Raw genomic sequence first — 72089 nt, forward strand, 5'->3', positions numbered from 1 at the left:
ATATTGTCGTCGAAATAAATATTCAAATAATCAATTCATTGTCAGTATAATTTTATTTTTTAACATGGGCGCCGGATTCAATGGTAAATATAAACCTTTGCTGAAACCGGATCTAGCTTCCAGGATCAAAGCAACATTTACTTTAGAGCCAAAGAACCCATAGCGCCCCCAGCGCCCAACTTGGAAGATAAATACAAGCACACCCAAGTATCAATTCATAAAACCAAATATTAAGTTATTTTAAATTTGGTACAGAAATTCTTCTTTCTTCTTTAAATAGCGATTTTTACTGGAGGCAAAGAATAAAAAGCGCAAGGAACTCACTAACTTGCAAAATCCCATCCGATCTGGTGTTTATTTACCTTTCAATCTGGCGCCCAAAGTTAAAACCAAAGCGGGGTTGACATTAAATTTATTATTTGACTATTTATTCAGTCGACAATATTATCATGGTCAATTTTTTACTTGATAAAAAATCTGTATCGGACAGCACAAGCCTAAGTATTGCAAATACCTACATGTATGCAACACTAACATTTTTAATTTATCCGAACCCAAAAATGAATGAAATATTGGAAATATTTCTGAACGCCCAGAAAGAACCCAAAGTTGATCTCTCCTGTGGCTTGATATGTCTCTCCGAAATGTGTTTGCCGACAGAAGCCAAATATCATATCTCAAGTTAGCAAATCACAGATGGTGCGGGTATACACAAAAGAATTCTACTGAGGGGGAGCTGGATTTCCCGCCATTTTTTCGTAACAATCAGAAATCAAATAAAAATTTTTTTTCCATCTTTCCATCTTTTTTAAATCCAAGTAATAGATTGGATTTAAAAAAGAAACTGAGTTTCTTTTTTAAACTATAAATTCAGTTTATAAAAAAATTTCTCTGACAGTGAATCGAACCCGGATCTCCCGCCTGACAGTCAGGAACAGCGACCATTGTACCACAGACACTAACGGATTTATTATTTTAGCGTCCAGTATCTATTTTTGACGCAAGCAAATTCCCACAAAACTTGATATTTGGTTTTTGGAAAATAGGGAAGGAATGATCGGATTGAGCTGAAATTTTGAGGATAAGCTCCCAGGCCCAAAGTCTAAAGCTCTTTTTTGATCCTGGGCACTTGGACTCTGGAAGCTGAGGAGCTAAAGTATCAAAGCTTTGATCCTGGAAGCTAGATCCGGTTTCAGCAAAGGTTTATATTTACCTTTGAATCTAGCGCCAAAGTTAAAAATAAAACTGTACTGACAATAAATTGATTATTTGAATACTTATTTGGCCGAAAATATAAGTATGAATTATTTTTCACTTGATAAAAACACTGTATAGGGCATCATAAGCCCAAGCAAGGCCAACGCCCGCATCCACGTAACAGAAGAATTTTTTATTTATCAGAACCCAAAAATGAAAGATATATTTGAAATATTTCTGGACGCCCTGAAAAAAACCATACTTGATTTCTCCTGTAACTTGATATGTCTCTGCGAAATGTGTTTACCGACAGAAACTAAATTTCCCCTCTTTTAACTTGACATTCTCTCTCTTTGCCAAGCTCCCTTTGCAGACACACTGAATGGCTGACTCTAATCTTTAGTAGAATTCTTTTAAGCATGTCAACAATATTTATGATTGACAAACATAAGTTAAGATAATAATTTTTTTAACCGCTATTTACAGAAGAAAGAAGACTTTGCAGTACAAAAGGTAAAATAGCAATATTTGGCTTTATGATTTGATACTTGGGTATGCTTGTATTTATCTTTCAAGTTGGGAGCTGTGGGCGCTATGGGTTCTTGGGCGCTAAAGTAAATGTTTTGGGTTCTTGGGCGCTAGTGGGAGCTGGGCTTTAAAGTATCGTTGGTTATAAACAATAAGTTCTTCCCAATATTTGGATTTATTTCTGTTCCATGTGGCACATATTTTTACTATATTTTATTTCAAAAATTACTTTCAATTTTTAAATGTAAATACAGATGAAAGTAGTGAAATTTGCAGCACGCTGATTGGCTATAATCGAAAATCCTAGACATTTGTTCTAGCCCCTAGAACTCTGTGTCTAGCTAAGCGTGTCTAGCTAAGCGCATTGTCTAGTATGTCTAGCTAAGCACCAAATTTTACTTGTGAATGGCCGTTGCCTAGACATTGAATTCTGGCTAGACATGTGTTCTAGACACGGATTATAGCTAGACACGCATGTGAACGCCGCTTTAAGCTTTTAAATATACTGTGTAAGATTACTGCCTGTTCAAATAAAAATTATTATATTTAAGTGATTTTTTGGTTTATTTAGTGATTTTCATCAATAATCTAGTGATGTATATGCTAATTTGGTGATTTTTTCTGTAGGCAATCACTGGAACTAGTGGTAAATCACTAGGAATGGCAATCATAATTTTGTGGCGAATCATATTTACAATATTCCCGATAACTTGATTTGAGATAGACACCAGTTGAACGCGAAAATGAACAAGGTGCATTTTTCTAGCAAAAATATTCAAAAAAATTCTTAAATTGCCCTTTTGTTCAAAATAATTGAGAGATCCCGTAGCTATACATTAAGGGTCGGAAAGACTTTAAAACCTCAGGGACAAGAGCTGTAGACTAAACAAATTCCCCATTGTTTTTATATTGCGTTTTACGCAGCACATATTGCATGGTATTAAGGAAAAGCCCTCGGAGAATATTTAGGGGGTAGTATTCCCTGGTCCTAAATTAAAGGAAAATATGTGAATGCACAGGATTTATCTATAATATAAGAATTTATTACTGAAAAACTGATATTACAAGCCCAGGCGGGTCAAATTAACACCTTACGGTCAAAAGCCACACAAAAAAAAAGTAAATATAAGTCAACAAAAATTTCAGAATTTGGTACATATCATTTAATATTATATTACATATCATTTAGATTATGGCCACTTTTTAAGACTGTTAATCAGTGAAAAGGAAAATTGTGGAGCCATCGATAAAATCACGGCAGGAGTCTGTAAAAATGCTGCATTTACCAATCAAGTTTGAAATGTCTGTAGATGACACATCAGTATTTCCGTGGTTTTTATTGAACCGAACAAAGAATTTTAGTGACGTCGGAAAAATCCTGGCACAAAGCGCCACGATTTTACCGACTTCTATTTTTTACCGAGTGACCAAAAATATTTGGGGGCGTCCCCCTCCGTCCCCCATACGTGATGGCCCTGCTTTGAGTACTGAAGAACAGCTAAGGCTAGCACGTTAAAACTTTCAAGGAGTTCTGAGAAGGATGCTGAAATAAATTCAATGAAAAACCTGCCTCAAGCTTGTTAAAAGGACGCATTTTCGATATCTCAAGAGTGTAAGGGTATTTAATTAAAGTTATTAAGTTGAAGGTTAGGGTATTAAGTTGAGGGATGTTCATGCAACTCAAAAGATAATGCATGCATCCTGGTCACGAAATACACCTCTTACTTTATATAGAGAACGAATAGGAGTACTAAGTGGAAACTTCCAATACATGCTGAGGGGAACTTTGAACTAAACCAAATAATACTATGTGCTTTGATGTTGTCAATACAACATTTCTGAAGTATTCGAGAATAGTTAGGGGTATGAAGTTGAAAGTTTCATGGCGAGCATAACAAAATCATAATGTACATCGAGGTTGTAAAAAGGGGATACATTAAATACATCAGTAACAGTATCAAATACATGTATCGATTACATAAGTACTTAGCTTACTACGTAAGTTAAGTAGAAACTTTTAGAGAATATTAGGGGGCAAGCTGTTAAATTAAATCACAAGATACTAAGCGCAAAGGATGAATCAGCAAATACTCAAAAATGGGTAGTGGCAATAAGTGCAATTGTAATTGGCCCATTATGTTTTAAAACTAATTTTTGCTTCAAACTAAATCAAAAGGCATTGTGTTTATAGTTGCCAAAAAGACACTTCAGCAATATATCGATAACGACCGGGGTATTAAGTTGAAACGTTTGTGGATACTACTATTACTATTTCGGCTCTTACAATTTAAATAAATAAAGAGTGCAAGCGTATCCAAGTAGTCAAAGAGTATAGATAGAATCTTTTGGGAATGATATTAAGTTTTATTTTTCAGGTCAATTTCAGAAGCTATAAATTTAAATGAAAAAATACTGTTTTTGTCAAGATTAAAAATTGTTGAAAAAGTTTCTCCAACATAAAAATAGCAACCCATACTATGGATTCTTGTAGAAGAACACTGAAAATATATAAAATATTATTTTTTCCATTAAAAAGACTATGAAAAAAAAAACGAACAGAAATTGATTTAAAAAACTATTTCCACTAAAAACATATTTTTCAAAGAAAAGTAGAGCTCCATTAAGCAAACAATGAGCAAAAATAAAATAACACCATCTTTTAAGGGTAAAACTACCACAAATCACCATCAATAAATATCCATATTAAGGGGGGGGGGGCAAGTATAGCTGGTCTGCATGCAAAATGTGTTTGGTGCAAGTATTATGCATATTAAATATATATATAGAGAAGTATATTTTAAAGCCACATATACGTCCATGAATATAGTAAAATAACAAAAATGAAAGACACAATAACATACTTTGATCAGCGATCATCATAAAACACTTAAATGAAACAAAATATCAATCATCATTACACAAAACATCAATAAATAAATGAACCTCAAAAGGAACACAAATCAAAATAAATAGCCAAGTCAAACTCAAAACAAGCAAAAATTAACATGAGTAGGGCTTATAACCCCATGCCTTCTCATAACCAGAACACAATTTGCGCTTAACTAAAAACAAAAATGTTTGAAATGTTTTTACTTTTCTTGCTTTCTTAAATAATTGTATGCACTCTTTGATGCTTGTTCAAATGTCCTGCTTGAGAAAAGGTTTGGTCACACACATCACACTTAAACGGTTTGTCACCAGTATGCAATCTTTTATGAGTGTTCAAACTTTGTGCGAGAAAAAATGTCTTGTCACATTCATCACATTTAAACAGTTTCTCACCCGTATGCATTCTTTTATGTGTTTTCAAATGCTCAGGTCGAGAAAAGGTCTTGTTACATACACCACATTTAAACGGCTTCTCACCTGTGTGCACTCTTTGATGGGTGTTCAAATGTGATGATTGAGAAAGGGTTTTGTCACAAACATCACACTTAAATGACTTCTCACCCGTATGCACTCTTTTATGGGTGTTCAAACTGTATGCTCGAGAAAAAGCTTGGTCACATATATCACACTTAAACGGTTTTTCACCAGAATGCAATCTTTTATGAGTGTTCAAATAATGTACGAGAGCAAAGGTCTTGTCACATTCATCACATTTAAACGGTTTCTCACCAGTATGCAATCTTAAATGAGTGTTCAAATTTCCTACGAGAGAAAAGGTCTTGTCACATACATCGCACTTAAACGGCTTTTCACCTGTATGCAGTCTTTGGTGCCGATTCAAATATGATGAATGAGAAAAGGTTTTGTCACAAACATTACACTTAAACGGTGTTTCACCAGTATGCAATCTTTTATGAGTGTTCAAACTTTGTGCGAAAGAATATGTCCTATCACACACATCACACTTAAACGGTTTCTCACCAGTATGCAATCTTTTATGAGTGTTCAAATTTTGTGCGAGAAAAAATGTCCTGTCACATTCATCACATTTAAACGGGTTTTTACCAGTATGTATTCTTGTATGTTTATTCAAATGCGCAAATTGAGAAAACGTCTTGTCACATACATCACACTTAAATGGCTTCTCACCTGTGTGCACTCTTTGATGGGTGTTCAAATATGATGATTGAGAAAAGGTCTTGTCACATACATCACACTTAAACGGCTTTTCACCAGTGTGCATTCTTTTATGGGTTTTCAAACTGTATGCTCGAGAAAAAGTTTGGTCACATATATCACACTTAAACGGTTTTTCACCAGAATGCAATCTTTTATGAGTGTTCAAATAATGTACGAGAGCAAAGGTCTTGTCACATTCATCACATTTAAACGGTTTCTCACCAGTATGCAATCTTAAATGAGTGTTCAAATTTCCTACGAGAGAAAAGGTCTTGTCACATACATCACACTTAAATGGCTTCTCACCTGTATGCACTATTTTGTGTCTGTTAAAATGTGATGAATAAGAAAACGTTTTGTCACAAACATTACACTTAAACGGTTTCTAATCCGTATGAATTCTTTTATGGTAGTTCAAATTTGCAGCGCGAGAAAACATCTTGTCACATATATCACATTTAAACGGTTACACACCTGTATGTACTCTTTCATGCCAGTTCAAATGTGATTATCGCGAAAATATTTTATCACAAACATCACACTTGAACGGTTTCTCCCCAGTATGCATTCTTTGATGTTTGTTCAAAGTTTCAAGTTGAAAAAATATCTTGTCACATACCGTGTCACATATCCCAGACACGTGTTTTTAAAAATGACCTAAAATTTAAAACTATATAGATTTAAATAGCAGCAAAAAAAAAAAAGAATAAAAACTTAAAAAAAAAAAAAAAAACATCTTTCAATATGTATTTAAAAACCTACAGAGTAAAAAAAGTCGAATAAAACAAATTATAAAAAATCAATAAAACGAAAAAAAAAAATAAAGTTTTCAATTTTTTTTAAAAGTTTAAAGAAAAAACAGTGTATGTTTCGATATGTTTTAATTTTATTTTCGAACTCTCTTCTCTCTCTCATGGTGAAACTTATATTTAGCTTTTAAAATCAGTTATTCTAATGCAACGAAAGTGCGAAAAATAAATACTAACCGATCAAAAGTATACCGAGAGGTAAATCAAACCCTAAGTGATAGATAGGAGCTATTACAACAATTATGAGGAATTACTGTAACTAAAATATAAAGAGCTAATAGAATAGACATTATATGTTGAAAGTAAATTTTTTAGGGATAGCCACTAATGCGGTTGATTTTTTCGAGAATTCGGCTGTTTCAACTGCAAGGATTAAACTTTATTCAGCTACAGTTCCAGACGACTGTTGTCCTAAGCGCGTTGGCAATAAAGCAATTACAAACAATATCAGAGATATGATTGATTTAATCCGGAAATGTGATTCTGAGAACATAACTATTCCTATTTATCTGATCCGACTTCCAACCGATGTTCCTACCATACCGGCTGTAGCATATTCACGCTTAGCTACCAAGATTAATAAAATTGGCCGAATTCTAGAAGTTATTGATTCTAAGCTCACAAATTATGATATGAATTTCCCGGCATTACCTACTGTCCCCGCGAATGATAATCTAGCCACAGTTGTTATCTCGAATGTGCCTAAGGTTTTGAATAACCCAGCAAAACGTAGAGGTAATTGACAAGATCTCCGGTCATGAGGCAATTAGCAGCATACGGTCATCTAACGATAAACTTGTTGTAAGAATCGATAATGTGGCCGTGAATGATTTTTGCAAGGCTGTGCCCTCAGCGAACTCTAAAGCCAAATTTATCGAAAAGAAATATTTTGGTCTATTAAAGGGTATAGGCACTGACTACGATATCTCTCGCCTTACTGAATACCCTGGAGTTTCTGACGTAACAAGGCTTGGAACTTCCCATGCACTCAGAATTTCGTTTGTAGATGTTGCAACTAAGATCAATGCCATTAAAACTGGATTGAAAGTTGATTATGAATTTTTGAGCGGTTTTTGAGTATCTTCTGATCCCGCGTTGTTGCCATAGATGCCGTTCTCCTGACCACGTAGTTGCCAACTGCAGAAGCCCAGTCGTGAAATGCTCCCGATGCTCCAATCCCTACGAATCATCAAAGGACTCTCCCTGTCAGTTGTACCCTAAATGCGCTAACTGTGGTGGAGACCATGTGTCATATAGTTTGCGATGTCCCAAGTTGCGTGCTATTGCTACCAAAGGTATTGCCAAATGATATCTTTGCCTATCTCTATTTGTTCTTTTAATATTAATGGGACCAAAGATAATGACATTTGTATTGATAATTTTCTTGATACATTTGATGTAGTCCTTTTTCAAGAACATTTATTGCCGGCTGTGAGAGTAAATTTCCTTCGACGTAGCCCCAGCCATATTGTTTTTTCTACAAATGCCCGAAGAACTCGTGGTCGTCCCTCCGGTGGGTTGGCTTGCGTGCTGAATCGGAAATTCTCTTCCCTTTCCCCACAGTGTTACGGATCTGATGATAGTTATTTAGCCGTCAGGATTGGTGATCTTGTACTAGTTAATGTTTATTTGCCACATAATAAGAATAATCTTGCGCCATTCACCCATTTTGTTAAAGCGTGCAAAAAATTGAAAAATTTGGTATCGGGTATTGAGAAACTTGGTTATGATTGGCTACTAATGGGTGACATGAACTGTGAAATGACCGAACAAGTAGCTGTCCCAATTGAACGTATTCGGTCCAACACGGAAAGTTTGTTTGGAATTATGACCCTCTTTTGAAAAAAGTGAAAAATCAGGCCAAGCTATGGTTACGTATTTGGATTGCTTGTGGGCGTCCCTCTCGTGGTACTGTTTTTAATATTAAATGTAAAACAAAAACGGCTTATAAAAGACAACTGCGGTCCGTCCGTGAAGCTGGAGTTAATTTTCCAAACAGTTCGAAAGAGTAGAAGTTTGTGACGGATTCTTCTAAGTTTACTGATTATAAGAGTGATACTATTCCGCAATCAGCTTGGATCCAACATTATTCTAATATTTTTTCCCGTGTTAATTTCGTTGTACATAGCCGATATTTCCAACTCCTTGCTAAGTGCCTTCCCGAAAAAATGCAACAAAAGCACGTCCCTCCTGTGTCAGCTGATATAATTACTGATTCGATCAGGCGGCTGAAGTCTCAGTCTATTGATATTGATGGTATAAGTGTTTTTCATTTACGGAAAGATTCTCGGGAACTAGTAAAACATTTGCAGCTACTTTTTCAAATGCGTCTTTGCTGTTCTTTAGTGCCTGATAGTTTCCTATGTGGTACTTTTACCTCAATTGTAAAGAGAGGAAAAGACGTAAATAAATGTGATTCTTATAGGCCTATTACTGTCGCTTGCAATATTAGCAAACTTTTTGAATATTTGCTTCTTCCTTATATTATTGATTTTGTGAATTATGATGCTAATCAGTTTGGATTTAGAAAGGGGATATCTTGTCAACACGCACATCGGGTGCTTGCTCTCCTTTTTAAGGATGCACAAACGAAAGGTCAATCATTACATATGTGCTTTAGACATATCTAAAGCTTTCGACAGTGTTGTGCACCCTCAGGCTTTTTATTCTTTACATCAGCTTGGTATAAACCCATAGATTATTTCTCTGTTACGTTTTTGGTATTCGAATTCATATGTGAGATTGAGATCGAATGGATGTGCTTTTGGAAATATTCCTGTTAAATGCGGGGTTAGGCAAGGAGGAGTTCTTTCGCCTCATATTTTTAATGCTTGTATTTCGAGTGTGATTAATAAGAGTCCCTCCAGTTGTTTTTTTGGTTTTTAGGAAGTGTCTTATTTAGCATATGCTGATGACCTCCTCCTGATTAGTCGTTCCAAAAGGAGGCTTGAACGGAATGTTAGCATGGTTGGATCTATGCTTAGTGAAATAGGCCTATCATTAAATACTTCGAAATGTGAATATTTACTCTTCAACGCTGTTAATCCCCCTGCTACTCCCCTTGCTTGCAACACCTTTATGGTACCTAGTGTCCCTGTTATCAAATGGCTTGGTATTTCCATATGTGAATCCGTAGGAAGCATCCGGCGTAAATTTATTTGTGATTCGAAGGATAAGCTTAAAGCTGGTTATGCGAAAATAGTTGCAAACCGTGGAGGTTTTAATAGGCATGGTCTTGCTAAACTCTACTGTAGTTTCTGTGACCATGCGATTTTATCCACTTCTGGGCTGTATCCGCTTTTTACTAAGCATGATTTGAAACAAATGAAGGTTAATTATTTTAGATACTGTAAGTTCCCATTGTATTTGCCGCTTGCTGTGCGCAATAGGCGCCTTGTTGGTCGTTATGGTGCAACAGCGATTCTATCCTCGCTTGAAACGGTGCAAGCGAAGATCCGTCAGGATGCTAGTTTTTGGTTGGGCCCACATCACAGTCTTATCCGTTTTTTTTATTAGTGATTATATTTGTGGTTAGATTGTCGTTGTTCTTTTTCTTTTTTTTGTTTGTATTGCTACACTATTTTAAATTTATTTTACAGTGGGTTAAAAATAAATTATTATTATTATTATTATTAATAGGAATAAACAGTGAAAAGCAATGACAAAAAAATTCTGGATACTTCGATCGCACATTCAGTGACACTGTCAGCAGCAAATATCCGGTATTTTTAGTCGTTGTTATTTATCGTCTTTTAAAAGAATTTATCCCTATTTAAAATACTATTTGAACGACCAAAGAAAACATGACTTTCATCGTTTTTACAAATACAATAGGACTCGCTATGTTCTTTTAGATATATTGATTTTATAAAAACAAAGTTTTTCAAAGAAAAGTAAAGGCAGTTATAAACTCAAGCACAGCAGATACAAATACTTGTTAAAAACGACCAGAAATTACTATTAAAGAATAAATGAAACCCGAAACAAATCAAAGCAAAAAAGACACTACAAGTAATAATATAAATTAATAAATAGATCTTGAAGCGAGTAATACTTTGATTGAATATAAAAATCAAGCTTAAAATGAAAAAATATTGTGCTATTTAAGAAATTAATGAAACTTAGAACGACACCGGAGTTTTGTTATCTAATTTGTCAACAATTTACAAAAAACTGCCTACATCAAAATTGGGAGCAGATGGGATTGGGGAAAACGGACCGAAGGGGGGGGCTAGTTGCTCTTAAATCTCTTGACACTAAAAAGTGAACTGGAACTTTTAATTTCCAATCAAATGAGCTTTTCATGAAGTTTATACGAGAATCCGTTTCACGAGAACCATACATGCCTTTAAGTCAAAACCGACAGCACCTTCTCCCGGGCCCTGGGGGGGGCTGCTGAGTTTTTCTTACCCGACCTTTGAACTATTTTTAACAAAACATCTATCTCAAAATTTTCATCAAATGGCGTTGGAAAGTTTTTATCGGATACATTTGGGGAAAAGAGGCGTGGGGGGGGGGGGCTGGTTACCCTCTGATATCTTCTGACAATTAAAAAGTGAACTAGAGCTTTAAACTTCCAATAAAATGAGCCCTCTCTGAATTTTATAAGAGAATTCCTTCCATAAGATCCATATATGCCCCCAGGGAATAACTTATAACCCTTGCGCTGAAGACAGTGGCGGGAGTGTCCTAACCAAAGATATAATTTCCAGAACTTTCAACTACGTTGAACAAAATGGTTATCTCAAAATTTTGATTGGATGTGTTTGGGAAAATATTGGACGTGGAAGGAGTGTTAGATGCGTTCCAATCATTTCGACTATTAAAAAGGGCACTATCCATTTAAATTTCCAATCAAATAAGCCCTTTTTGAAGTTTCTACGACAACGCTTTCTATAAAAACCATATATGACCCAAGGGCATAACTTACACCCCTTGCCCTGAGGGTTGTGGGAGGGGGGGGGGGGTTCAACCTCAAAGACCTTATTTCTCAAATTTTCAACTACGTTAAATAAAATTGGTATTTCAAAATTTTGATTGGATCTGTTTGGAGAAGAGGTGGGTGTGAGAAGGGGGTTAGTTGCCCTCCAATCACTTTTGACTATTAAAAAGGGCACTAGCCCGTTGAATTTCTAAGCTAATGAGTCCTTTTTGAAGTTCCTACGGAAAAGCTTTCTATAAAACCTTTCATGTCCCCAGGGCACAACTTACAACCCTTGCCCTGAGGGCTGTGGGGGGGAGTGTCCTCCTTAAAAACATTATTTATATATGGAAATCAACTACGTAGAACAAAACGGCTATCTCATTTTGATTGGTGATCTATCAAATTTGATCTATCAAATTTTGATTGGATGTGTTATTGGCTCATCTCTTCCCTGCAATAAAGTGTCCTTATTAAAATTGATTCTTTAATTAGTTTGTCAAATAGTTCGTGGTAACGAAATGTAAGTAAGGAGCGACCCGGCTCAATAGTAACCGAAACTCAAAAAACGGGATTTTGATACCAATATTAAACTGATTCGAGGCTCAGGCGAAAAAGGCCCATTGTCGACTGCGACTCGCCCCAAAGAACACCAATAGTCATTTTGATATTGTCTACTGCCCCCTGCCGGCATGGCATTTTCCGACTGGAGAGGCCTATCTCTTTCGTCATACCTGTTATGCATGCAGCATAACGGGTCTGCATGCAAAATGTGTTTGGTACAATTATTCCGCATATTAGATATATAGACAAATAAGTGTATCTTACCTGAGAAATTAAATTAAAAAACAAGCTTTTTTTAACTGAAAGTAAGCAACGACGTTAAAACTTAAAACGAACAGAAATTATTCCGTATATGAAGGGGGCTGTCCCCTCCTCAACGTCTCGCTCTTTACGCTAAAGTTTTTCATAGTTTAAAAAAAAATAGAGTTGTGAGAAAGTCAAACTTTAAACCTAACCTAACCTAACCTGAAGGGGTTGACTCTTCCTCAACAACTCGCTCAACAAAAACACAATGTTTCAGATATACCTTCATTGTTAGAACATCTGGGTTCCTGGGTGTCGTAATCAAATTTACATGGTCCTGAAATACTAGGTAAATTAAGCAAAGGAACATCTTCACGTTTTTGTGACAAAAGACGGTTTGAGAAATGAAAGGGCTTCTCGCTGTCACCTGGTAAAGCATCTTCAATTTCTAAAACAAAATTTCAATGAAACAGACACAAAAAAAACTTCTAAAGTAAAGCTTACCAAGCAAACATGACAGCCTTTTCTTTTTAGTTAGGCTAGGCTAGGTGTAAAAATGTAAATATACAAACATCATATGTATTCGTAAAATCAGATCTATATACAGCTTTTTTGTTTCACAAATCGTTTTAAAAAATCCACTTTTTACAAAGCAAAAGAAAATTAGAAACAGTCAAGAAAATTCACTAACATGGAACAAACTAAAACCTGAAATTCATAACCTAGAACGAGTTGCTGGAGGAGTGTAGTTGTCTTGAATGGACCAAAAATCATATAAGAAAAATTGAAGGGATAAAACAGCCCCCCCCAGAACCTGCGGACAAGTGCTGTAAGCTTGGAAGGAACGTGGGTATTATGCAACGTATGAAATTCATTTTGCCGTTCGAAGCTATGCGTTCTATTTATTTCGCTCTTGTTCATTCTTATCTAAATTACTGCCCACTTATTTACTTGAATACTTTCAGATCCCATTTAATTCTGCTTCAGAGGCAACAAAATAAGGCGCTTCGTATTTTAAAAAGTTATCTTCCGTCCCCAGCGTCTTTCCCCAGTAAGTCTTCTACAAAGAGTTTATATTGTTTATTGAATATTCTTCCTGTTGAACTTGCAGTTACTTTTAACTCGATTTTATTCAAGGTTAATCATAATCTCCGGTCACTGCCCAGTTATTTCTTTTCTTTTGATTTGTTCCCAGTTGCTCCGCCATCTTCTCATCTAGCTCGCAGCATACGCAAACTACGCCAGCCGTTAATAATTTTAGAGAGGTCCCGGTTTTCTCTACGAAATAGTGTGGTTGCCGCGTGGAACCAATATGAATCTATTTTTGATTTTGATGTGTCGATTGGAATTTTAAAAAATAAAATAAAATCATTCCTTTTGGACATTTATTAGTCAATTATTATTTTCTTATTAATATATTCTCCTTATAATAATATTCTTTTCTTTTTTTTTTTTGATCTCTCTCGGATCTTGATATCCTTCTTCTTGTCCCATTGCTGGTTGAGAGTTTTTTATGTATCGTCGGGTGGGTGCCGTGATGTGGTGAGTAATTAACCTTACATTTATTGATTTATTTATATTTGTTTGTGAAGTTTACCATTTTGAATGAAAATCCGTATATTTCTTTATTGTTTTTCTTTTTTTTTATCTGTGCAAAACGAGCTTGTCTCACTGCCAGATATCTGTATATATTTAGTGTCATTATGTAAGATTGAATAATAAATGAACCTGAACCTGAACCTGAGTTATGCCCCCTGGACATATAAGGTTTTAATGGAAGAGATAGTCGTATAAATTTGGGAGGGGCCTCATTCGATTATAAATCTGAATTTTTAGTTCCCTTTTTGAGAGTCAAAAATAATTTGATGGAAACTAGCCCCCCCCCCTCTCCCATCCCAAACCAACCGTCTTTTCCCCAAATGCGTCTGATCAACTTTTTGAGATTTTCATTTTGTCCAGAATAGACACAACATCATATTTTTATGTTTTTTATGGATGTATTGATATTATAACTTCGTGGTGCGCTCTTCCTATTGGAATTTGGATGTTATTGTTCCCTTTTTAAAAACCAAAAGGGACCAGGAGGGCAACTAACCCTCCTACCTTCTTTACCTCAAATCCATCCCATTGAATTTTTATCAAATTTTTTAGATAGCCACTTTGTTAAAATAAGTCAAAAGATTAGTTAACAAAAACTCCAGTGTGAACACAAACCCATAGAGCCCTGGGACAAGTGTTGTATGTTATATCCAGGGGACATATAAGGTTCTTATGCAAGGGTTTTGAAAATATTTCACAGATTATATAAGTAAAACCCGCTCCCCAACTCAAAAAACCTATAAAAGGTATTCTACTCCAAAACTCAAGTAAGCTGACCCCGGGCTTTCCCTCCATGACCAGACCCCCCCCCCCAAAAAAAAAAAATTATTGCAATTTTTTATTCCAAAATTATGGCAACCCATCCCTTGCCCTTCATGGCCTGACCCCCTCCCCCAAGTAAAACATCAACTTATTAACGATATTTTATCCTAAGACTTGTGGAAGCTGATCCCTGGTCCTCCATGGCCCGCTACCCCTCCCGCGCCCCGAAAATTATCAATGATAAATCACAGGAACTGACCCCTGGCCCTCCCTCCCTCTGGTCAATTTATTCAGATCAAATGAATAAATTTTTTTATAGCTTAACAATCACAAAAATGGACAATTAAAAGTTAAAAGTAAAAGAAAAAATTATACAAAATTGGGGGTTCTGCATTAGTTCCCAAAACATAATATATAGTCTCACAAAGTTTATCAGCTGATTTAACTAACTTTATTCATCTCTTACATGTATTATGATTAGATATTCCCATCTGAGCCCCCCCTAACTACCCCTGATTTGGTGAAAATATTTCGTTCATCATCCCTGCACAAAGAAAAGATTGAAAGAAAATTTTTCAACCACACTATCAATTGTCTCAACAAACTTAAAAATTAAAGATAATACTTTGAGTTTTAATGTGTTTTGCGTCACAAAGAAGCCACTATTATCAACACTCAGCTCTTAATCGTTAAATCAGAGTACAAATGTAGTTAAAAAAAAATTTCTTAGCCTCACGTAATGAGCAGGGGAAAAAAAAAGAATAATTATTTTCTAGAACAAAGTAGCTTTTCTTTTATTCTGACATTTAAAAAATTAACTGTATAACTTACCGTTTTTAATGAAATAATCCTCAGAAACTGTGATGGGATCGGCCATTTCAGAAATTGTGGCTAATCCATGAAAGATATTGGAACGGGGTTAATGCAAATTATGAGAATTACAATACTATCATTGAAACTTGGATACAACACAGACTTTAGTCAGAAGAGCCCTAAAATACAAAAGATATTAGGATTGATGACTAAGAATGACTTTTAACCACTGCAGAGCAGATTTTATCTTGATATAGTTGAAAGAAAAAAACTCAACTCCTTCAACAGTCAAAGCCATTGCAAATTTGATTATTATTTTTTTAGAGGGTGCTAAAATTCTAAAAGTGTCTTTTTGATGCAACTAAATTTCAAGAGTAGTTGTAGATTTTAAGTTATAACAAAATTTGACAGTAAAAAATCAAAGTACATCTGTTAGTAGTTTTAAATCTGAAATTTGGAAAATTTGATTCAATTCTAGAAATGAAAGCTTTATTCATGGTTTTAATACTTTAAACACAATAAAGTTTAGGCCAATTATGTACATTTTATGTTTTTCCAAGAGAGTAAATTTAGCAGTTCTTACTTTTAGGACTTGAAGGATGTGAAAATAGAGGTAAAATTAAATAAAAAAAGATATTATGTAATAGCCTTATATTTATCAATTAAAAACCTAATCAAAATTTAGTAATTACCTACTAAAGAATTTTAAATTCAAATCTGAAGTGAAACTCGAGCAATTTACGAAATGTTTCTAGAAAAATGTCTTTTGTCTTTTAATATAGGCTTTATTGAAATGTAAAAACATTTGCGTAAAATACTACTGATAAATTTATCGATTGTTTAACTAAAGATGACAATCTTCCTTGTACTTACTTATGCCAAGGTCTAGATTTGGCTTAAATTACTTTTTTAACCAATTATTGTGTCATCTTTATCAATGTTATTATGAAACCAATTTCAACCTTTCATAAAATTCTTTAATTACACTTAAAGGTGAAAATTTAAATGTAAAACAAAACAAAAGTATCCCTAAGTGTGGAAAAGCAGTGTGGTCTAAGAAATTATTAACATATAGCCTTAAGGTGGAAAAGACCAGATGCAATTGTATTATTTTATAATTTAGAGAAAAAAAAAATGCAAATATAATTAAACAACAAAAGTTTTTATAAAATTGTGAAGTAAATAAAATAATTTCAAAATCGTTTTGTTTCAAGCATCATTTAAATACATATGATGAGGATAATCACACGAGACAGGTAGATTTACAAAATTTAAATTATATATTGAAAGATAAACATTTCCAGAGGTCACAAATTGTAAAAGAAATAGATTTTTTTTTTCAAAAAACCTTAGCGGTTTTATTAACCCCTATAATTTCAATCAAATTATATCAATTTTCAAAAATTCTTTTAAACATTTTTTATGATTTTCTATAGAAATATTAAACCAGAAATTTTTGAAATTGAAATGGGAACATGAAAAACAAAAAAATATCAGTGTATAAACCTAAACATTTCCTAGGCCCAAGTGTTATTAATTTAAGCAAAAGGAAGGTAACCAAAGAATAAAAAGAAATACTTGAGAAAGGTGTAAAATTTGGACTAAATCCTAAAAAAGTACCAATACAGGAAATCATTTCAAATTTTGAGACAGGGATTCATAACTTTTCAAAGGATTTTAATAATGCAGATGATTTGGGACTGGGGATCGTGAATATTTTGATAATTTTTCATAAGAACTTAAGAACAGATAATTTTTTTTTTAAAGATTAAAAAAAAGATGATTCTCTAACAACAACGAAAGCTGATAAAAGCAATACGGTAATAATTCTAGAAAAAAATGTTTACGATAGTAAAATAGAAAAAATTCTAAAAGATATTTCAATATATAAAAACTTAACTCAAACCCAACTGAATCGTAAGTTGCAAAATTAAGAAAGGATATAGAAGGCCTTAAAACTAATGGAAGCATCACACCGTAGATGTATTAAAAGTTCTTTCCAAAAGGATCAGTCTGTCCAAGACCAAATGGTGTGTCAAAAATAAACACAATAGGTCTCCTCTAAGACCTATAGTATCAACAGCTAATTCAGTAACGGTAAAGATCGAAATTATATCTTTATAATTTATATCTCCAAAGATTTATTATATCTCTAAAATTCTTAGATAAAAAACTCAGAATTCTGAAAAAATAAACTTATTTATATCAAAATATGCAATGAATCTAGACTGTTTAGTTTTGATATAGAATCCATTATTGGTTATAATGGATTATAACCTATATATATATATACATATATATATACATTTGTCTGTTACATTTTGATAAATATTTAAGTATCTAATCTCAAAAAGTTGGCAAACATCAAAATGAGACAGAAAAAGTATGAGCGAGAATTAAAGTAGGAACTATGTTTATATCAAACTTAATTAAAATAACTAGTAGGTATACTAAATGTTTCAGGTTTAGAAATAATTTTTTTCATGAAATTAGGAGATTAGCAACGGGAGAACCCTTAAGTCTGCTGTTAGCAAATATTTATGTAGACTATATATAAACTTTAGCTACAAAAACATATTTTTTCAAACCTAAATTTTTGTGCAGATATATGATATGTTAGTTATCTAGAATTATGGGGAATCACTAATTGAAGGTTTTATGGAGCATTTAAATAATTTGGGAGGGAAATTAATTTTTACATTTGAAAAAGAAACAGAGAATAAGTTACTGTTTTTGCATATTTGAATCCACCAAAATAATAATGAACTAGCTTTTTCAATTTACCATCAACAATTATTTATCTTTTGCATTAAATCAACAAATCCAAGTAAAAGGGGTGTGGTTATTTCTTTAGTTTATAGGGTATTAAACTTAGTATCACCAGAATACACTAGTATTGAACTAATTTTTATCATGGATATTCTAATAGGTAATAGATATCCCAAAAAGATGATTTCTAAAATTATTAAAAAAGAAAAAAATTAATGGAACTTCAAATATTAGAAGAAAAAGGGTCAAATCAACTTACAAACTACATCTCTTTGCCTTATAACCCAATCTTGTCATAGAAATTAAGGAAAAAACTAAACAAACATAATATAAAAACAGTATTTAAGTTTGGATAAACTATAAGCTCTTTGCTAAATAATCAAAAAGACAAGGTTCCAAAAAACATACAAAGGGGAGTATAACAATAGTCATGCTCTTGTGGTAAATTATATGTAAGAAGGATAAAACAGAATTTAGAAAATAGGTTGCATCAACACAAAAATGCCATAGATTGCTCACTAAAACATAATCAACAACTGGAAACTTTTTAATCAGCTGAAGCAGACCACGTGTTTGACTTTCCTCAGCATAATATTTTATTTGATCAAACAAACATTGTAGATACGTCTATAGAACTTTTACAAAGTTTTTAGAGAAATTATTGAAATAAAAAAATTATCTATATGAGTGTTAGTATTAATAGAGATGAAGGGGATATATTCAATTATAATATATTCAATTTATAATAGTTTAATTAGGAGCAGGTAGAATTGTCTACCAGTAGTGATTGACATAATTGTTCTGGAACAAGTGATAACCCTGCAAAGAAAACTCATGATGAGGTAAAAACTGGAAAAAGTCATCGGACTGCAGCTAAACTAGTAAATAAAAAAAATCCATTTAATTTATAATTCACGAGTTGTTTATTAGTCTCAGAGATTTAGTTAGGGGTGATAGACCAGGGGTGTTGTGACCTTTTTTTGGTTGTTCAAGTAAATATAGTCTTCACTTTTAATAGGCCCTATTATTCCACTGAATGTTGAGAGGTTTTTCGTTTTTAAACTTTAATGATCAGGAGTTGGTTATTCTTAGATCACAGTTGGCAGGTCATTTGTGAGGTTTTCTTGAAAACGAATCTGATGTAGATTTGCTTTTTAATTCTTTTTATGACTCATTATATAATTATATTGGATACTTGTTTGCATTCCAGTTGAATGGTGTAAAGAACCCATTTTGTTAATGGTTTGAAAGGTCCTTCATCTTCTGGCCCACGCAGAACTTCTACTAAGGTTGTCAAGTTAATTTTTTCTGCCAACGTTTCTGCTCTTACATGATTTTTCAATATGCCTTTTGAAAATGGTGATTTCCCAAGGGCATTAAAGCATGCTTGTGCTATTATAAATTTTAAAGGGGGTTCATGGAATGACCTTGCTAGATATTGTCCTATATCTCTCTTATCAGTGTTTAGTAAAATTTTTGAAAGAGCTATGCTTTCTCAACTTCTTGATATTCTTAATTCAAAATTTTTTTTTCATGAGTCCCAGTTTGGTTTTAGGGTAAAGCACTCAACTGAGCATGCATGTGCAAATCTCTTGAATTATATACATACATCTCTTGACTCTAGCCTGATATCTTCTACTCTTTCTCTTAATGCATGTAAAGCATTTGATTCAATAACACAAAAGATTCTTCTTTGACAGCTATCCCATATTGGAATATGAGGGAGCACTTATTCTTCCTTTCTATAGTATTTATCTGGTCATATAATCTCAGTTGATCCTCTCTTTCCAACCCGCCTGAAACAGAGTTTGGTGTTCCAAAAGTATCTGTGATTGGTCTGAAACTCTTTTTAATTTATGTTAATTGACCTCATAAATATGGTTGAAAAATCTAAACTCTGCCATTTGCTGTTGTATTTGTCAATCTGCATGTGTCACTAATTGTGACAAAAGTTTGTCCTTCTCCAACACATTTATAGCTTTTACAGATGACAGTATTCTTGACCCAGCTGGTAGAACTGAGTCTGATTTCTGTTCAAACAAGATTGCCCTTTTTGAAAGTCATTCAGTGGTTTGATGTTAATTATCTTGCCTTAAATGTTGGCAAGTCATGTGTTTTTTATTTTCTAAAAAAAAATTAGGCATTAAAAAATCTGCTTAATTTCTAAAATTAAGCAGAGGCCTTGGGGTGATGCAAAGAATTAAAAATCTAGTCCCAAAAAAGATCCTGAAAATGATTTATTTTTCTATATTTTACACATATATTAGCTACGGATGTTCTGTATGGGCAAGTAATTTTGTAACATGTTTCAAAAGAGTAGAAAAACTTCAGAATAGAGCTGTAAAATTATTATCTGAATTTGATGATTCTGATGAGGTTCCTGCTCATGAGCATTTTAAAAAGAACAAGTTAATGGATGTATCCCAAATTCGAGATTACCAAGTCGCGATTTTCTTGTATAAATATTTGAATCAGCTGCTCACCCCTGCTTTTGAAAATCTTTTTACTTTTAATAGAGACCGTCATGACCATAATACAAGAAAAGATGATGACTTAACTCATGAGTTTAGGAGCACCACTTGGGCATCTTTTGTGATTCGCCATTATGGTCCCCATGTTTGGAATATATTGCCAAAGTGTGTGAAAAATGAGCCTAGTCTTCTGGCTTTCAAGTCACGGGCAAAGAAGTTTCTTTTATCTTGTGAGTGATTTTGGTGTTAAGCCCACTCCAGGTTGTCATTCTATTTAAGGTATTTCCCCGATTTACTTTGCTTTTTTTTGCTTTTTTTTCTCTCTACTTCTTGTTTTTTCCTCTGTCTCTATTTTTTCCTTTATTCCTTCATCAGATAAGTTTCTTGTGTGTTGAGTAGCAATTTATGAATGTTTTTTTGATTAGCTGAGAGTGATAACCTCGCTTGCCCTTTCAAGCTTATTGCCTATCTTGGCAGGTGAAAGGCGAATAGGGTTTGTTTTCTTTTTTAATTAATGTATATCTCATCATATACAGCTCATATATCCTATCACGTACGGCTCAAACTCCTTTCTCGACGCAGCTCGCCCTGCGCACTGTTTGGTGGTATGGCCACCTCCTTCGAATGCCATGCGACGCCCCCGCACGGGTCGAATTTAACTTCGACCCCACCCTACACGGATGTAAACGACCCAGAGGACGCCCACCCACTAGGTGGAAAGACAAAGCCGATGAATTCCTCACCCAAGCCCACATCCCGGTGAAAGAAGCTGCGATCCTGGCAAGCGATAGGTCAAACTGGAGGCGCCTAGTCTCATCGTTCTCTACGCCAAACCCTCGGCAGGAGTCTTAAGTCAAGTAAGTCACGTCCTCATATATCTCATCAAGAGTTTCAAGGGCTTGTTCTGGTTTAAATAAAATACATGTATCCAGAGTTTCCCTTGTTTAGGCCTAAAAACGTTGTGTTTGATGCTTAGGCTTCTTACTTGATCAAAGTCTCTCACTCAAGCCTCACATTGATCTCATTAAAATCAAAGTATCCAGAAGCCTGGGATTCTTAAAGAATTTACACATTTTTTCCAGGGTTAATTTTTAGACTCCTATTCTACAGCCTGGAGCAGCCTTATGTTTCATACTGTTCTATTGTTTGGATGGCAATTTTTCCCTCATCAGTGAAGCCACTTTCAAAACTATATGATAAATCAAGGACTCTTAAACAGGATACTAACTGTACCCTACTTAACCCTTTGCTGGACTTGACATCTCTTTATGCCCAGCTTCCAGCTGCCCTATGTAAATATATGTTTTTAATTTCTGAACAATTGATTTATTATTTCTTCAATTAAAATAATTTTTGCAATATTTATTTTTGTTTTTAATTTACCATTTATATTGGTTTTCAGTTGTTTATTTTTTTTTTTTTATTAAAAAAAAAAAAAAATCAAATTTAATTCAAATTTAATAAACGGCAACCTTGGCAGCCGCCTGATCATTATTAAGAGACAATTTCTAATCCTAGAGCCAATATGCTGGATGATTGGAATTTGTTCAATTCCAAGAAACTCTGCAGTATCCTCAGGGCCCTAATAAATAGTATGGAGAATACTATCCATGATAACTCTTGTTTTCTGGAGCCAGTATATTGAATTCTACAGGGCAAAATGGACAAGAGCTATGAAAGCTTTTCCAAAGCCACAAATATGTTTCTGGGAAAAGACCTAAATCTTGCAAAACTCATGTTGAGCCTATTGGCCAGGACTGAGGTTGAAAGGCTTTACATTCATTGATTGCACCCTCTTTAAGACATTATTCTATGAAATTTATGTATTTATAAATTGATATTAACAACTCTCTGGTCATTTTACCTGTGGATGGGGGGGGGGGGCCTGCCCCCCCCCTTAGACCTTCAAATTTACATTAGATATGGCTGAAAAAGCAGATGGTTTGGAAAAAGCAGTTGATAAAACTCCATCACACTATCGACTGCCCCCCCCCCCCCTAGACAATATGCTGCCTAATGCTGCCTACGCCCATGAATGTCATGGCTTATTTTCAGTTGTAAAACACTTTTTTCTATTTAATTAGAATAAAGCATCCTACATCCATGTTAACATTATCAGGATCCTCCATATTAAGTTCTGATTTGATTCCTTATTTCTAATGATTTTAAACTTAACTAATAAAGTGAATTTAACTTCAAAATTAGTTTTAAATCAGTTATATTAAAATATCTAGATATAAAAAATCTAAAGTATGTGTTTCTTTTTCTCCTTTATGCATTACTATAGGCCTACTTGTCTGATTACAATCTACTGTTTATCTGATTACAAAGAAACTGAAGTTGTGTTTTCTCTTGCAAAGGTTTTGGGCATAACTTAGGTACAAGCCTTAATCTTTTTGGTTTTTATCCTTAAAGTTGAGTTAAGTTTTAATTATATTGGACAAAACAGTAATGGTAAACAGTATGCTTTAAGCCACATTCACAAGCATGTCTAGCTAGAATCCCATGTCTAGCCAGAATTTAATGTCTAGGCAATGACCATTCACAAGTAAAATTTGGTGCTTAGCTAGACACCCTAGACAAGGCACTTGGCTAGACATTGATTTCTATACTCTAGAGATCAGTGTCTAGGATTTTCAATTACAGCTCATCATAATGTGTCAATTTCAAATTTTTAATAATTTAATTTTAAATTTTTAAAATTAAATTTAATTTTTTCTTTCTCAGTAATTGTTTTTTTTTTTTTTTTTTTTTAGGCAAACATGCAACACCAGGCATAATAGTGAACCCCAAAAAGGAAAATGTTTTGATTATATATATATTATATTGTAAAAGTATAAATAGGGATTAAAATTTTGAATTTTTTGTCAGCATAAGCTCTGTTGATTGGCTATAAATGACAATTTGAAACTAAATTTGTAGTTTTAGCTAAGCACCAAATTTTACTTGTGTAAGGTTTTTGCCTAGACATTGAATTCTGGCTAGACACATGTCTAGACATGGGATGCTAGCTAGACATGCTTGTGAATGCTGCTTTATAAAACTTGTTTATTAGTTTCACAAAATTGCTTAACATAAATGATTAAAAATAAAAAAGAATCAAATTCACTTTTGAGTGTTGATTTTGTTAATTATTTATTCGCAAATGGAAGAATAAATCTTTTTCCAGCAAACAACCCCCTGGTGGCCTGTGACTGAATTAAAATTAGAGTAGGCCTAGTGTTACTCAAAGATAGTTCAGCAATCATTATAAGTTTAAGATAGGCATACAAAACATTCCTCAGCTTAAAATATCTTTCTTGAGGTCATTGAGGTTCTAGATCCATTCCTGAATATTTCATTTAGCCTACCTAAAGCAGCTAGACCTACTTTCTTAGGCAGGTAAAAGCCCCTTAGATAGAATCTTACGAGTCAAAAGTCTAGTACTTTAGTCTTAGATTACATAGTAATGTTATTGCTGTTTTTTGGTAAAATTCTACTTTAGCTAAATTTGGCCATCTTGGAAAGGGGTCAGATTAGGAAAATGAAACTTTCAGGGATGGGTCTATAGGCTAAAGTATGTCCTGGGAAGGTGTTTTGAAGTACCCACCTCCACTCCTTGTCCCTCTAGAGGGTTCTGAAATTTGCCTACATGACAGGTCTAGGCCTGTACCTATTGAAATTTTGACAAAACAACATTTTACCTTAATTTTCAGTTATTCCTCTTTTTTAGTAAAATTTTAGGTTAATATATACCAAATAATTTTATCAAACAGTTCGTGGTAACAAACTGTAAGTAAGGAGCGACCCGGCTCAATGGTAACCGAAACTCTAAAAAACGGGATTTCGATACCAATAGATACATCAAAAGAATCAGATTTTAATTCTGATTTCAAATATATAAGTTTCATTAAGTTTAATCTTACCCATCAAAAGTTACGTGCCTGAGAAAATTTGGCCGATTTTCGAAAAAAGGGGGAAAGACCCCCTAAAAGTTATAGAACCTTGATGAAAATCACACCATCATATTCAGATTATCAGAGAACCCTACTGTAGAGGTTTAAAGCACCTATGAAAAAAATTGTGGATTTTTCAGTTTTTTGCCATAAGAAATAAAAAGGTTGGGTTTGTTTTTTTTGTTTCTGTTTTTTGTTTCTGTCCCTGGTGGAACTTAAAGTACCATTTGTAAGAGAATATAACGTGAGGTCTCATTGTAAAGGAAATTAAAAGTTATAGTGCCCTGTTTAAGTGACCAAAAAAAATGGAGGGCAAATAGGCCCCCTCCCACGCTCATTTTTGTCCCAAAGTCACCCGATCAAAATTTTGAGATAGCCATTTTGTTCAGCATGGTCGAAAATATGATAAAAATGTCTTTTAGGATGACTTGATCCCCCAAAGTCCCCAGGGGGAGGGCTGAAAGTTATGAACTTTACTCAATGTTAACATATAGTATTGGTTATTGGGAAGTATACAGACTTTTTCAGAGGAGATTTTTTCTGGTAGGTGGGGGACGGAGAGGGGCGGGGGCTATATGGAAGGATCGTTCCATGAAGGAAGTTTTCATGGGGGAAAATACATTGCTATGAAGGGGGCGCTGGATTTCCCAGCATTATTAAAGAAAAAGATCAGGAATTAAATAAAAAAAAACAAGTTTTTCAACTGATCAACTGATTGTGATTAAGAGGTCATTTTTAAAGAACTGGAAAAAAAATTCGAACTATAGTTTAAAGAGCAGGGTATTGACTAAGGGGCAAACCCCCTAATATACGTGTTAAAAATTTATGAATATAGAAGTTCGTTACGTAAGTTAATTCTAAGTTACGTATATTTATTACTAATAAAAATGTTCGTAAATAAAATTAAACAAGTTTCGAGAAAGCCATTTAACCAAATATAATATGAAAATTTTGTTTTAATTATTCATGTACGGTGAGCCAAAATCAAAACCTGCATTAATTCAAAAACGTTCAAAAATTAAATAAAAAAAATAAGTTTTTTAACTGAAAGTAAGGAACGACGTTAAAACTTAAAACAAACAGAAATTATTCCGTATATGAAGGGGCTGTCCCCTCCTCAACGCCTCGCTCTTTACGCTAAAGTTTTACTTTCTCACAACTCTATTTTTCTAAAACAACAAAAAAACTTTAGCGTAAAGAGCGAGGCGTTGAGGAGGGGACAGCCCCCTTAATATACGGAATTATTTCTGTTCGTTTTAAGTTTTAACGTCGTTCCTTACTTTCAGTTAAAAAAAACTTGTTATTTTTATTTAATTGAGTTAGGAATAAAGTGAATACACCATTTGATGCCTTTCTTTTATGCTGATTATGAATAGGCTATAATAATCATTTCTACTGGAAATGAATTTCAGCCCCCCCCCCAAACCAAACCCCCACCCCCATATGTGCAAATATAGCCTATATCCTGAATTGACATATATAGGGGGGGGGCTAAAATTCATTTCTGATAGAAATGATTGTTATATTCGTAATCAGCATAAAAAAAGGCATCAAATGGTGTACCCACTTTATTACTAACTCAATAATATGATTTGGTATATATTTACCAAATTTTAAGCCATATCAATCCTTTTTTTCAAAATTTAGGAAGTTTATTTGCATATCTTTAAAACCTTATAAATTGGGATTCAGCAAAGTTTTGAAGCTGAAAACTATTTTGTTTTACTTCTTTATTTAGCCTTGGCCCCCTCATAAGGAGACATGTTAAGAAAAGAATTCTTACTTTAAAATATGTATAATGATCCTAGTTCTTATATTATCCAAGGGGAGAACCTTTATCATCAAGTCTTTCCTCTAAAATTCCTAAAAAGTGAAAAAGTTTCATAATATCACCACCCTTTTAATTCAATGCTTAAGTCTTTTGAAATGGCTGCTGTAAACTGCTGCCAAATAAGTTGTTTTATAGATAGCGTTTAGCACGTGTTTAACACGTGTGTCAAAAAACGTGTTTAAAGAAAAAGTAGTGGTATATTGAGATTATAGAAATTGTGAATTCTAAAACCTAAATCTAACCAAACCTAACCTAACCACTGCTATTAATATTTTGTATTTATGCCACTGCTATTTGCCCTTTGCCACTGCTATTTGCCTTTCACCACTGCTATTAATATTTTGTATTTACGCCACTGCTATTCGCCCTTCGCCACTGCTATTCGCCCTTTGCCACTGCTATTTAAAAAAAAATAAAATAAAAAGACCAGCATGAACGCTATCTATAAAAGAACTTATTAGACGGCAATTTAAAGCGGCAATTTAAAAAGACTTAAGCATTGAATTGAAAACGTGGTGATATTTGGAAACTTTTTCTCTTTTGAAGATTTTTAGAGGAAAGACTTGATGATAAAGATTCTCCCGTTGGATAATATAAGGACTAGGATCATTATACATATTTTAAAGTAAGAATTGTTTTCTTAACATGTCTCCTTATGAGGGGGCCAAGGCTAAATAAATACCGACCTGTCCCTGATGGTTTCATTTTCCTAGCCTCACCCCTTTCCAAGATAACCAAAAGTAGCTAAAGTAGAATTTCACCATTCTTTTTTCTTTTTTTGGCAGTAAGAACAAAGTGAAGATGGAAAAAGACATAAAATATTGCAAACTTACAAAATTGTAACTTTTTGTAATTGCAGTTTAGCTCAGGGATATATGACACTGGTTGGACAGAGGGCTGGGATACAAGTTGTATGGTGGGATACAGTGTGGCCAGACCGTGAACAAAAAAGTAAGCCACAGCCTTTGAAAAAGAAGCCAAAAATAAGCCAGACAATTTTTTGCCCAAAATCTAACTTTACTTTTAATGGTGTCCAAGTTTTGACGGTCGTTTTATAGAAATACTCACCACTATTCAGGTCCTTTGATCCAACTGGCATTATCCACCTTTCAATTCGTTCCCTGGTTTGCGGAAGTTCAGTTCCAGTGTAGAGATTATTTTGAGGCTGCATTTAGTAGAATTGCGATAAACCGCTACCCCATGTGGAACTCTAGAGACTTTACAGAAAGTCCCGCGCGCTAGGTTCAGAAAATGCTCGACCATGCTTACTTTCCTGTCTAACAGTTCGGGAAAATTATTGACGAGGACGCCCACCGGCTCAATTTCTCCTGTGTTAGTTCGAGCACTGTCCGTGTGTGCGCCGCAATTTCTGTATCCCATAATTTCACTGAGTCGGACCTCCGATTACTATAACGATACCCTGTGACCCAATGCGGCACAACTTACAATGTCTGCCCCAGGCCCTGGGGGGTAGTGAGAACACCTGAATTTTGGCTATCTGACTTTTGAGCAATTTTTAACTTAAGGGCTATCTCCAAATTTTTATGGGATATATTGATGGAAAAGGAGCATGGGGGGGGGGCTACTTGCCCTCCAATCTCTTTTTACTCTTAAAAAACTGAAATAGAAATTTCAACTTCCAATCAAATGAGCCATATCTGAATTTTTTAAAAGCATCCCTTCAAGAAGAGCCATATATTCCCCAGGGCATAACTTACAACAACTGCCCCTGGGCCCTGGGGGGCTGTGTTGACCCTGGAGTTTTTGTTATATGATCTTTGAACTATTTAAAAAAAAAGTATCTCAAAGTTCTTATCGAAAGGGGTTTGAGGAAAAAAGGGAATGGAGGGGAGGGGGGCTAGGTGCCCTCCAATCCCTTTTGACTCTTAAAACTGAACTAGAACTTTCAATTTCCAATCAAATGAGCCCTCTGTGAAGTGAATATGAGCATCCCTTCCATAAGACTTATATATGCCCCCAGGGCACAACTTACAATGCATGCCCTGGGCCCTGGGGGGTTGTGTTGGCACCAGAATTTTTGTTATATGATCTTTGAACATTTTTATTGGATACATTTGAAATTTTTATCGGATGCATCAGAAAAAAAGAGGTTTGGGGGGGGAGCTGGCTACCCTCCAATATCTTGTGATGCTTAAAAAGTGAACTAGAACTTTCAATTTCCAATCAAATGAGCCCTCTCTGAAGTTTATATGAGTATTCCTTCCATTAGGCCTAGTGCCCAAAACCTCCCCCCCCCATGGAAAAAATTCATACATCTTTCTCAATAGCAAATACTTTATATAAACAATGGACAAATGTCATACCTTAAATACCTTTCTCCAGGGGTTTTGTGGGGTCAAGTTACACTTGTAGTTGGTATTCTAACTGATTAGATCCTTTAAAATTTAATATTTTCCTGGTTAATTTTTATTATAAGCCCACCCAGCATGAGCAGTCTGGAGGAGTTGAATTCAAATTTAATTGGAGATCAATCGCCCCAGGGTTAAACTAGAATTCTTCCCCTCAATATAGGAACAAATTGAATCCCAAACTGCAATCCATGATTTCAAACAGCTCTTAAAAGGGGAATTTAATGGATATGCCCAAGTATATGTTGATCGATCTTTAAGTGAAGAGGGATGTGGAAGTGGATGCTTTTTAAAAGAGCTCAGCCTATGCATTGTGAAAAAACACAAGGCAGGGACCAGCACACTAACAGCTGAAGTAGCTGCAATCAATTTGTGCTTAGAGACCCTAATTAAACTGAAACAGAGCAATTAACATACAGTAATATTCTCTGACTTTAAATCTGCTCTCTATATCCTATGAAACACTAACTTTGAAACACTGGGCATAGGTCTACATCAAACCAAAGAAAACCTAAGCAGCCTTGGAAGATTAGGCTTTGTTACTAAATTTCAATATATACCTAGTCATCTAGGTAAAGAAGGAAATGAAAAAGCAGACAAGATAGAAAAGCAAGAAACAAAAAGACTAATGGAACCAGTGAAATCTCTAACTATAAGGGATACAACTAGATTATGACTAAAAACATTGCTTGAATTAAAGCCACTAAATTCATCCCCCTTTCCAACCAGTATACAATCAGTCTGGTTCAACTGCCTGTGTTCAAATACAGCTAACTTCAACCACCACTCTCCTTCATACAAAATAAAGCAGCCAAATGGAGAAGATGCCAATAGCCCATTTTGCAGGTACTGTAAAAACACAGAAGAAACCCCTGAGCATATACTGTTGAATTGTAAAATACTGGAAAGAAAACTGCCAATGGATCTAAATCTACAACACCCTATATAGTAGGTCAAAATATGCTGACTATATTGAATTAGATAAACCCTACTATGATGTTACCTCACATTATTAGATAATAGCTGATTTACATCTTTCCATATTCATCCACATTTTGAATATTAATAAGCAGTGTTTACAACAAGGCAGTTTACTATAACAGTAACATAATTTTTACAACAAAAGAAACTATGTAGTAAGGGATTATCTCATTCAGTAAAAATTGAATTCTCCCAAGAAGAAGTGTATGAACTTATCATGAGAAAAGAAGAACAAATTAAAGATTTGGATCTATTGTCAACCCAGCCCAGAAAGAAGAGGGGTCAATGATGTGATTTTCAGGACACTTGCCTTGATTGTCTACAGTTGATTGATTAAATTTAATATAACAATGAAACTTGTTTATTTCAAAATCTGAAAGTGTTTTTTCTAAATAACAAAACTATAGGATCACTTCCATAGTGGCTGTCTGTTAGAGGTAATGTCTCATGTTTAATTATCAATGTTGTGGTCAAGATTTGTAGACTATTGGCCAAGATTGATAATTCTGAAAATTAGTAGTGGTCAAGAATAAAGTCTCAGCTGCCAGGTAAAGGACATACTGCATTCTAATCAGAGATACAGCTCAGATTAGGCACTGGCTAATCACTAGGAGTTTTTTCCCTATAGGCCTAGGCTACAGCAACAGTAACAAAGAAATCAGACATCAAAGCAAGGGTAACTCTTCTACTTATCCTGCTCCTGTACTTATATATCTCTCTGATATTTTCATTAGGCCTAGCATTATATGGTACTTTATTACATATTAGCTATTAGTCTATATTATATATAACTAACTTCTCTAGTATTTAACTATAGGCTAACACATTGGGAAAAATGAATAAAAGTGAGTCTGAAACAAGATTGATTGCTTCAGGTTTGCTTATGTCACAAGCTGATGCTCATCACTGCTAAAAATGGGGGTGCAAACCAGACATGTACACCTGCTATTTTTCTGTGGCATGTACCCAATTTTCTGGTAGCCAATGCATTGAGGTACACACCTCAATGCATTGGGTACCACCCATACCAGGTAGGGATTAATTGTTTTATGTACAACCATCAACATATTATGTACTCCTTCACCACTGTAGTAGTATACCACAGGATCTGTACCTCAGAATTTGATACCTACATCTAACCAAGTGTAGATAACATCTGTGTCGATAACATCTACATGAGTGTAGATAACATCTACATCTAACCGAAGCAGCAGAAAATCTACTCGTTTGCCAAGCAATGTCTGGCTGTGATTCAACATTTAGACTTCACGGCGTAGGGAAACCAGAAGTGGTTTCCTTGTCACTTAAAGAAGGGATTTTTAAGGATGCCTGCAAGATCTTCATGACACCAAGATCCAACCACCAGAAGATTCTCGAAGCTGGAGAGAAAGCTTTGCTCCGCATATGCAAAGGGAAAAGCAATGAGAAGACCCTGAAGGATGTCCGGGTGCGAGTATTCACAATGCGGGTTTTAAGTGCAAATGCTTTTGTTCAGGCAGAGCGGCTTCCACCGACTTTGGCTGTCACAAAGCTTTTGCAGGTGCTATTTTCAAATAATGAAGTGGCAAGACACGTCAAATTCGCTAAAGCCTGAATAGTGGGGTTGGCGCCTCTCTTCGTCACGGAATATGTATCTTCCCATTATGACAGATGCTTCACCGGCACTGGAGAGCCTACTGAAAATGGTGTGGTGTTAGTGCACCAGCGGGTGCGAGTCGCTCAGATGCGGGTGCGAGTCGCTCAGATGCAGCTGCCGTCGGAACGGTTTGCCCTGCATCTTTGCCTGAGGTGAATGTAAAGGGGCGTTATGCACTAACGGTGCAGCAAGACAGGATGAGGACAATAACGAAGACGAGCAGGAAGAAGAATTAGCTTTAGGTTGTGCTTTAAAATCAAAATGTTCTTGTGATTAATTTACCCGAGTTCTAAACGTTTTTCTTTTATAACTGATTGATCTGAAGTTTTGATCTTGATTAAAGAAGTGGTTTTTCAAGATATTATACTTAGTAACCCCTTATATTACAGGCCCCTTAAAGGTGGAAATGAAGTAAATAGTAAAAAAAAAACTACTTTTTGACCTCATTTTTGGCAATACGGTACTTTATTTGATATAAAATGATCCTTTAGCCGCTGGAGTCCAGCAAATAATGATATGTGTACTTTACCCCCCCCCCGTTTCGTGAAGGTGAAAATTGATACTGGGGTACGGAAAACATTATTTCTGAAGTCGGATTCGGTTTCTTCATGCTTGATTATAAAACGACCACTTAAACCCAAAAATACGTTCAAATAGAAATTCTGATTTCCCCCCTTATTTTCCCCCTTCAAGGAGGATTTCGGGTAATTGTGCAAGGGGGATTCAGGGGGATTTTTTTGTGTGATTAAGCTGATTTTTCTGAACATTTTGGTGTGAAAAAAAATTCTGTTGCAATTTCCCCGAGGTCAAACCGTATTTTTCCTCCACTACCAGGGCTCTGGGGGGTTTTGTCAATCCTGGAAGCATTTCTATGTGTTCTTTGGACTATTTTAAACAATATTACCATTGAAAAATTTTCAACTTAATGTGTCAACTAGAAGTTTCAACTTAATGCCATTAGTGTCGTTAGTTACAGTAACCATTGAAGTAGAATTAAATGAATACACACAGTGTCTTCTGGCTAGCTCAAATCCACAACCCATGGAAGTATGAAGGTGAAATTTTCAGAGAATATATCTATGTTACGGAAGACAGCCTGCCATCCGTGTGCAGGTTGTCAAATAGGACATATCAGCAAAATCTTAGGAACAGTTTTGTGTTTGAAATTAAAACTTACAATACTTGTTGTGGGGGTTGTTGAACTAACCAAAAGACTATATTTGGATCATAATACTAATGCTTCTACTCCTACAACTACTGCTACTTTTACTATTACTGCTACTAAAACTAAGACTACCACTATTAACTGTAGTCCTACTGCTACTATTATACTTACAGGGCATAACTTAAAGCCCTAGCCCCAGCGCTCTGAGGGGTTAAGCCAACCGTGGAAGCATTTTTATGTGTTCTTTAGACTGTTTTAAACAAAATTGTCAGCACACAATTTCATTCAGATGCATTTGGTGAAAAGAGGGGTTGTTGGGTGGGGGGAAGGGGTGCTACTTGACCTTCATCGCTATTGAATCTTAAAAGGGAAGTAGAACTTTTAATTTCAACCAAATGAGCCACCTCTAAAGCTTATACAACCATCCCCTTCATAAGAACCTTAAATGCCTCAGGGTATGACTTACGACTCTCGCCCTCTGGCTCTGGTAATTTGTATCAACCTCAAAAGCCTTGCTATATGGCATTTGAACTATTTTGAATGAAAGGACTGTCTAAAAATATCTATTAGATAAATCTCAAGAAAACAGGCCATGTTTGTGTGTGTGTGGGGAGGGGGGAAGGGTAGCTGCGCTCTGATTACTTTGACTTTTAAAAAGGGCACTAGAAATTATTATTACTAATTCAATTAGTCCCTTCCAAAGCATTTACGACCACCTATTTTATAAGAACCTTATAGTCCCCAAGGGCATAAGTTACAACCCTTTCCCTGAGAGTTGCAGGGGGGGGGTGACTTCCTCATAGATAATTTCCAAAACCTTCAACTACGATGAATAAAAGTGTTATCTCCAAATTTTGATTGGAGATGTTAAGGCAAATGCTGAGCGTAGAGGGGCCGGGGGGACTGTTTGCTCTCAAATGAATTTGACTCTTAAAAAGAGCACAATAACTTCCAATTTCAAATCAAATAAGCCCCATCTGATGTTTATATGACCGCCCATTGCATAAAAACCTTATATGCCTTCATAAAATAACTTACTACCCTATCCCCAGGGTCTGGTGTTATCCCTAGAGAAATTATTATATGTTCTTTGGGCTATTTTGAAAATAATCGCCTTCTCATAATTCAAATCCGATGCGTTTGGTGAAAGGAGGGTTGTAGGAAAGGGGGATAAATGCCCTCACATCACTTTTGTCGCTTAAAAAAGAACTAGAACTTCCAATTTTAAACCAAATGAGCCCATTGGCGCCCATATGGAGGGGCAGGGGGGGCTCCCGCCTCCCCCTGACTGAATGATGCTGCCTTATTTTTATATTTTTGTTTTGAGATCTCTATTATATAGCATTAAAAGTACCAATTAGACGAGGTTTGGCCCCCCCCTGGAATTCAGCTTATGGGCGCCCATGAATGAGCCTCTTCTAAAGATAAGCAACCATCCCTTCCATAAAATCTTTAAATACCACCTGGGCATAATTTACAACCCTTGCTCCTATTCTTTGGGGTTTGTTTCAACGCCAAAAAGCCTTGCTATATGATATTTAGAATGTTTTGAATAGAATGGTTATCTCAAAATTTCTATTAGATCGATTTTGGGAAAGTACGACGTGTGTGTGTGTGTGTGTGGGGGGGGGGGGGGGGGAAGCTACCCTCCGATCACATTGACTCTTAAAAAGAGCACTAGAGCGTCTGATCACCAATTCAATGAGGCCCTTAAGAAGTTTCTATGACCATGTTTTCAATAAAAACTTTATATTCCCCAAGGGTGTAAATTACTACCTTTGCCATGAGGGGTGTAGAGGGTTTGTCATCTTCAAAGACATAATTTCCGGAACTTTCCACTATGTTGATAAACATCACTATCTCCAAAATATGATTGGATATGTTTGGTAAAATGGTGGGCGTAAGAGGGGGGGTAGCTGCCATCCAATTACTTTCGACTATTAAAAGGGGCACTAGCCCTTCTAATTTCCAATTGAATGAGCCCTGTTTGAAGTTTCTATGATCACCCTTTTTATATAAATCTTAGGTGCTACAGAGCATTACTTGTCCTGAGGACTTTGGGAGGGGGGGGTTATCCTCAAAGACATAATTTCCGGACTTTTTAACTGCGTTGAACAAAATGGCTGTCTAAAAATTTTTATTGAATGTGTTTCGGAAAATGATGGGCGTGGGAGTGGTGTTAGTTGCCCTCCAATCACTTGACTATTCAAAAGGACATTAGCCCCTTCAATATCCAATCAAATGAACCCTTTTCGAAGTTTCTGCGACAACTTCTTCGATACGAAGTGCCCTGGTTTAAAAAAAAAAATAATTGTACATTGTGCCAACATCGTTCTTCACTTAGGCAGCACTATTGCGCTACCTATGACAAGGTTTAGTAAAAAAAAGATCAACAAAATATAGAGCAAATTACAAAGAGTATTAGCCCTTTTAATATCCAATCGAATGAGCCCTTTTTAAAGTTTCTACGACAGCTCCTTAAATACGAAGTGCCCTGGTCTAAAATAAAAAAAATATATAATAAAAAAAATATTTCATTGTGCCATTTCGTTCTTTACTTAGGTAGCGTTATTGCACTGCTTGTTACAAGGTTTATAAAAAAAACGACATAATATAGAGTAAATAACATTGGTCAGGGAAACATTTTTACAATTTGGTGAAATAAAATATTTGAGAATGCTGTGGTTGAAGTTTTGATATTCCCCAAATTTGTGGGAATGAGAAGAAAGAATCAATTCTTTTTTCAGGTTTTTATAACGAACCAATGGTTTTTAGGGCGGGAATTTTCCCTTTTTTCTCTTTAACGGCTTTCTCAACAAATTTTCGCAAAAAAACAATGCCCCTGGGGCCTGGTCCATTGTCACGTTAAACTGATATCTATATTGTCTATCAGTGGTTTCCATTGATGCAATCACACGCAAAACGGCCGTTTTTGCGTGATCAGTCGAATTTTCTTTGTTTTTGGCTGCAAGTTTCTGCATCCTGGCTGCATTTGAATTTTTTTCAGGTTTTTAGAACAAACCAATCACTTTTAAAACGGGAATTTTTCCTTTTTTTCTTTTAGACGGCATTCTCAGCAAATTTTCACAAAAAAAAACAATGCCCCATGGGCCTTGTCCATTTTCGCGTTAAACTGGTGTCTATAACGTCTTTCACTGGTTTCCACTGATGCGATTTCACGCAAAAACGGCCATTTTTGTGTGATCCGTCAAATTTCCTCCGTTTTTGCTACTAGTTTCTGCAAAACGGCTGTGTCACGGTTCAACGGCTGCGTTGAAATAATTCTGCTGAGCTGTTGAAAACTGCATCCGTTATTTTAAATTGAGAGCATGGTAGAACCATATATTGCAAGTAACTGAGAAACTAAACATGTTTATCAAAAGTTTTCCGTCAATATTTGACAAACAACATGAGGATGGTGTCCTTCTAATACAAAATTTTAATAGATGAGTCCTTGGGGATTTGTTCAAGGAAATGAGCCAAGGAGATAAGACTTGTATTTTTCATTTGGCATAGTCAGCCTAGGGTATTACAGGTTAGCTTTTTGAACATTTTTCTTGGCTTCTACAATTTGTATTATCCTGTTTCTCTGCATATGCTTTTTAACCATATTATTGTATATTTGCGCTTCAACGGCTGTAGTGAACCGTTTCTCTATGAGCATTTTTGTGATTTTCCCGCATCCGCTATCTATGAGCTGTTTTGCGTTAAAAAAATCACACCAGGGGCGAACCAAAGGTCTCAAAGCAAGTTTTTCGAAATGCTCTAAATATTAGAATGCACCGCAGCATATTTAAAATCTTAACACGCGGAAATGTATTGAGCTGGATATGCTTTGAATAGCCTATGGTTTGTTTTTCGTCTACTTTACTGGATTCAAGTATACTGGATGCAATGGTCTCTGATCAAAAACTATGATAGAAATAAAGCCTAGAAAGAAACAAAGACCATAGACATCTCTTTTGATTTCTTGTTTTACAAGGTACAGTTGTATCCAGTGTGGCCAGATTGGCTTATTTTACGCCAAACTGGCTTATTTTGTTGGCGACTGGCGTGAAAATTTTTGGGACTGGCTTGTGGCTTAAAACTTGGCTATTTTATTTTGAGCTGGCTTATTTCTTGGTGTGATTTACTTTTTCGGGAAGAATTTATATTTTTTGGCAATTCATCCGATTCTCGAACGAACGAATGCTCAGGAAACGTTAAAATCCCGTTTTAACTCTATTGTCAAAATACAAATCAAATCGCGGTACTGCGGCAAACTTTTCATATTTTAAGAAACACGCGACTTCGTAACAACAACATAAAAAGTATTAGCCATTAAGTCATGGGGTCGAACTACAGCTGAAGGTACAGTATATTAGCTTTTACTTATTAGTATAGAATAACGCCAGGAATCAAACTCATAACAGACATGTCTGTAACATATACAGATCCTGTTTAACTGTTTAGTTCATGTGAGTCTTCCAGGAGTCGTCATGCTGTCGTCATGTACACTCTAGCTATTTTCTGTGGTTTGTATCTCTGTACAAACAGATTGGGTACACAGCCTAGCCGACTGGGTACACACCCCAATACATTGGGTACTGCCCCCAATATATTGGGTACCCCCATCCCCGTTTTCACTTTTTGTCTAGGCATATTCTGAGAAAAAACGTTTATTTATATTTGAGGTTTTCTTTGCATCACTTCAGTTTAAATATGCTCAAAGGAAGAAGCAAATTGGTCATTGGTTTTCTCAGAATACATGCAAAAGTGAAAATTGTTATGGGGCAGTTGGGGATATTAATTGTTTCATGTACTACCATCAACATAATGAGCTACTTCACCCCTGCAGTAGTACACCACAGGATCTGTGCCTAAGAATTTGAGTGCTACACCCCACAATCAGTACTACATTAAACATGGCATAGATCCTACTACGCTATATATGGAGTAGGTCCTGCTATGCTATATATGGAGTAGTACACTTGGTTAGATGTAGGTATCAAATTCTGAGGTACAGATCCTGTGGTATACTACTACAGTGGTGAAGGAGTACACAATATGTTGATGGTTGTACATAAAACAATTAATCCCTACCTGGTATGGGTGGTACCCAAGGCATTAAGGTGTGTACCTCAATGCATTGGCTACCAGAAAATTGGGTACATGCCACAGAAAAATAGCTGGTGTACATGACTGGTTTGCACCCCCATTTTTAGCAGTGATGAGCATCAGCTTTTGACATAAGCAAACCTGAAGCAATCAATCTTGTTTCAGACTCACTTTTATTCATTTTTCCCAATGTGTTAGCCTATAGTTAAATACTAGAGAAATTAGTTATATATAATATAGACTAATAGCTAATATGTAATAAAGTACCATGTAATGCTAGGCCTTATGGAAATATCGGAGAGATATATAAGTATAGGAACAGGATAAGTAGAAGTGTTACCCTTGCTTTGATGTCTGATTTCTTTGTTACTGTTGCTGTAGCCTGGGCCTAGAGGGTAAAACTCATAGTGATTAGCCTGTGCCTAATCTGAGCTGTATCTCTTATTAGAAAGCCGTACGTCCTTTACCTGGCAGCTGAGACTTTAATCTTGACCACTACTAATTTTCAGAATTATCAATCTTGGCCACTAGTGTACAAATCTTGACCACAACATTGATAATTAAACATGAGACATTACCTCTAACAGACAGCCACTATGGAAGTTATCCTATAGTTTTGTTATTTAGAAAAAAAACTTTCAAATTTTGAAATAAACAAGGTTCATTGTTATATTAAATTTAATCAATCAACTGTAGACAATCAATGCAAGTGTCCTGAAAATTAGATCATTGACCCCTCTTCTTTCTGGGCTGGGTTGACAATTGATCCAAATCTTTAATTTGTTCTTCTTTTCTCATGATAAGTTCATACACTTCTTCTTGGGAGAATTCAATTTTTACTGAATGAGATAATCCCTTACTACATAGTTTCTTTTGTTGTAAAAATTATGTTACTGTTATAGTAAACTGCCTTGTTGTAAACACTGCTTATTAATATTCAAAATGTGGATGAATATGGAAAGATGTAAATCAGCTATTATCTAATAATGTGAGGTAACATCATAGTAGGGTTTATCTAATTCAATATAGTCAGCGTAGTTTGACCTACTATATAGGGTGTTGTAGATTTAGATCCATTGGCAGTTTTCTTTCCAGTATTTTACAATTCAATAGTATGTGCTCAGGGGTTTCTTCTGTGTTTTTACAGTACCTGCAACATGGGCTATTGGCAACTTCTGCATTTGGCTGCTTTATTTTGTATGAAGGAGAGTGGTGGTTGAAGTTAGCTGTACTTGAACACAGGCAGTTGAACCAGACTGATTGTATACTGGCTGGAAAGGGGGATAAATTTAGTGGCTTTAATTCAAGCAATGTTTTTAGTCATAATCTAGTTGTATCCCTTATAGTTAGAGATTTCACTGGTTCCATTTGGCTTTTTGCTTCTTGCTTTGCTATCTTGTCTGCTTTTTCATTTCCTTCTTTACCTAGATGACTAGGTATATATTGAAATTTAGTAACAAAGCCTAATCTTCCAAGGCTGCTTAGGTTTGATGTAGGCCTATGCCCAGTGTTTCAAAGTTAGTATTTCATAGGATATAGAGAGCAGATTTAGAGTCAGAGAATATTACTATATGTTAATTGCTCTGTTTCAGTTTAATTAGGGTCTCTAAGCACAAATTGATTGCAGCTACTTCAGCTGTTAGTGTGCTGGTCCCTGCCTTGTGTTTTTTCACAATGCATAGGCTGAGCTCTTTTAAAAAGCATCCACTTCCACATCCCTCTTCACTTAAAGATAGATCAACATATACTTGGGCATATCCATTGAATTCCCTTTTTAAGAGCTGTTTGAAATCATGGATTGCAGTTTGGGAAATTGTCTGGCTTATTTTTGGCTTGTTTTTCAAAGGCTGTGGCTTACTTTTTTGTTCACGGTCTGGCCACACTGTATCCCACCATACAACTTGTATCCCAGCCCTCTGTCCAACCAGTGTCATATATCCCTGAGCTAAACTGCAATTACAAAAAGTTACAATTTTGTAAGTTTGCAATAGCCTATTTTATGTCTTTCCATCTTCACCTTGTCCTTAATGCCAAATAAAGAAAAAAGAATGGTGAAATTCTACTTTAGCTACTTTTGGTTATCTTGGAAAGGGGTGAGGCTAGGAAAATGAAACCATCAGGGACAGGTCGGTATTTATTTAGCCTTGGCCCCCTCATAAGGAGACATGTTAAGAAAACAATTCTTACTTTAAAATATGTATAATGATCCTAGTTCTTATATTATCCAAGGGGAGAACCTTTATCATCAAGTCTTTCCTCTAAAAATCTTCAAAAAAGAAAAGGTTTCCAAATATCACCACGTTTTCAATTCAATGCTTAAGTCTTTTTAAATTGCTGCTTTAAATTGCCGCCTAATAAGTTCTTTTATAGATAGTGTTCATGCTGGTCTTTTTATTTTATTTTTTTTTTAAATAGCAGTGGCAAAGGGCGAATAGCAGTGGCAAAGGGCAATTAACAGTGACGTAAATACAAAATATTAATAGCAGTGGCAAAAGGCGAATAGCAGTGGCAAAGGGCAAATAGCAGTGGTGTAAATACAAAATATTAATAGCAGTGGTTAGGTTAGGTTTGGTTATATTCTATAATCTCAATATACCACTACTTTTTCTTTAAACACATTTTTTGACACAGGAGTTAAACACGTGCTAAACTCTATCTTTAAAACAACTTATTTTGCAGCAGTTTACATCAGCAATTTCAAAAGACTTAAGCATTGAATTAAAAACTTGGTGATATTAGGAAACTTTTTCACTTTTGAGGATTTTTAGAGGAAAGACTTGATGATAAAGGTTCTCCCCTTGGATAATATAAGAACTAGGATCATTATACATATTTTAAAGTAAGAATTCTTTTCTTAACATGTCTCCTTATGAGGGGGCCAAGGCTAAATAAAGAAGTAAAACAAAATAGTTTTCAGCTTCAAAACTTTGCTGAATCCCAATTTATAAGGTTTTAAAGATATGCAAATAAACTTCCTAAATTTTGAAAAAAAGGATTGATATGGCTTAAAATTTGGTAAATATATACCAAATCATATTATTGAGTTAGTAATAAAGTGAGTACACCATTTGATGCCTTTTTTTATGCTGATTACAAATATAACAATCATTTCTATCGGAAATGAATTTCAGCCCCCCCCTATATAGGTCAATTCAGGATATAGCCTATATTAGCCCACATGGGGGTGGGGGTTAGGTTGGGGGGGGGGGCTGAAAATCATTTCCAATAGAAATGATTATTATAGGCTATTCATAATCAGCATAAAAGAAAGGCATCAAATGGTGTATTCACTTTATTCCTAACTCAATTAAATAAAAAAAACATGTTTTTTTTAACTGAAAGTAAGGAACAACGTTAAAACTTAAAACTAACAGAAATTATTCCGTATATGAATGGGGATGTCCCGTCCTCAACGCCTCGCTCGTTACGCGAAATTTTTTTTATTGTTTGTAAAAAATAGAGTTGTGAGAAAGTAAAACTAGCGTAAGGAGCGAGGCTTTGAGTAGGTGCCAGTCCCTTTCATACCCGGATTACTTTCTGTTTGTTTTAATTTTTAACGTCGTTCCTTACTTTCAGTTAAAAACACTTGTTTTTTTTATTTAATTTTTGAACGTTTTTGATTTAATGAAGGTTTTGATTTTGACTCACCGTGCATGAATAATTAAAAAAAAATTTGCATATTATATTTGGTTAAATGGCTTTCTCGAAACTTGTTTAATTTTATTTACGAACGTTTTTATTTGTAATAAATATACGTAACTTAGAATTAACTTACGTAACGAACTTCTATATTCATAAATTTTTAACACGTATATTAGGGGGTTCGCCCCTTAGTCAATACCCTGCTCTTTAAACTATAGTTCGAATTTTGTTTCCAGTTCTTTAAAAATGACCTCTTAATCACAATCAGTTGATCAGTTGAAAAACTTGTTTTTTTTATTTAATTCCTGATCTTTTTCTTTAATAATGCTGGGAAATCCAGCGCCCCCTTCATAGCAATGTCTTTTCCCCCATGAAAACTTCCTTCATGGAAAGATCCTTCCATCTAGCCCCCGCCCCTCTCCTTCCCCCACCTACCAGAAAAAATCTCCTCTGAAAAAGTCTGTATACTTCCCAATAACCAATACTATATGTTAACATTGAGTAAAGTTCATAACTTTCAGCCCTCCCCCTGGGGACTTTGGGGGATCAAGTCATCCTAAAAGACATTTTTATCATATTTTCGACCATGCTGAACAAAATGGCTATCTCAAAATTTTGATCGGGTGACTTTGGAAAAAAAATGAGTGTGGGAGGGGGCCTAGTTGCCCTCCATTTTTTTTGGTAACTTAAAAATGTCACTAGAACTTTTAATTTCCGTTCCAATGAGACCTCCCACGATATTCTAGGACCACTGGGTCGATACGATAACCCCTGGGAAAAAAAAAAAAAAAAAAAAAACAAAAAAATAAACACGCACCAATCATCTTTCTTCTGTAAAAAAATGCAAAATTTCACACTTTTGTATATATGTACTTTAAACTTCTACAGTAGAGTTCTCTGATACGCTGAATATGATGGTGTGACTTTCATCAAGGTTCTATAGTTTCTATGGGGTCTTATCTTCTTTTTTCGAAAATCGGCCAAATTTTCTCAGGCACGTAACTTTTGATGGGTAAGATTAAACTTAATGAAACTTATATATTTGAAATCAGAATTAAAATCTGATTCTTTTGATGTTTCTATTGGTATCGAAATTCCGTTTTTTAGAGTTTTGGTTACTATTGAGCCGGGTCGCTCCTTACTTACAGTTTGTTACCACGAACTGTTTGATAAAATTATTTGGTATATATTAACCTAAAATTTTACTAAAAAAAAGGAATAACTGAAAATTAAGGTAAAATGTTGTTTTGTCAAAATTTCAATAGGTACAGGCCTAGACCTGTCATGTAGGCAAATTTCAGAACCCTCTAGAGGGACAAGGAGTGGAGGTGAGTACTTCGAAACACCTTCCCAGGACATACTTTAGCCTATAGACCCATCCCTGAAAGTTTTATTTTCCTAATCTGACCCCTTTCCAAGATAGCCAAAATTAGCTAAAGTAGAATTTTACCAAAAAACAGCAATAACATTACTATGTAATCTAAGACTAAAGTACTAGACTTTTGACTCTTAAGATTCTATCTAAGGGGCTTTTACCTGCCTAAGAAAGTAGGTCTAGCTGCTTTAGGTAGGCTAAATGAAATATTCAGGAATGGATCTAGAACCTCAATGACCTCAAGAAAGATATTTTAAGCTGAGGAATGTTTTGTATGCCTATCTTAAACTTATAATGATTGCTGAACTATCTTTGAGTAACACTAGGCCTACTCTAATTTTAATTCAGTCACAGGCCACCAGGGGGTTGTTTGCTGGAAAAAGATTTATTCTTCCATTTGCGAATAAATAATTAACAAAATCAACACTCAAAAGTGAATTTGATTCTGTTTTATTTTTAATCATTTATGTTAAGCAATTTTGTGAAACTAATAAACAAGTTTTATAAAGCAGCATTCACAAGCATGTCTAGCTAGCATCCCATGTCTAGACATGTGTCTAGCCAGAATTCAATGTCTAGGCAAAAACCTTACACAAGTAAAATTTGGTGCTTAGCTAAAACTACAAATTTAGTTTCAAATTGTCATTTATAGCCAATCAACAGAGCTTATGCTGACAAAACATTCAAAATTGTAATCCCTATTTATAATGTTACAATATAATAGATAGATAAGAAAAAAATTTGGCTTTTTTGGGTTAACTATTAGGCCTGTTGTTTCATTTTTTCATAAAAAAAAACAAAAAAAAACAAACAATTACTGAGACATAAAAAATTTAATTTAAGTTAAAAATTTAAAAATAAATGATTAAAAATTGGAACTTGACACATTATGATGGGCTGTAATTGAAATCCTAGACATTGATTTCTAGAGTATAGAAATCCATGTCTAGCCAAGTACCTTGTCTAGGGTGTCTAGCTAAGCACCAAATTTTACTTGTGAATGGTCATTGCCTAGACATTGAATTCTGGCTAGACATGGGATTCTAGCTAGACATGCTTGTGAATGTGGCTTAAAGCATACTGTTTACCATTACTGTTTTGTCCAATATAATTAAAACTTAACTCAACTTTAAGGATACAAAACCAAAAAGATAAAGCCTTGTACCTAAGTTATGCCCAAAACCTTTGCAAGAGAAAACACAACTTCAGTTTCTTTGTAATCAGACAAACAGTAGATTGTAATCAGACAAGTAGACCTATAGTAATGCATAAAGGAGAAAAGAAAACACACACTTTAGATTTTTTTTTTATATATCTAGACATTTTAATATAACTGATTTAAAACTAATCTTGAAGTTAAATTCACTTTATTAGTTAAGTTTAAAATTATTAGAAATAAGGAAGCAAATCAGAATTTAATATGGAGGATCCTGATGATGTTAACATTTGTGTAGGATGCTTTATTCTTATTAAATAGAAAAAAGTGTTTTACAACTGAAAATAAGCCATGACATTCATGGGCATAGGCAGCATTAGGCAGCATATTGTCTAGGGGGGGGGCAGTTTATAGTGTGATGGAGTTTTATCAACTGCTTTTTCCAAACCATCTGCTTTTTAAGCCATATCTAATGTAAATTTGAAGGTCTAGGGGGGGCGGGCCCCCCCCCCCACATCCACTGGTAAACTGACCAGAGAGTTGTGAATATCAATTTATAAATACATAAATTTCATAGAATAATGTCTTAAAGAGGGTGCAATCAATGAATGTAAAGCCTTTCAACCTCAGTCCTGGCCAATAGGCTCAACATGAGTTTTGCAAGATTTAGGTCTTTTCCCAGAAACATATTTGTGGCTTTGGAAAAGCTTTCATAGCTCTTGTCCATTTTGCCCTGTAGAATTCAATATACTGGCTCCAGAAAACAAGAGTTATCATGGATAGTATTCTCCATGCCATTTATTAGGGCCCGGAGGATACTGCAGAGTTTCTTGGAATTGAACAACTTCCAATCATCCAGCATATTGGCTCTAGGATTACAAATTGTCTCTGAATAATGATCAGGTGGATGCCTAGGTTGCCGTTTATTCAATTTTAATTAAATTTTATTTTTTTTTTTTTTAAGACAAAAAAATAAATAAACCAGTGAATACCAATATCAATGGTAAATTAACAACAAAAATAAATAGTGCAAAAATTATTGTAAGTGCAGAAATAATAAATCAATTGTTCAGAAATTAAAAACATATATTTACATAGGGCAGCTGGAAGCTGGGCATAAAGAGATCTCAAATCAAGCAAGGGGTTAAGTAGGGTACAGTTAGTATCCTGGTTAAGAGTCCTTGCTTTATCATGTTTTTAAAGTGGCTTCAGTGATGAGGCAAAAGTTGACATCTAAATAACAGAACAGTATGAAACATAAGGCTGTTCCAGGCTGTAGAATAGGAGTCTAAGAATTAACCATGGAAAAAATGTGTAAATTCTTTAAGGATCCCATGGCTTCTGGATACTTTGATTTTAATGAGATCAATGTGAGGCTTGAAGGAGAGACTTTGATCAAGTAAGAAGCCTAAGCATCAAACACAGCGTTTTTAGGCCTAACAAGGGAAACTCTGGATACATGTATTTTATTTAAACCAGAACAATCCCTTGAAACTCTTGATGAGATATATAAGGACGTGACTTAACTTGACTTAAGGCTCCTGCCGAAGGTTTGGCGTATAGAACGATGATACTAGGCGCCTCCAGTTTAACCGATCACGTGCCAGGATCGCAGCTTCTTTCACCGGGATGTGGGCTTGGGTGAGGAATTCATTGGCTTTGTCTTTCCACCTAGTGGGTGGGAGTCCTCTGGGTCGTTTCCATCCGTGTAGGGTGGGGTCGAAGTTAAATGCGACCCGTGCTGGGGCGTCGCATGGCATTCGAAGGAGGTGGCCATACCACCAAACAGTGCGCTGGGCGAGCTGCGTCGAGAAAGGAGTTTGAGCCGTACGTGATAGGATATATGAGCTGTATATGATGAGATATACATTAATTAAAAAAGAAAACAAACCCTATTCGCCTTTCGCCTGCCAAGATAGGCAATAAGCTTGAAAGGGCAAGCGAGGTTATCACTCTCAGCTAATTAAAACAACATTCATACCTTGCTACTCAACACACAAGAAACTTATCTGATGAAGGAATAAAGGAAAAAAAGAGAAAAAGAGGAAAAGACAAGAAGTAGATAGAAAAAAGAGCAAAAAAAAGCAACGTAAATCGGGGAAATATCTTAAATAGAATGACAACCTGGAGTGGGCTTAACACCAAAGTCACTCACGAGATAAAAGAAACTTCTTTGCCCGTGACTTGAAAGCCAGAAGACTAGGCTCATTTTTCACACACTTGGGCAATATATTCCAAACATGGGGACCATAATGGCGAATCACAAAAGATGCCCAAGTGGTGCTCCTAAACTCATGAGTTAAGTCATCATCTTTTCTTGTATTATGGTCATGACGGTCTCTATTAAAAGTAAAAAGATTTTCAAAAGCAGGGGTGAGCAGCTGATTCAAATATTTATACAAGAAAATCGCGACTTGGTAATCTCGAATTTGGGATACATCCATTAACTTATTCTTTTTAAAATTCTCATGAGCAGGAACCTCATCAGAATCATCAAATTCAGATAATAATTTTACAGCTCTATTCTGAAGTTTTTGTACTCTTTTGAAACATGTTACATAATTACTTGCCCATATAGAGCATCCGTAGCTAATATATGGGTAAAATATAGAAAAATAAATCATTTTCAGGATCTTTTTTGGGACTAGATTTTTAATTCTTCGCATCACCCCATGGCCTCTGCTTAATTTTAGAAATTAAGCAGATTTTTTAATGCTTAATTTTTTTTTAGAAAATAAAAAAAACATGACTTGCCAACATTTAAGGCAAGATAATTAACATGAAACCACTGAATGACTTTCAAAAAGGGCAATCTTGTTTGAACAGAGATCAGACTCAGTTCTACCAGCTAGGTCAAGAATACTGTCATCTGTAAAATCTATAAATGTATTGGAGAAGGACAAACTTTTGTCACAATTAGTGACACATGCAGGTTGACAAAGACAACAGCAAATGGTAGGGTTTAGATTTTCAACCGTATTTATGAGGTCAATTAACATATATTAAAAAGAGTTTCAGCCCAATCACAGATACTTTTGGAACACCAAACTCTGTTTCAGGCGGGGTGGACAGAGAGGATCAACTGAGATTATATGACCAGATAAATACAATAGAAAGGAAGAATAAGTGCTCCCTCATATTCCAATATGGGATAGCTGTCAAAGAAGAATCTTTTGTGTTATTGAATCAAATTCTTTACATGCATTAAGAGAAAGAGTAGAAGATATCAGGCTAGAGTCAAGAGATGTATGTATATAATTCAAGAGATTTGCACATGCATGCTCAGTTGAGTGCTTTACCCTAAAACCAAATTGGGAATCATGAAAAAAAAATTTTGAATTAAGAATATCAAGAAGTTGAGAAAGCATAGCTCTTTCAAAAATTTTACTAAACACTGATAAGAGAGATATAGGACAATATCTAGCAGGGTCATTCCATGAACCCCCTTTAAAATTTATAATAGCACAAGCATGCTTTAAAGCCCTTGGGAAATCACCATTTTCAAAAGGCATATTGAAAAATCATGTAAGAGCAGAAACGTTGGCAGAAAAAATTAACTTGACAACCTTAGTAGAAGTTCTGTGTGGGCCAGAAGATGAATCACCTTTCAAACTATTAACAAAATGGGTTCTTTACACCATTCAACTGGAATGCAAATAAGTATCCAATATAATTATATAATGAGTCATAAAAAGAATTAAAAATCAAATCTACATCAGATTCGTTTTCAAGAAAACCTCACAAATGACCTGCCAACCGTGATCTAAGAAGAACCAACTCCTGTTCATTAAATTTTAAAGACAAAAAACCTCTCAACATTCAGTGGAATAATGGGACCTGTTAAAAATGAAGACTATATTTCCTTGAACAACCAAAAAAAGGTCCCAAAACCCCAGGTCTATCACCCTTAACTAAATTTCCCTGGTTAATAAAAAAACTCATGAATTATAAATTAAATGGATTTTTTTTTTTTTCTAAATTAGCTGCAGTCCGATGACTTTTACCAGCTTTGACCTCATCCTGACTTTTGTTTGCAGGGTTATCACTTGTTCTAGGACAATTATATCAATCACTACTGGTTGACAATTTTACCTGCTCCTAATTAAACTATTATAAATTGAATATATTCTAAAATCCGCTTCATCTCTATTAATACTAATACTCATATAGATAATTTTTTATTTGAATAATTTCTCTAAAAACTTTGCAAAAGTTCTATAGACGTATCTACTATGTTTGTTTGATCAAATAAAATATTATGCTGAGGAAAGTCAAACACGTGGTCTGCTTCAGCTGATTAAAAAGTTTCCAGTTTTTGATTATGTTTTAGTGAGCAATCTATGGCATTTTTGTGTTGATGCAACCTATTTTCTAAATTCTGTTGTATCCTTCCTACATATAATTTACCACAATAGCATGACTATTGTATACTCCCCTTTGTATGTTTTTTGGAAACTTTTCTTTTCCATTATTTAGCACAGAGCTTATAGTTTATCCAGATTTAAATGCTGTGTTTATATTATGTTTGTTTAGTTTTTTCATTAATTTCTATGACAAGATTGGGTTATAAGGCAAAGTGATGTAATTTGTAAGTTGATTTGACCCATTTTCTTCTAATATTTGAAGTTCCATTAATTTTTTTTCTTTTTTAATAATTTTAGAAATCATCTTTTTGGGATATCCATTACCTATTAGAATATCCTTGATAAAAATTAGTTCACTACTCATGTATTCTGGTGATGCTAAGTTTAATACCCTATAAACTAAAGAAATAACCACACCCCTTTTACTTGGATTTGTTGATTTAATGCAAAAGATAAATAATGGTTGATGGTAAATTAAAAAAGTTAGTTCATTATTATTTTGGTGGATTCAAATATCCAAAAACAGTAACTTATTCTCTGTTTCTTTTTGAAATGTAAAAATTAATTTCCCTCCCAAATTATTTAAATGCTCCATAAAACCTTCAATTAGTGATTCCCCATAATTCTAGATAACTAACATATCATATATCTGCACAAAAATTTAGTTTGGAAAAAATATGTTTCTATAGCTAAAGTTTATATATAGTCTACATAAATATTTGCTAACAGCAGACTTAAGGGTTCTCCAGTTGCTAATCTCCTAATTTCATGAAAAAAATTATTTCTGAACCTGAAATAATTAGTATACCAACTAGTTATTTTAACTAAATTTAATATAGACATTGTTCCTATTTCAATTCCCGCAGATAATTTTTCTGTCTCATTTTAATGTTTGTCAACTTTTTTGGATAAGATACTTAAAGATTTATCAAAAGGTAACCTACAAATGTATCTATATAGGTTATAATCCATTATAACCAATAATGGATTCTATATCAAAACTAAACAGTCTAGATTCATTGCATATTTTGATATAAATAAGTTTATTTTTTCAGAATTCTGAGTTTTTTATATAAGAATTTTGGAGATATAAATTATAAAGATATAATTTCGATCTTTTCCGGTGGTGAATTAGCTGTTGATACTATAGGTCTTAGGGGAGACCTATTTTGTTTATTTTTGACACACCATTTGGTCTTGGATAGATTGATCCTTTTGGAAAGAACTTGTAATACATATATGGTGTGATACTTCCATTAGTTTTAAGGCCTTCTATATCCTTTCTTAATTTTGCAACGTACGATTTAGTTGGATCTGAGTTAAGTTATTTATATTTTGAAATATCTTTTAGAATTGTTTTTATTTTACTATCGTAAACATTTTTTTCTAGAATTATTACCGTATTGCTTTTATCAGCTTTCGTTGTTGTTAGAGAATCATCTTTTTTATAATCTTTAAAAAAAAATTATCTTTTTTCTTAAGTTCTTATGAAAAATTATCAAAATATTCACGATCCCCAGTCCCAAATCATCTGCATTATTAAAATCCTTTGAAAAGTTATGAATCCCTGTCTCAAAATTTGAAATGATTTCCTGTATTGGTACTTTTTTAGGATTTAGTCCAAATTTTACACCTTTCTCAAGTATTTCTTTTTATTCTTTGGTTACCTTCCTTTTGCTTAAATTAATAACACTTGGGCCTAGGAAATGTTTAGGTTTATACACTGATATTTTTTTGTTTTTAATGTTCCTATTTCAATTTCAAAAATTTCTGGTTTAATCTTTCTCTAGAAAATCATAAAACATGTTCAAAAGAATTTTTGAAAATTGATATAATTTGATTGAAATCATAGGGATTAAGAAAATCGCAAAGGTTTTAAAAAAAAATCTATTTCTTTTACAATTTGTGATCTCTAGAAATGTTTATCTTTCACCACATTAATTTAAATGTAGTAAATTTACCTTTCTCATGTGATTAGCCTCATAATATTTAATTAAATTATACCTGAAACAAAATGATTTTGGACTTATTTTATTTACTTTACAATTTTCTAAAAACTTTTGTTGTGTAATTATATTGGCATTTTTTTTTCGCTAAATTCTAAAATAATACAATTGCATCTGGTCTTTGCCACCTTAAGGCTAGATGTAAATAATTTCTTAGACCACACTGCTTTTCCACACTTAGGGATACTTTTGTTTTGTTTTACATTTAAATTTTCACCTTTAAGTGTAATTAAATAATTTTATGAAAGGTTGAAATTGGTTTCATAATAACATTGATAAAGATGACACAATAATTGGTTAAAAAAGTAATTTAAGCCAAATCTAGACCTTGGCATAAGTAAGTACAAGGAAGATTGTCATCTTTAGTTAAACAATCGATAAATTTATCAGTAGTATTTTACGCAAATGTTTTTACATTTTAATAAAGCCTATATTAAAAGACAAAATACATTTTTCTAGAAACATTTCGTCAATTGCTCGAGTTTCACTTCAGATTTGAATTTAAAATGCTTTAGAAGGTAATTACTAATTTTTGATTAAGTTTTTAATTGATAAATATAAGGCTATTACATAATATCTTTTTTTATTTAATTTTACCTCTATTTTCACATCCTTCAAGTCCTAAAAGTAAGAACTGCTAAATTTACTCTCTTGGAAAAACATAAAATGTACATAATTGGCCTACACTTTATTGTGTTTAAAGTATTAAAACCATGAATAAAGCTTTCATTTCTAGAATTGAATCAAATTTTCCAAATTTCAGATTTAAAACTACTAACAGATGTACTTTGCTTTTTTACTGTCAAATTTTGTTATAACTTAAAATCTACAACTACTCTTGAACTTTAGTTGCATCAAAAAGACACTTTTAGTATTTTAGCACCCTCTAAAAAAATAATAATCAAATTTGTAATGGCTTTGACTGTTGAAGGAGTTGAGTTTTTTTCTTTCAACTGTATCAAGATAAAATCTGCTCTACAGTGGTTAAGTCATTATTTGTTATCAATCCTAATTTATTTTTTATTTTAGGACTCTTCTGACTGAAGTCTGTTGTATAGAAGTTTCTATGATAGTATTGTATTTCTCATAATTTGCATTAACTCCGTTCCAAGATCTTTCATGGATTAGCCACAATTTCTGAAATGGCCGATCCCATCACAGTTTCTGAGGATTATTTCATTAAAAACGGTAATTTATACAGTTAATTTTTTAAATGTCAGAATAAAAGAAAAGCTACTTTGTTCTAGACAATAATTATTCCTTTTTTTTCCCCTGCTCATTAAGTGAGGCTAAGAAAATGTTTTTAACTGCATTTGTACTCTGATTTAACGATTAAGAGCTGAGTGGTGATAATAGTGGCTTCTTTGTGACGCAAAACACATTAAAACTCAAAATAATATCTTTAATTTTTAAGTTTGGTGAGACAATTGATAGTGTGGTTGAAAAATTTTCTTTCAATCTTTTCTTTGTTCAGGGATGATGAACGAAATATTTTCACCAAATGAGGGGTAGTTATGGGGGCTCAGATGGGAATATCTAATCATAATACATTTAAGAGATGAATAAAGTTAGTTAAATCAGCTGCTAAACTTTGTGAGACTATATTATGTTTTGGGAACTAATGCAGAACCCCCAATTTTGTATAATTTTTTCTTTTACTTTTAACTTTTAATTGTCCATTTTTTGTGATTGTTAAGCTATAAAAAAATTTATTCAGTTGATCTGAATAAATTGACCAGAGGGAGGGAGGGCCAGGGGTCAGTTCCTGTGATTTATCATTGATAATTTTCGGGGCGCGGGAGGGGTAGCGGGCCATGGAGGACCAGGGATCAGCTTCCACAAGTCTTAGGATAAAATATCGTTAATAAGTTGATGTTTTACTTGGGGGAGGGGGTCAGGCCATGAAGGGCAAGGGATGGGTTGCCATAATTTTGGAATAAAAAATTGCAATAATTTTTTTTTTTTTTGGGGGGGGGGTCTGGTCATGGAGGGAAAGCCAGGGGTCAGCTTACTTGAGTTTTGGAGTAGAATACCTTTTATAGGTTTTTTGAGTTGGGGAGCGGGTTTTACTTATATGATCTGTGAAATATTTTCAAAACCCTTGCATAAGAACCTTATATGTCCCCTGGATATAACATACAACACTTGTCCCAGGGCTCTATGGGTTTGTGTTCACACTGGAGTTTTTGTTAACTAATCTTTTGACTTATTTTAACAAAGTGGCTAACTAAAAAATTTCATAAAAATTCAATCGGATGGATTTGAAGTAAAGAAGGCAGGAGGGTTAGTTGCCCCCCTGGTCCCTTTTGATTTTTAAAAAGGGAACAAGAACTTCCACTCTCCGAAAGGAAGAGCGCACGACGAAGTTATAATATCATTACTTCCATAAAAACCATAAAAATATGATGTTGTGTCTATTCTGGACAAAATGAAAATCTCAAAAAGTTGATCAGACGCCTTTGGGGAAAAGCCGGTTGGTTTGGGATGGGAGAGGGGGGGGGCTAGTTTCCATCAAATTATTTTTGACTCTCAAAAAGGGAACTAAAAATTCAGATTTAGAATCGAATGAGTCCCCTCCTAAATTTATACGACTATCTCTTCCATTAAAACCTTATATGTCCAGGGGGCATAACTCAGGTTCAGGTTCATTTATTATTCAATCTTACATAATGACACTAAATATATACAGATATCTGGCAGTGAGACAAGCTCGTTTTGCACAGATAAAAAAAAAGAAAAACAATAAAGAAATATACGGATTTTCATTCAAAATGGTAGACTTCACAAACAAATATAAATAAATCAATAAATGTAAGGTTAATTACTCACCACATCACGGCAAACACCCACCCGACGATACATAAACAACTCTCAACCAGCAATGGGACAAGAAGAAGGATATCAAGATCCGAGAGAGATCAAAAAAAAAAAGAAAAGAATATTATTATAAGGAGAATATATTAATAAGAAAATAATAATTGACTAATAAATGTCCAAAAGAAATGATTTTATTTTATTTTTTAAAATTCCAATCGACACATCAAAATCAAAAATAGATTCATATTGGTTCCACGCGGCAACCACACTATTTCGTAGAGAAAACCGGGACCTCTCTGAAATTATCAACGGCTGGCGTAGTTTGCGTATGCTGCGAGCTAGATGAGAAGATGGCGGAGCAACTGGGAACAAATCAAAAGAAAAGAAATAACTGGGCAGTGACAGGAGTTTATGATTAACCTTGAATAAAATCGAGTTAAAAGTAACTGCAAGTTCAACAGGAAGAATATTCAATAAACAATATAAACTATTTGTAGAAGACTTACTGGGGAAAGACGCTGGGGAAGGAAGATAACTTTTTAAAATACGAAGCGCCTTATTTTGTTGCCTCTGAAGCGGAATTAAATGGGATCTGAAAGTATTCAAGTAAATAAATAGCTTTGATACACTTGCGCTATTTTGATTTGGTTAAATTTTAACACCAGTAGTAGCCCCGAAGGCTTGATCATCATACCCTCAGTCGTACTTGGGATACTGATGAGATTCCCAATTTATAATTATAAATAAAGCAGTAAAATTCTATTTATTATTAAGGCAACATTTAGTTTTAAACATAATTTTTAATTGGGTGGGTGAGCATGAGAGGGGGACTAGTTGCCCTCCAATCACTTTTGACTATTAAAAAGGGCATTAGACCTTTCTATTTTCAGTCGAATGAGCCCTTTTCGAAGTTCCTACAGCAACTCCTTCGATACAAAGTGCCCGAACATTGTAGTGCCTAGTACATTGTACCAACATCGATCTTTACTATAAAACTGTCAAGCCTTCCAATCACTTTTGACTATTAAAAAGGGCACTAGCCCTTTCAATTTCCAATTGAAAGGGCCCTTTTTGAGCTTTTACTATAATGTTTTCTGTAAACACCTTATATGTCCCCAAGGAAAAAATAACAACCCTTGATTTGAGGACTGTGAGGGTTTTGTCATCCTCAAAGACCTAATATTCAGACATTTCAACAACGTTAAAAAAACCGGCTATCTCCAAATTTTTAGTTGATGTGTGTTGAGAAATGATGTGCTTAAAAGAGGTTTTACTAGCTCTCTAATCACTTTCAACTATTAAAAAAAGCACTGTCCCTTTCAATTTCCAAACAAAGGATTGTTTTTGAAATTTCTACGACACCGCTTTCAATAAAAGTGTACATGCCCCTTGGATATTACTTACAACCATTGCACTCCGGGCTGAGGGGAGATTTTAATCCTTAAAGACATACTTTCCGGACCTTTCTTCTCCGTTGAACAAAATTGTTATCTTAAAATTTCTATTGGATGTGTTTGGGGAAATGGTGGGCGCGTGAAGGGGTTAAGTGGGCATCCAATCACTTTCGACTATTAAAAAGGGCACTAGCCTTTTCAATTTCTAATCGAATGATTCATTTTTTAATCTTCTATGATAAAGCTTTCCATGAAAAAAAACCTTATACGCCTCCAGAGCCTAACTTAAAACCCTTGCCCAGAGACCTGTGGGGGGAGTGTCACCCTAAAAAACATAATTTCCAGACCTTTTCGCTAGGTCATTCAATTTCGTTATCTTAAAATTTAGATTGGATGTGTTTGAGGAAATAGTGGGCGTAAGAGGGGTGTTAGTTATCCTCCAATATTTTGATTATAATATAATTTCATCTCAAATGAGCCGTTTTGAAGGTTATATATAGTCACTATATATATAAACCTTATAGTCCCCCAGGACATAACTTACAACCCATGCTCCGAGGACACTGATGGGGTTATGATCCTCAGAGACCTAATTTCCTACACCTGTAACTTCCTTCAACAAAATGACATTCTCAAAATTTTGATTGGATTTGTTTGGGGAAAAGGTGAGCTGGAGAGTGGTATTAGGTGCCCTCAAATCACTTTCTAGTATTAAAAATGGGACTAGCCCATTGAATTTACAATCGAATTATCCCTTTTTCAAGTTTTTATGACAAAGCTATCATTAAAAACCATGATTTTACCCCAGGGCACAACTTATATCCCGGACCCTGAGAGTTGTTGGGGGATTGACATCCTCGATAATATAATGTCTGGGCCTGTTCACTACTTTGAACAAAATGGCTATCTCCAAGTTTGAGTTGCTCTGTGTGGATAAATGGTGGGCGTGGAAGGGGTGTTAGTTGCCTTCCGATCACTTTCGACTATTAAATAGGGCACTAGCCATTTCAATTTCCAATAAAATGAGCCCTTTTTGAAGCTTCTACGACAACACTTTTTATGAAAACCTTATAATCCCACAGGGTATACCTTAAATCCCGTGCCCGGCGGACTGTGAGTGGGGGGGGTGAGGTCAGTCTTAAAGACCAAATGTCTAGAAAGTTAAACTAGATTGAACAAAATGGTTATATAACAATTTTTATTTGATGTGTTTGGGAAAAAGGGGGGCGTGATAGGGAGGTTTGTTGCCATACACTGACTTTCGACTATTAAAAAGAGCACTGGACCATTGAATTTTCAATAGTATGAGCACTTTTTGAAGAATCTATGACAATACTTTCAATAAAAACCTCACATGCCCCTAGGCCATATTTTATAACTCATTTCCTGAGGGCTGTGGGGGAGTGTCCTCCTCAAAAACATAATTTCTATGGAAATCGACTACGCTGAACAAAATGGCGATTTTGATTGGATGTGTTTTGGGAAATGGTGGGCGTGTAAGGGGTGTTAGTTGCCTTCAAATCACTTTCAACTATTAAATGGGGCACAAGCCACTCCAATTTCTAATCAATGGAGCCCTTTTCGAAGTTTCTACGACAATTCTTGTTATACGAATTGCCCTGGTCTAAATAAAAAAAATCATACATTGTGCCAACATCGTTCTTTACTTAGGCAGTGCGCTGCTTATGATAGACGGAAAAGTTGTCTCTGGTCTAATGAGTTTATAATTATAATGAGAAGTCTCATTCAAACGGAAATTAAAAGTTCTAGTGCCCTTTTTAGGTGGCTAAAAGATTAGAGGGCAACTAGGCTCCGTCCCATCCCTTTTTCTTCAAAATCGTACTATAAAAATGCAGAGATATCCATGTTGTTCATTATAGTTGAAAGGCCCAATAACTATGGCTTTAGATATACCCTGACCCCCCCCCCCCCACAGCCCCAGGGAAATGGTATTTAATCTATAGAAGTCGTACATTGTTCATGAAAAGTGTTTGTTGTTGGGACGCTTGTATACATTTTAGGGTGGGAAGACGAATAGTTTGCTGTTTTTTTACGGGGGGGAACTTCAGGGGGAGATCAGGATCCAGGAGGTGAACTTATCACAGAAAATTATACAGTAGGGGTATTTTCCAGAATTCCTATAAAAAACAGTTTTTTTTATATTTCTTGCTGTATTTTGTCTGTCCCAATTTTATTTGGTGTTAAGGGTAATTGCCTTTAGCATTTGTTAATGGTTATTGCCTGGGTAAATTTTCTCCGGGGGTGACGTGTCTAGATACTATATCCCTAGTGAGGGTATTTTTCCGTGGAGGTTGTGACAGATTTCCTATGACTATTTAAAAAACTATCAAACATTTAATTTTAAAAATAAGTTTTTTTAACTGGAAGGAAGGAGCACCATTAAAAATTGAACCGAACAGAAATTATTACGGATATGAAGCTGGTTTCCCGCTCCTCAACGCTTCGATCTTTATGTTAAAGTTTTAATTTTGTCCCAGTTCTTTAAGAAGGGCTTCTGAAACACTTTGTTTGTTTAATTGGAACAGTAAGAAGCTTTTTTCTAAAGTAATAAAAACTTTATCGTAAAGAGTGAAGCGTTGAAGAGGATATATTCATTGTAATAAAAAAGTTGTTTCAGATTCAACAAAAATTGTTTGTTACGTTTATCAACAAAATCACACAAGGGTTCTCTTTTTTAATTAGAAAAAAATTGAACTCAGAGGGTAACATATGTTGAGCATTAGTATTTTTAAGAACAGGGTAGCAGTTTCACAAATTTTCTAACTAAGGAAAATCACAAAAGAAATGTATTGCTGAATAAAAATGCCTATTAAAGTTCTATGCAAATATAACATTTATTCATAATTTTTGTGTTAGCACTTAGTAAACGTATAAATTCAAATTAATCCCACCCAATCAACCCAAATGCAATACTTTCCTTTTTGCTTAACAAGAAAATAGCTTTTGTTCTGTTTTTCTGTCATAACTCCCACCTTTGATTAGAATTACTACTGAGCATGCTATTTTGAATGTTACCTTGGTAAAATTGAGTATGATATTCGAGAATATTTGATCCTGAGTTAAAAACTCAATAGATATAAATATTCGAAGCGCATTAACAATATTGCTGGTAATTTGTTTAGATTAGAAGAAAGGATTAATTGCACTGTTTTTATGTCTTTTTTATACTATACCGAATAAATGATAATAACAAAGTATTTTTCTTTATTTTTAATTACTAAATATTTTTTCTATTTGATCATGATATATAGGCGACTAGAATGAGATGTGGCTTTTCTAGTTAGTTTTTTTGCAGTCTAGTGATGTAAATATTCTTCTTTCCATATGACCTGCAGCTCTTCACCATTCAGAATTTTCCGTGTCATTGCACCAGAATAAATCCTCTTATCAAATTTCAGATAATTCTCTTTATTTTTTTTGTCAAAGTGATGAAATTGATGGTAATTTTCAATAAAAATTTGTGAAACGCAATATCAAGTAAAGATCAATAAGGTTTCACTTTATTATTCATTGTCAGCATGGAAGGAGTTGTCTCAGAAACTTTCCAAGGTGCTCATCAATTGAAAATTGAAACTTTTGGTGCTTTTTATAAGAGTCAAAGGGACTGATGCCATCCCGTTTCCCTCCCAAGCCCTTTCTCACTACCCTTCGTGCAGATATATTGGATTAAAAATATGTATTTTTTCCAAAATATTAAAAACTTAGTGAATGTTCACCCTCACACCCTCATATTTTTGTTATACACAGTATATACCCCCCCCACCCTTTTTAAAGTATAATTACTGTATCTTCTACATATGAATCTCAATTTTAAGTTTGCTGCTCCCTTCCCTCAATTATTTCATAGCAAACCTTTTAATAATCCCTGACGATTAACTTAATACCCTTAACTGTTCTTAGGTCATTGCTAATAGACATTTTTAATAAACCGCGTGCAAATAATATGATCTGATGCTGATCAATAACCCCTTCAAAATTGCCTGAAAGCAGTCGCAATTAGATATGGCAGCAGTCATAAGTAGTTAAAGTCAAATTAATGAATGGTCGCAGCCGTTGTTGAAAAAGCTGCAGTAAGGGGCCTGAAACTTTCAAGTTAAAACCCTTATCTGTTCCTATAGTATTACAGAGAAACCTTTTTTTATAAGCCATTTGTACATACAAATGGCTCTGGGGCTGAGGGGTATTTAAAAAGGCCCCTCAGCATTCACTTCAGTTTCACGCTAATACCCTAACTCTTTTGGAACAAAACTGGGTTCAAACGTACCTCCCTTTCTCAATGATAAATCCTGTGTATAAACAATCGAAAATTGCATAATTTTTAAATTGCCCAATAATTTGCCTCAAAATAAGTGTATTTTTTATTTTTAATATTTAAATATTTTTCCTTATATTTTTTCTCCATATAAATATTTTTCAAATTTTACTCCTCCTCAGAGTGCACATAGTGGTTTTTGATTTAGTTCGAAAAAATCCCTCACCATCTACTAAAATATTTATATTTAGAACCTTCCTATTTTGGGACAAAACCAGGTCTGAACATTTTTCCCTTCCCTAATGCCAAATCTTGTTTAGGCAATCAAAATATTGCATAATCTATATATTTTCAAATATTTTACACCAAATAAGTGTATTCTTTTCTGTCATTGTTCCATGAATTGCCCTCGAGTTTTTTTCTTTAATTGATTTTTTTTTCTTCCTCAACGTGAGTATAAAGGGTAATGCTCATAGTGAAACAATATTCTTTCTTATGTGTCTGCTTCTTACCTTTTTTGTCATTTTGTCTTCTAAAATCAGGTGATAACTTGAAACCCTGCTATTCAAATTTTGCTTTCTTAAGTTAAGGACCGCCTTCTAAACCCGTTTGCATTGGTCAAAAGATGATCGCCTCTTTTTTGTACAGTAAGATCTCTTTTGCATAGATAATTCTTGGTAATCACATATTCCAGTCCTTAAAGTATTTATTCCAATCAATCAATCAATCCTTATTATTGCGCCAAAATATCAAAATAATAGCTCTGGCATGTCAGAAAAAAAAGAGTCGTTAATCAAATTTAACTTCAATATAAATTTTAAAAAATTATTGCCCAAAAGAACGATATGATCGCACACTACACATAGCCGGCGGGAACTTAAATTTTTATTTATTCTAGTTTGACCCCAGGGTGGGGCATGGATTTTCAGGAGCTAGCTGAAACTTTGGCAGGATGCTACGAAATAGATCCGACGACAGGCACAACCTCCCAAAAGTCATGAGCAACTCTAAACGCCTGGCAGATAGTGTATTCAGTGATGTCTGAATCTCCTTATATGATTTATATTCGTACCCACGGATGAATTAGCATGAGTGTGTTTGAATTCGCTCGATTTTAAGACTCTGAGCTTTGGTTAGTTTGGGGTGCCTAACCTGGCATCCATATTTCAGGGTTTTATAGAAGCCGGTCAAGCTTTTGGGGGATAGTCCAAATCTTCGTTGCCGGGAAAATTCTCTGAGACGATTGGCTCCTCTCTGAACCAATTCGGAGGTTTGGGAGTTCCAGTCAAGGTTATTGTCGAGGGTGATCGTGAAAATTTTCGCGGACTCCACTGATTTGATATCAACCTCAGATTATATTTGTTAGGAAATATGCTTTGTAAATTTGACTAGGAGGACCACACTTTTTTCATGTCTGATTTGAAGTTTGGCATTGCTTGCTTGACGTTGCAGCTCCTCAAGGGTGTGTGCTTGACTGCTTGTGATTTAGACGAGACCAATCGAAAGTTGATAATGTCAAGTCGTCTGCAAATTTCAGTCTATGTTTTGGTTGGATTACCAGCTTGTTTACAGCTATAAGGAAAGCCAGATTCCCAAGTTTGGTACCCTGAGGGGCGCCGCAGGTGATAGAGAGGAACTGTGATATCTTTGTTGTCTGTGTATTTTTAACCTCAACGCATTGCATCCTGTCGCTCAGAAAACTGGCCATCTGTCTAATAAGAAATTGTCGAGCTTTCATTTCAGCTGTTCCAGAAACAACGATATAATGGTCTAAGATTTTGAACGCCTTGACCGTGTCCCCAATAAGAACATCGACGTAAGAGACAGGATTTTCAAGGTGGCTTTTGAGATAGGCTGCGAGTCTTTCACATGTTTTGGGTTTGACATCTGTCAGATAGGGATGATTCACGTCCCCTGAAATCGCTGGGGGAAGGGTCCCTCAACAGGGCACTGATTGAAAGCTACAGCAAGTGGTGTATTCATTTCCTTCGAACACTTGGCAATGATTTTGGTTGGGACTTTGAAGGTCCTCACCTTATTTCTTATTCTTGTTGATTACAGATTCCTTTTTCTGGTCCATCTTACGAATCTTTTTCTGGACTTGTAGGGACGTGATTATCAAGATTTTGTTCTGTTTTCCGTCGAGATCTGGTAGGTGCTGAAGAGGTCGATGTTTAGAGATGATTTTGGCGAAGTAGGAGTTTATTTTGTCAACTGACAAGGATCTCCCCTCTTGATCAAGAACTCCGGAGTTCCGAGATGGACGACCGAATAGTATCTTAACTCTAGTGTGGAATTTCTTCGGATCTGGATTCGAAAGTTGTTCAACTACTTTGGCTCCGTACTGTCGGCGGGTGGCTCGACATTTGTTCACAACTACATTCCGCAACTTCCTTGCCTCATTCTGGTACCCTTTGTCAAACAGTTGGTCACGTTCGTTTATTATTCGTCTGATCCCGTCCGTCTTCCAGGGCTTGTCCAGGGCTTTGACCTTTTTCTGTTTTTCAGGAGTGCACTGTTGAAATCTTTCGAAAAGGCAATCCAGAAGAAATTCATTAACCTCGTTAGCTCCCTTGAGTCTTAGCAATTCTGCCCAGTTTTTGAAGGAGAGTCACTATCTGTAATTCGTGATGCCCTCTTTGGTGATGGAGCGGTATTTTCTAATCTCGTATCCATTTTTTGGCTTGTAGTCCTTTGGCACCAGGCGAATAATTAGATGGTCTCCTCTATCAAGTGGGTGCTGAGTTTAGGTGTCACGAAAGTAATCGGTGCAGTTAGTGAAGATGCGGTCGAGAGTCTTCTCTTTTCTGGTGGGACAGTTGACTATCTGTTTCAGGGATAGCGTTTCATGCACCAACGATGACTTTATGTCATTAAAATCTCCAGCGATCGCAGCGCAGGGGTATTTGCAGCGATTCCAGTCCGTGCAGTTTTGCTGGTAAGAGAGTAACTCTTTACGGAACTATTCTTTGGGGGGGTAATAAACTACTCTGTTGACAACGCTCAAAAAGACTTTCGGTAGCCATTACAAAGTACTCCATAGCCACTAGACTTCTAAAAATACGGTCCTCGGAACTGGTATTTGCAGAATCTGAAATATAATAGAAGATTTGCACAGCAAACTGACGCCTTCTCCATGATGGACTGAAATTCCGTTAGTGTCACTCTGTGGTAGCATGTAGAAGTTATACCCGTCGATTTTTACGAAATCTGCCGAGGTCACCCATGTTTTAGTAATTGCTACGATATCAATATTGTCACGGAGTATGAAGTGTTTGAGCTCCTCATTTTTTCCCCAAGGCATTGAGTAAATTGATTCAAGTGCGGAAAAGCGACAATTTTAATAGTTATTCTTTGCTTAAACAGCATTTTCCAGACAGTAAAATGTATGACCTACTGACCTGTAATGGTGTATAAGCATAAAAGTATTAATATTCTGGTGCTCGGTTAAGCGAGGAGAAAGTACCTCCAATTGAGGCTTTTTATAATTCACTCACCAACTGTGAATGCACTGCCGGGGAATACGGGCTTGCCAAGAGGGTCAGGGCAAAGGGTAATTGTAAAAATGGGTGGAATAATTGTATACTGTACTTGGCCAGTGACGTTTTAACTCTGTTAGATATAGTCTGTAAAAACACAGACCAAATCTATTAAGAGTTTGGATTAGATATAGGTTATTATTTTTCTACACCACATTTGGTGATGGACTTGATTTTAAAAATTAGTAGGGAAGAAATAGGGTTGATCACTGATGTGTATCAACACCTTTTTGTAGAAAGATCAATGAGGGGGGGGGTGTATGTTTTTCATGGAGATCACGTTCTAGCAGCAGATCCAAGCGGGCAAGATACTGGTGTAAAGTCCAATGCGGTTTTCCTTGACATGAACTCGTTATACCCCTCGGCAATGTCTCACTGCTCTTTGCCTTGTGGAAACTATAAATAGCTTGAGAATCCTTGTGAGATTCCCAACATTCACACCGTCGAGGAAATGGGCCATAAGGATGGTTCTTTGAAATTGATTAAATAAAAAAAAAACAAGTTTTTTGAACTGAAAGTAAGGAGCGATATTAAAACTTAAAACGAACAAAAATTATTCCTTATATGAAAGGGGCTGTGCCCCCTTCCATGCCTCGCTCTTTACGCTAAAGTTTATTGTTGTTTTAAAAAGTGGAGTCGTGACAAAGAGTCAAACTTTACCGTAAAGAGCAAGACGTTGAGAAACGGATAGTCCCTTTTATATACTGAATAATTTCTGTTCGTTTTAAGTATTAATATCGCTCCTATACTTTCAGTTCAAAAAACTTGTTTTTTTATTTAATTTCAGATCGTTTTTTAGTTAATGCAGATTTGATTATAGCTCACCGTCATTGAATAAGTAAACAAAATTTGGATTAAAATATTGTTTTTTTAGCTAAATGGCTGTCTCTAAATTTGGTTCTGACGTAATTTAAAAACTACCTTACGTAACGAACTTGTATATTTGTATGTTTTGCTTCTGGCAAAAAATACAAAGTTGCAGATTTTTACAGATATGAGTTTGAAACCTATGTTATAGGGTTTTCTGATACTCTGAATCAGAAAGTGTGATTTTCATTAAAAACTTTTCACTTTTACTTTCACTTTCACTTTCCCAAACTTTTCATTCACACTTTCACACATTTTCAAACTTTTCACTTTCCCCCCTCTTGAAAAAATCAGATGAGTTTTCTGAGGCTATCAGCATTATAAGCCCATTCTTTTGATACATTTATTGACATCAAAGTTTCGTTTTTAAAAGTTTCGCTTACTATTGAGCCGTATCGCTTGTTTTTTTTATTGTTTTTTTTTATTACGTATATGTTATTACGTATATGATGGGGTTTTCCCCTTAGTCAATACCACGCTCTTTACGTTAAAAGTTAAAAAAAAATGTAATTCACAAACCCCTGAATCACAAAGGCCGTTTAATTAGAATAGATAGCTCTTTTGAAAGCACTAAAAAAAACTGTAGCGTAAAGAGCGAGGTATTGACTTGGGGGAGAACCCCCTTATATACGTAATAATTTCTGTTCATTTTAAGTTCTAATAATGCTTCTTACTTTCAGTTGAAAGTACTTGTTTTTTTTAATTTAATTTCTGATCGTTTTTTAAATAATGCTTGGGAATCCGGCACCCCCTTTATAGAAATGTCCCTTACCCCAAAGAAACATCGTCCACGGAAAGATTCTCCTGAGTTACCCCCTCCTCCAGCCCCCCTTCCCCCACCAGAAAAAAATTCTTCCAGAAAATGTCTGTATACTTCCCAATAACCAATACAATATGTAAGCAATGGACAAAGTTCATATCTTGCAGGCCTTCCCCTTGGAACTGTGGGGGATTAAGTCATCGTAAAAGACATATTTATTAGATTTTCGACTATGCTAAACACAATGGCTATCTCAAAATTTTAATTGGGTGACTTTGAGAAAAAAATGAGCGTGGGAGGGGGCCTAGTTGCCCTCCATTTTTTTGGTCACTTAAAAAGGGCACTAGAACTTTTAATTTCAGTTCCAATGAGCCCTCTTACAATATTCTAGGACCATTGGGTCAATACGATTACCCCTGTTAGAGTTTCGGTTACCATTGAGCCGGGTCGCTCCTTACTTTCAGTTCGTTACCACGAACTGTTTGACAGGCACATTCCATTGGCGCTTCATGGTTCTGTCAAAGATTTTGTTTTCCCCTGGGTCCTGGGTCCTGCAATTCAGTCAAAAACCTTATTTGAAGACGTTTATCGACACCTTTGTCGGTAAACGCTCTCGGGCAAAAAGTAAAGTAGAAAAGGAATTGTACCAGTTCATTTTAAATTCAGCTTTTGGCAAAATGTATGAAAGCGTACGGAACAGATCTCGTTGTGACGTCGTGACTGACCCCCAAGAATGTGCACGAATTATTGCAGACCCTAATTTTACATCGTTCACGAGCAAATAGGCAAGCATGGCTCTTCTACACAGAAAGAAAAGAAATGTGGTACTGAACAAGAATATAGCGGGAGGTAGCTCAGTACTTGAAATTTCAAAAAATCTCATGTTGTCATTTTTTACATTTTGTGCAAGGTATAGTGGCCAGGGGAGGGGGAGGTTTAAGTTTATTATGGTAACGCAGATTCTCTGTTGTTAAAAGTAAAAACCGGGGATTTTTTAAATGATTTGAAAAAAGGGGAATACATCAGCTCTCGGATGGATTTCACTAACTGGAATGCATCCCTCTACCCCGAGTTGGTGAAACGTCTGGCCCCCATTCAGCTACTCATGTTAAAATCAGAGACGGGGAGCGATTTAATATCCAATGGGGTGTTTTTGGTTCTAAAGTTTATTGCGTAGAAACCCACAACAAAGATGTAAAACAGGCGTGTAAAGGGGTGCCTACACATTTTGTAAAGAACAATTTCAACATGAGTGTCTACAGAACCTGTGTTGAAGGTAGTCTGGTGCCGAGAGCACAAGTGCTTGCAATTCGCTCTCTGCGGCATAAAAATTATACTGTTAGAGTAGAAAAGAATGCCCGGTCGTGTATATCTAACAAAGTCTATGTGCTCCATGATGGTGTAAATGTACTCCCCCGCGGCCACTATAAAATTTCAGACCGGGTTGAATGTGTAGAGTATCGCAACCAACTTGATCTGGATAAATTGAATTAACCTAACCCAACCTAACCCCACCTGATAAATTAACCTAACCTGATAAATTAACTTTAATGCTCTAACCTAACCATACCTGATAAATTAACTTAAATGCTCGAACCTAACCTAATTTAACCTGCAGCAGCGGTGACGATTATTGTATACAGTTTTTCCACAGTGACCCCGGGGGTGGAGGGGATCGCCCGTGGCCGGCCTTCGGCCCGTGGCTCCCGGGGAGGTGGCGGGTCCCGCCTGCGGCCGGCCTTCGGCCTAGGGCTCCCGGGAGGTGGGGGGTCCCGCAGTGACCGGCCTTCAGCCCGCGGCTCCCCGGAGGGGTGGTATCTTTTAAATTCATAGTGTTCAACTGTGCTATTCGTACTCGTGTTTTTTTTATGTCAATAAGTGTTATTGTTGTACAAATAGTGCTGCTGTACAAAAAATGTGTATGTGTACAAATAGTGTTGTTCTTGCTCTACGAAAAGTGTTTTTTATGACAATAAGTGAAAAAATGCTGTTGTACAAATAGTGTGTGTTGTTCTTGTTGAACAAAAAAAGTGTTTTTGATAATAAATATTGTTGTTGGTGTTGGTAATAAATATTGGTGTTCTTGCTGTACAGAAAAAGTGTTTTTGTTCAACAAGTAAAAAAAAAAGTTGCACAAATAGTGTTGTTGTTCCTGCTGTACAAAAAAATGTGTATGATAATAAATGTTCGTGTTGAACAAATAGTGTGTGTTATTTATGCTGGTCAAGCGTTTTTATTTTAATAAAGGAAAGAAATATTGTTTTTGTTGTTCTTGCCAACGTAGAAAGATCTATGGGAAAATTATTATTACTTATTCATTGGACAAGTATGGTTTACAGTTACTTGTAGTCCGACTGTTGTCAACATCAGTATGTCTCAATTTAAAACACCATTCAGGTGGTTTCTGTGTGGTCCATCAATGTCGGGGAAAACGACACTTTTAGCTAAAATAATTCTGAATTGTAATAAAATGTTTTTGGAAAAACCAAAGAAAATTTATTATTGCTACAGTATTTGGCAGGAATCCTGCAATCAAATAAAAGCTATTGCCACATCCATACCAATACAATTCATACGGGGACTTGATGTTTTCAATAGTATTGAACCAAACTCATGGCTGATTATTGATGATTTGGCTGAATCAATTGAACATTTCTCACAGGAAATGCTACAGCTGTTTACCGTTCACTCTCATCATGAACATTTCTGTAAACCTAGTTGTACACAATCTGTTTCATCAGAGCAAATAAATGAGAACCCTTGCTTTGAATTGCACCATCTATATTATCTATGGAGTTGTTCGTGATTCTAGCTAACTAATAACTCAATAGGCAAATATATGCAGGTTATCCCAAATCTCTGCTGTCAGCGTAAACTCAGGCGACAAATAAGCCCTACGGGTACATTTTGCTAGATCTTAATCAGAGCACACCCGAGGATCTACGTGTAGTCACAGATATTTTCGACCATAAAATTACTGTATATCTTTCGGTGAACAGTAGAAAAAGCTATTAGTTGCCATCATGACACTGAAGAACCTAAACGAACAACGACATTTATTTTCCGTTTTAGGCACTCCAAAACCTCCACTCAGGAAGGCCATACTCAAACATGGTGTTGACAATGATTTCATTAATCTAATATCTGAACTTTGTTTAAATTTAAGTGAGGGCAATGTACACTTGCCAGAAGGTGTTAGACAACAGGCAAAGCAACATCGTTCCACTGTACGTACCTCGTCTTGCAAAAACAAAAGGAAAAATTTTTAAAAGAAAACGTCTCATTCAAGCGGGCGGTAGCTTTTTTACACTTTTACAGACAACAATTGCAGGACTTGTAAACAGTTTTCTCTAGATGGTTAAGCCCTATAAATTCACGCCATTTGATCTTATCCTCTCGCCCGTGGAACATTTTGAAGACAATCTAAGCAAATTCATTAATGATGAGAATATTGCCGATGATAAAAAGCTAGTTTTACTTCAAGATGCGTTGCGACGTGTGGACAAAGATAGACCTTATCGTGAGAGATCTGCCGTCACAGATCCCCATAAACAGGAAACATCTCAAGATTCTGCAGCAGTGCAATCAAAGGAGAAGGAATTGAATTCCATAGTGACATCTATTGGAAACCTATTGCCAGTGTCCTATCGAGAACAGAGTAAAAGAGTATTAGCATATCTCATGCTGGAAAGTGATCATCAAGTTCAGGTCGATAGCACAGGGAAACGAATTATAATTCAGGGAAAAAGTTATAATATGCTTGATTTAATCATCAAACTTCCCCAAAAGTCTTATTGGTAATAAGCAAATTCTAAAGAAACTAAGAGAATATAGTCCTCCAACAACGCCAACACCATTTAAAAAAGAAGAAGATTTAATCTTGGAAAATACTAGCAGCAGCAGCAGCAGCAGCAATGATACGAGAGCACCAGTGGCTGCTAGTCAAAAGCGACGACGGATTGATTCACCCCCAGTGTGCAAAAGGGGAGTGGACATTACACTACCTGTTTGCATTCAAAATGGTTGAAGTTCTGAAACATGTCTATGAAAATATCGGTGAAGCGGGAAGTCTAAGTTCCCTCACAACGCTTACTAAAGTTGCCTCTGACATAGATGGCAGCACATTAAAAAAAGCAAAAGAGTATCTAGAAAATGAGCCGAGTTACACACTGCATCGGAATCGCAGGCTTCGTGGCAAACAATATCTTCAAACTAAAGCCTTTTTCCCTCTGCATATAATGCAAACTGATCTTTTAACTTTAGACATGATTCAACGACTTCACATTACACCCTACAAATATATTCTAGTGGCAATTAGTTTCTTTAGTCGATATGCCCATGCCATTCCATTGCAATCAAAGAAAGCAGTTGAAGTTGCTCATGCTTTAAAAAGTATTCTTGAACAGGATTGCTATAGAAAAATTCAATCGGATCGTGGTAGCGAATTTGTTAATCCTCACGTGCGAAAGGTACTATTGAAATATAATACAATTCTCTATCATAGTCACAGCCCGATAAAGGTTAGGTTTAACTTAAATGCTCTAACCTAACCTGATAAATTCGCTTAAACGCTCAAACCTAACCAAACCTGCAGCAGCGGTGGCGACTATTGTATACAGTTTTCCACAGTGACCCCGGGGGTGGGGGGCTCCCGCCCACGGCCGGCCTTCGGCCCGTGATCCCCGGGGGTTGGGGGGCCCTTAGGGTGGGGGGTATCCTTTAAAATCATAGTGTGCAACTGTGCTATTGTTGTATGTTGTTTTTTTAAGTAAAAAATGTTGCTGTTGTACAAATAGTGCTGTTGTACAAAAATGTGTGTACTATTACTGTAGGTGTTCTTGCTCTACAAAAATAGTGTTTTTATGACAATAAATGTTCCCCATATTTGTACAAATAGTGTGTGTTGTTCCTATTGAACAAAAAAGTGTTTTGATAATAAATACTGTTGTTGTTCTTGTCTATAAATATTGTTGTTCTTGCTGTACAGAAAAAGTGTTTTTGTTCAACAAGTGAAAAAATGTTGTTGTACAAATAGAGTTGTTGTTTGTGGCCCATCAATGTCGGGGAAAACGACACTTTTAGCTAAAATAATTTAAATTTGTAATAAAATGTTTTTGGAAAAACCAAAAAAAATTTATTATTGCTATAGTATTTGGCAGGAGTCCTATGATCAAATAAAAGCTATTGCCACATCCATATCAATACAATTCAGAGGGGGACTTGATGTTTTCAATAGTATTGAACCAAACTCATGGCTGATTATTGATGATTTGGCTGAATCAATTGAACAGTTCTCACAGGAATGCTACAACTGTTTACCGTTCGCTCTCATCATGAACACATTTCCATAACCCTAGTTCTACACAATCTATTTCATCAGAGCAAATGTATGAGAATCCTTGCTTTGAATTGCACCATCTATATTATCTATGGAGTTGTTCGTGATTCTAGCTCACTAATAACTCTCAATAAGCAAATATATCCAGGTGCTGCAAAATTTCTGTTGTCAGTGTACACTCAGGCAACAAATAAGCCCTATGGGTACATTTTGCTAGATCTTAATCAGAATACACCCGAGGATCTACGTGTAGTCACAGATATTTCGACAAAGAAATTACAGTATATCTTCCAGTGAACAGTAGAAAAGGCTATTAGTTGCCATCATGACACTGAAGAAACTACACGAACAACGGCATTTATTTTTCGGTCGATGAATGTCCAAGCTTCCACATAGGAAAACTATTCTAAACCTTTTCGTTGAAATAGAAATCAATAAACTAATGTCGGAAATTTGTTTTAATTCCACTGAGGTCATTACGCACATGTTGGAAAGTCCAAGATTAAAGACAAAACAATATCTCTTCTTTGTACCCTCCGTAGGTTGCAAAGAAAAAGTAAATTTTTTTAAAAAAAACGTCGCCCTCAAGGGGGCCGTAGCTTTTTTACACTTTTACTACCAATAATCGCAGGACTTGTAAATAGTTTTCTCTAAATGGCCAAACCCTATAAATTGACGCCATTTGAACTTGTCCTCTCACCCGTGGAACATTCTGAAGACATTCTAAGCAAATTCATTAATGATGAAAATATTGCCGATGATAAAAAAACTAGTTTTACTTCAAGATGCATTGCAGCATGTGGACAAACATAGAACTTATCGTGAGAGACCCGCCGTCACCGTCACAGAGCCCCCTAAACAGGAAACATCTCAAGATTCTGCACAATCAAAGGATAAAACTCTTAACTAAAACTATAACTCTAAGTAAAACTCTAAGCTAAGACTAAACTCTAAACAAAAAACTATTAACTAAAACTCTAAGCTAAGACTCTACTATAAACTCTAAACTAAAACTTTTAACTACTATAAATCTAAGCTAAAACTGTAAGCTAATATCAAACTGAAACTTTAAACTAAAACTCTTAACTAAAACTAAACTAAAACTCTTAACAAAAAACTCTTAACTAAAACTCTAAGCTAAGACTCTAAGCTAAAACTCTTAACTAAACTAAAACTCTTTACTAAAACTAAACTAGAGATCTAAACCATGGGCGCCCATAAGCTGAATTCCAAGGGGGGGCAAACTTCGTCTAATTGCTAATTTTAATGCTATATAATAAAAATCTCAGAACAAAAATATAAAAATAAGGCAGCATCATTCAGCCAGGGGGGGGGCAACTCTTAACTAAAACCTCTTAACTAAATTTCTAAGCTAAGACTCTAAGCTAAAACTCTAAACTAAAACTCTTAACTAAACTAAAACTAAACTAGAGATCTGAACTAAAACTCTTAACTAAAACTAAATTATAACTAACAAAAACTCTAAGCTAAGACTCTAAACTAAAACTCTAAATTCTCAACTAAAACTAAACTAAACTATAAATATAACTAAAACTCTAAGCTAAAACTCTAAACTCTAAACAAAAACTCTTAACTAAAACTAATCTAAACTATAACTCTAACTAAAACTCTAAGCTAAGACTCCAAAGTAAAACTAAACTCTAAACTCTTAACTCTAACAAAAACTGTAAGCTAATTCCAAACTGAAACTCTAAACTAAAACTAAACTATAACTCTAAACTAAAACTCTTAACTACTATAACTCTAACTAAAACTGTAATCTAATACCAAACTGAAACTCTTAACTAAAACTAAACTATAACTCTAACTAAAACTCTAAGCTCAGACTCTAAATTAAAACTCTAAACTCTACTAAAACTCTTAACTACTATAAATATAACAAAACTCTAAGCTAATACCAAACTAAAACTAAACTAAAACTCTTAACTACAACTAAACTATAACTCTAAACTAAAACACTTTACTACTATAACTCTAACTAAAACTCTAAACTCTAAACTAAAACTCTTAATAAAAACAAAACTATAACTCTAACTAAAACTCTAAACTAAAACTAAACTATAAATCTTAACTAAAACTCTTAACTACTATAGCTCTAACTAAAACTGTAAGCTAATACCAAACTGAAACTCTAAAATAAAACTCTTAACTAAAACTAAAGTATAACTCTAAACTAAAACTCTTAATGAAAATTAAACTAAACTATAACTCTAACTAAAACTCTAAACTAAAACTCTTAACAAAAATAAAAGTAAACTATAACTCTAACTAAATTTCTAAACTAAAAATCTTAACTAAAACTAAACTATAACTCTAAACTAAAACTCTTAATTACTATAACTCTAACTAAAACTTTAAGCTAATACCAAACTGAAACTCTAAACTAAAACTCTTAACTAAAACTAAATTATAACTCTAAACTAAAACTGTTAAAAAAAATTAAGCTAAACTCTAACTCTAACTAAAACTCTAAAGTCTAAACTAAAACTTTTAACCAAACTATAACTCTAACTAAAACTGTAAGCTAATACAAAACTGAAACTCTAAACTAAAACTCTTGATTAAACTATAACTCTAACAAAAACTCTAAGCTAAGACTCTAAACTAAAACTCTAAATTCTCAACTAAAACTAAACTAAACTATAAATCTAACAAAAACTCTAAGCTAAAACTCTAAACTCTAAACAAAAACTCTTAAGTAAAACTAACCTAAACTATAACTCTAACTAAAACTCTAAGCTAAGACTCCAAAGTAAAACTAAACTCTAAACTAAAACTC

At 34.9% G+C, this 72089-nt stretch overlaps 1 protein-coding gene and 1 pseudogene across 1 annotated transcript; both read right to left on the minus strand.

Annotated features, from left to right (window-relative positions):
- Positions 1-4803: 4803 nt before the first annotated feature.
- LOC148938486 (uncharacterized) lies at positions 4804-6298 on the minus strand (annotated as a pseudogene).
- Positions 6299-7357: 1059 nt separating this feature from the next.
- LOC148938487 (uncharacterized) lies at positions 7358-19975 on the minus strand. Its single transcript, XM_089107758.1, has 4 exons — positions 19883-19975; positions 15523-15683; positions 12614-12778; positions 7358-7461 (listed from the first exon to the last, which is right to left on the minus strand). Exons 2-4 carry the CDS (start codon positions 15566-15568, stop codon positions 7358-7360), a joined length of 315 nt encoding a protein of 104 aa, XP_088963884.1. The 5' UTR covers positions 15569-15683; positions 19883-19975.
- Positions 19976-72089: the final 52114 nt, after the last annotated feature.

The sequence above is a fragment of the Artemia sp. Qi Xiang Cuo genome, unplaced genomic scaffold, assembly GCF_049724085.1.
Source record: "Artemia sp. Qi Xiang Cuo unplaced genomic scaffold, ASM4972408v1 HiC_scaffold_3221, whole genome shotgun sequence".
In the NCBI taxonomy this organism is placed as follows: Eukaryota; Metazoa; Arthropoda; class Branchiopoda; order Anostraca; family Artemiidae; genus Artemia; species Artemia sp. Qi Xiang Cuo.

What these genes read in the sequence shown, in the direction of transcription:
- LOC148938487 (XM_089107758.1), bottom strand. Translation starts at nt 15,568, where the DNA reads ATGGCCGATCCCATCACAGTTTCTGAGGATTATTTCATTAAAAACG. An exon ending in GGATTATTTCATTAAAAACG is followed by an intron (nt 12,779 to 15,522) that starts GTAAGTTATACA and finishes ATTTTGTTTTAG; the next exon opens with AAATTGAAGATGCTTTACCA. An exon ending in CAGATGTTCTAACAATGAAG is followed by an intron (nt 7,462 to 12,613) that starts GTATATCTGAAA and finishes ATTTGGCTTTAG; the next exon opens with AGTTCGCTGAGGGCACAGCC.